This window comes from Pinus tabuliformis, chromosome 9 (genome assembly GCF_031772625.1).
Source record: "Pinus tabuliformis cultivar Carrire ecotype Pingquan chromosome 9, CPIR1, whole genome shotgun sequence".
Taxonomy (NCBI): domain Eukaryota; kingdom Viridiplantae; phylum Streptophyta; class Pinopsida; order Pinales; family Pinaceae; genus Pinus; species Pinus tabuliformis.
Window position 1 is genome coordinate 113,534,366 of NC_142307.1, and position 72,089 is coordinate 113,606,454.

The 72,089-nt window shown below is 37.9% G+C and overlaps 1 protein-coding gene across 1 annotated transcript; it reads right to left on the reverse strand.

The window, feature by feature from the left end:
• Positions 1-25,341: 25,341 nt before the first annotated feature.
• LOC149147340 (leucine-rich repeat receptor-like protein kinase TDR) lies at positions 25,342-28,633 on the reverse strand. The gene is made up of 2 exons (XM_089438335.1): positions 27,605-28,633; positions 25,342-26,733 (listed from the first exon to the last, which is right to left on the reverse strand). The coding sequence occupies exons 1-2, from the start codon at positions 28,182-28,184 to the stop codon at positions 26,306-26,308; spliced, it is 1,008 nt and encodes a 335-aa protein (XP_089294461.1). The 5' UTR covers positions 28,185-28,633; the 3' UTR covers positions 25,342-26,305.
• Between the last annotated feature and the right edge of the window lie 43,456 nt (positions 28,634-72,089).

Genomic DNA, 72,089 nt, shown 5'->3' on the forward strand with positions numbered 1-72,089 from the left:
GAAGTCAACACTTTGACTTATCTAAATAAGAGCATAGATCATCTCTAAGAAGACGATACATGAGGTAGTTGAACTCAGTTGAAGACATGTTGCTTCAACTGATTCTCCAAGGTGAATCCATCATCTTGCTACACCTATCATTGTGCTACTCCTCATCATCATGTTGCACCTCACTGTGGTGCATCATGTTGCACCCATCATCACCATGGTGCATCTCATCATGCTTCACTAATCATGACTATACCCATCACTGTACTACTACACTATGTTGAGCTCTTCATTGCACTATTTTGCAACCAAATGCATGTTGCAATACCTCATCATCTTGTTGTTGCAATACCTCATCATTACCATGTTGTCCCATTGCTGCACCAATGTCCATTAATATTGATCTACACCATGCTGTACTATTTATGTTGCATTGTACATCATGCTATACATTGTTGCTCCTATGTGCACTATGTTGCATTGTACAACATGTACTCATTGTTATCCCATGTACCATTGCTGCACCAAGTATCATTGCTGTTATGACTGTGTTCTAGTTAGGGCATCATTGTGGCCCACGTCAGCCCTAAAACATACCCAATCAAGCCTCCAACTTGGCTCCCACAGGCTACCCAACAAACTGATCCAAATCTGGTCACAACAATCACCCAACACACCACACAAACAACTACGCCATGTCTACTTTGTTGTTGTTGTGATAGTGACAAGTTAGGGCACCTCAGACTGCTGCAACAGCCCTTAAACAGTCACACAAACAACCCTTAATCTATGTGGCCTACCCTAATGTGAACCCTCTGCCTCCACGCCGAATATTATGGTACAACATGACCCCAAAATAGCCCAGACTATCCCTTGCTATGGTGGTATGGCTTGCAGCCTACCACACAACTATGTTGTAGCTTACGACCTCCTCCAAAATGTGCCCAAACAGTCACCCAATTACTAACGTTTCTCTCCTCCTCTACTTGGCCTAACAGTCTGCCCTATCGTCCCTAGAAACAACCTCTCGGATCTATCTCAACCTTAAGATAGCCACCAACTGCACCTCAACCTCCTGTAGCAACAATTTGGTTACCTGAAATGGCCTACAACTAGGGCATCATAGCCCTGCGGCTAGGGAAATATAGATCTACGGATAGGGAAAGATAAACCTACATATAGGGCAGCGTGTATAGGCCTCCTTCACTGTGTTATATCTCCATTCTTGGACTATGGCTAGGTATCCTTTAGGCAATATATAGGAGCAGAGATCTCCTCTGTTAGACTGCGGCCAGACTGAGGCTAGGGCTCCTTGTTTAGCCTCCTTTCCTCTAGTGTTTAGGGCTTCATCCTCCTAGATTTCTCTTCCACTAAAACCCAAAAACAAGTGGAGAGATATCAAGAGTGAAGTGTGTGTCCAATTACTTGCAAAGCACTTGTATTTATACCAAAACTTGGAGCACAAGAGGTGGCAGTTTAGTTGCTAGCCAACCTTGACGAATTGCCCCATAACACAAATAAATTCATATCTTCATGAATACTTATCAAAATAGGATGATATTTAGATCAATCCTACACCTCTCAATGAGAGGAGTCCAAGAATAATATAATCCACCATAAATAAGATGACCCACATGGATTTTGGCCCTAGTTGCCAATTTTAACACTAACATATAGTTGTGAAGGTGTTCTTCAGTAGGTAACCCATCATTAGGATTGAATTTGGGAAGCCATCATTCAAGATGTTTTTGTATAGGATGAAGTGGTGCTAGCATTTGAAAAACTACAAGATTGGACCATCATCTGGCTGCCATTATAACAGTTGGAGAGGTGGATGTGATGAAAGAAGAATTAATAGTTGTGATAGCACTGCTTGAGGCATCACTAGTTGTTTGTGTAGAAGAAATGGAAATAGATGATGTGAACGGTAGATAAAAAGGAAGAAACAGAGATGTTGGTGAATGAGGCAATGAGGTAATATCGCTAGTAGATGTTTGGGAATCTGATGTAGCAGTTTTTGTTTGGCAGGATTGAAGTGGAAATTCAAATGGCAAGATGCTAAGTTTTTCACTTTGGGACCTAGTTAAAACACCAGTTCCTTGAAAAATAGAAGTTATTCTTCCTTCAAAATCTTTGGATGGTTCAAGATTTTTGACTGAAATGGAGACATCTTCCAATTTATTTATCAAAGGTGTAATTTATGGTGATTCTGGAGCATAATCCACAGGGATTACTTCAGGAAGTATTATAGGAGACTTGGGAGGTGATTGTACAACTTCTGATCTAAAAGTAGGAGATTTGGAGGGAGAATGACTCTTGAAATGGACTTTTGTTTTTGGCTTGGACTTACTTTCCATTCATATTCTGCATGCCTTCTTTCTAGCGCCAAAAAGTGTTGAGGCCTCGAAAATCACTGCTTCAACACAGGTGGAAAACCACCTGGTCCAGACCTTAAGACAACTCCTTTTCATTTAGATAGTGGCTCCGATTGGATTGTATGGGACCAATTTCCCAATGAAATATGATTGAATGAATGTGTAATGCTTATAGTGGAGAGAAATAGATGGATTTTTAACAATGAATCAAATGGAAAAATAATTGCATTAATCTATTATATAACCCCAGATTGTTTAACTTTTATCTAAATGCGATCTATAATGATTTTGCTTAGTAAATGACAATATAGATTTCTAAAACACTAATGGAAATGAAACTTATTTCAAGATGATTATTTTGATTAAGTAGTTAATCAAAATAATGTGTAAACTCATATCGCATTTAGAATATCACAGCAAATTGCTTAACATGTATAAAAATTCCAATGGCAGCATGATCAATAGTGAATACATATAACATTGTTCTTTAAATATCAAATAAGCAATTTGAAAAGATAAATTTAATATTTACTTATGAACAAAATAGAGGTACAATGATAGAAATATCGGATACACTTCACTCAGCTCATAAAAGAAATAGCAATAGTTTATTCCTTCGCATAAAGATGATTCCAGGAGTACAATAATGCAACTTCTCAAAATTCTTTATGAAAATTCCTAAACAATGCTCCAGTCTCTCCATTGAGAAAATGATGAAATTACAATGGTGTGAGATTTTGTAAGCCTTTTTTCATCAAATTCTGGACCTTTATTTGATATAACAAGTAATCTTAAATAGCAGAAAAAACTCTAATCTATTGTGCAGACCGTTGAGGGCATTAAACGGATCCCTTCAACAATGCTTAAAGGAAAACAATATTTTGGTAGAAGTTTCTGAAAATGGTTTGTTGTCATCATTAGATTCATTTGTTACATCAAATTCTTTAGATGTCTGTCTGTCTGTTTGAACTGATCTACCACTAATCAACACAACTGTCTTTCTCTGTCATGAACCTGAACACGGAAAAAAAATAAGCGATAATATGGAAATAAATGAGATTGATAAGTGAGTTTTATTTGAAACAAATCACTTTTGCAGGAAATCAGGAAAATGTAGAGCGCAATAAATCTGACACAAACATCATGGAGAGGAATGTTGAGTGAGGAGGTGGAGCTTTACGTCTTATTGGAAATCATAGTTTTGGGGCAGGACTTCATAACAATCGTAATCGGTATAGCCCAAAAGTATTTCATATAAAATCCAAAAAGGGGGCTTTCTCAAATAAAATCGCAATCGCAGTCAGAATGGGCAGGAGACAAAGAAACAATGTTCTTTTTTTATTTGCGATAGTCGTGGATGTGGGGATTTAAATGAATTGCAACATATAATTCTATCAGGTCTGGTCTAATCGCTGTCGAAATGGGTAAGAGTCTTTGGAAATTGAGATAGTTCTGGACGTGGGATTTTAATGAAATGGATTTTATAATCCCGTCGGGTCCGGTTATATCGCATATCGCAAATCTGTAGGGGTGAAGGATTTATTATAAGTTGTGTCCCTATGAAACTTGTGATTGCAGGGTCCCGGGGTGATGTCAGGGATGTCATCATAGTGACGTCACTATGACGTGGCGGATGACGTGGAGTGGTGACATGGTGATGATGTGGATTTGACGTCATTGCTGACATCATATCGCAATTGGTGTTGGGATGAGGCATGACTTTTTTAGAATTTTGCGATTGTGGTATAGGCCCCAGATGCGATATAAATATAAATCGCAATGTATAATCCCGGTGGGTTCGGGCCTTATCGCATATCGCAATCGGCAAAGGAAATGGTTGTTGTGATAGCTCTGGACGCGGGATTTAAATGAAATTGATTTTATAATCCTGCAGTTCTGGGCTTAATCACATATCGCAATTAGCAGTGGGGTATGGAATTAAGCTTCTTTTTAGAACCTGCGTTAGTAACAATGTAAACTTTGAAACGAGAACTATAAACTCAAAATGGGAACTCTGGCCCAAAAACCCCAAAAAAACATGAAAAACAGTGCTAAAAACTAAAAGTGTGTATACTGGAATGATGTTTTTTTTTTTAGGGTCGATTTTTAATATGTTTTAAAAATGGTAGTGAAAACAATTTTTTTGTGGAAAAATTGTGCAAAAAACACGTTGAAAATGAAAAGTGTTGATACTGGAATGATGGCTTTCTTTTAGGGTCAATTTTCAACATTTTTTAAAAATTCTAGTAAAACCGAATTTAAAATTTAAAATTTTGTTTTTTTTTAAAGATATATATATATATTAAAAACAAAAAAAAGCCTCATACCTCCTTATAAGAGTATAAATGTAATTTAATTCAAATTAACAAATTAAAATTAAAATTATTTTGTTTTGTTTTTTTGTTTTTTGTTTTATAACGCTCATAACATATTTCATTAAAAATACTTAAAAATATTAACATTATGTGTATGTTTTTTAAAATCGAATGTTTTAGTTTATATCCATACATCATATCTATATATATATATATATATATATATATATATATATATATATATATATATATATATATATTCACTCTTTAACCAATTTATTTAATAGATGAAAGAACACTATACAAATATAAATATAATTTTGATTTAAACTAAAAAAATAAATTTAAATTATTTTGTTTTAAATTTAAATATAAAATATTTTATTTCAAATTTATTATAATATAATAATAAGTGTTATAAATTGTTATTATAACTAATATAATTATTTTCATAAATATAATATAGTATCATAATATTTTATAAAATCGTAATTAATTTTATAATATTATTCTTATACCTATGTGAATCTCATAATTAATTTTATAATATTATTTTTATACTTATGTGAATCTTGATTTTGGTTAATAGTGATATGTTATTTTTTATGTGCTTGGGTGCGAGAAATTTCTTTAAATCGCATTCTTTCGCAGGCCTTTTTCATTCTTCTGCAGGGGCATACATAAGCTTGGGAATCATCGATTGACCTTGATCTAGATGGCTCCCAGCTTCGCGAAGATAACTGCTGGTTCAGTTCCGTCCGTCTCTAGGGGGGCAAGCTCCTACCCATATCGTTAGTGAAGCTTCAACTCCCACTATCCAGGTGGTCTAGGCCTTACTCGATGAGGCTTTGAAGTTTTCTGAAAGTGTCCTAATATGCTGGTTCAATGGTTTTTGGCCACGACTGACAACTCTCCACAGTTGGATCTCAGAGGTATGGAAGCCTGTCATTTCTGATGAAATTAATATCTACCCCTGTGCTAGGGATTTATTTATAGTAGATTTTGAAAACCCTGAAAGCAGACAATGCATTTTAGATTCTGGCCCTTGGTTTTGGGAAAATTCAAGCCTATTCATGAAGCCATGGAACCCATCATTCGATCCCTCAACAATAGTCATAACCTCAACACCAGTTTGGGTGAGATTTCCAAACCTACCCTTGCATCTCTGGAATTTCTCCTCGCTCAAAGCCATTGGAAATGCAATTGGGAAATTTTACTGCAGGTGCCCAGAAACATAGGAATATGCCAAAACCACCTATGCATGCATATGTGTGGAAATGGACTTCAACGCCAGATTCCCAGCTGAAATAAACCTAATAAGTAAAGACTATGTGTGGAACCAGAAACCTGATTATGAAAGTGTCCTCTTCATATGTCAATCTTGCTTTGAGACAGGCCATCTAGCCAAAAATTGCCCAAAAGCCTCCCAAAAAAATTCTGCTAGAAAGAATCACCATAGATCTACATGGTGGAAAGGAGCACAAAAAGAACATTACATTGTCATCAAGGAAGAATACTCTCAAGAAAACTCTGAATCGCAAGAAATCGGGCAAGAAAGAAACAATTCTCAAGACAAGCTAGGGGAAAGCCCCACCCAACAGCAAAAAAGTGAACTTGAAAACCCCTCAAGCATCAATAGTTATGAGGAATCGAATACCGCATAAAATAAATATTCATTTAACAGCAAAGCAGATCTCTCAGACCAAACTTCTTTTCCGACTATCTTCAAAAGGACGAACACAACAGATCGCGAAGCTAAGACACCAATGTCCCAAGAACCAGAAGAGATGAAGGAGATGCAAGATAAAGGAAGTTGGAAGACCGTAGAGAAAAAAAAGAAAGCTACAACACCAATCTCGCCAAGAAAGACGAGAAGCCAGACAATTAAGAACTAAGAAAATTATAGGTCCGATAGACCAATTTGGTCTCAATGGACGTTAACCACCACCACCACCACCATCATCATCATTTTAAATTAATTATAATTAAAATTTATTTTGTTAAATTATTAAATTCATTATACTTTTTATGCTTTTATATATATCTATATATATATATATATATATAGATATATATATTAATTTATTTATTATTATTTTTTTTTTCTAAATTAGATATTTTAAATTATACTAATACATCATATAATTATTTGTATGTGATTAACACAAAATTAAAAACAAATATATTTTAAAAAAATATAATATTACTCTAATAAAAATTTCAATTATGTATTTAGAATTTTAAAAAACTTAGTCTTTATATTCACTCTTTCTTTAATATATGAATTTCACACCTTCGTATAATTTTTGTTTTTATTTTTTTAATATCATTTTTTATTTTTTTTTTTAAATGGGTTAGCAGTCGTGCCCCCACGGGTGACCGGGCGGCGGCCGAGCGCTTCCCGGAATCGTCCAACCGCCGCCCCACCGCCCATGTGGGCGTGACTATAAGCCTGGCCCATTTTAAAATAAAAATAAAATATGATATTAAAAAAATGAATATTTTATTAAAAAAATGCATTTAATTTTTTCAAACAAATAATATTTCTTTTAATTTCTTTTAAATGTTTTTCTTCATTTTTAATATATATATATATATATATAATGTTAAAAAAAATCCAAATTTTAAATTTTAATTTTTTTAACATAAAATTTAAAATGTTTTGTTTTTGTTTGTTTTTTTTTTTAAATAAAAAATATTTTTCTCTTTTTTTTCCTTTTTTTTTTGAAATTTGAAAATACATATATTTTTTAAAAAATTTATGCCGTTTTTGTTTTTGTTTTTGTTTTTTTGTTTTGTTTTGTTTGTTTATTTTTTTTTATATTTTTGTTTTTTAAGGTTTTTTTTAAATGTTTCTAATATTTATTTTAGTAGTTTTTTAATTTATTTTGTTAATTTTCTATTTTATTATTATTATTATTATTTTTTTAAGTTTTTATTAATGTTTTTTTAAATTTTTCTATTTTTACTTACTTAATTTTAATTTTTTTTTAATATATATTTTTATATATAATTTTTATGTAAAAAAATTGACATAAAAAAATTTAACATGTCAAAAATTTAAAAAATAATTATTTACGTTTCATACATTAGAAAATTTAAAGTCAAAAAATAGGTCTTTTAAAAAAAGTGCATGATGCAGAATCACCACTTTTTTAAATCAGCGTGCAAATCACTAACATTCTAAAACATAATGTACATAAAAAAATTCAAAGTGCCAAAAACTATCCTTTAAAAAAAATATGTGTGTTCTGCATCACCCCTTTTCAAAATCGAGTCACTTTTTCACTATCTCTACGAAACGGGTAACAATATCAGTTCTTGTTTCAAAGTTTACATTGTTTAGTCACGGACATGGGGTTTTATGAATTATAATGGATTTTTGCGTCGGGTCTAGTTTAATCACAATGGAGTTTGGTAGATGGGTCTTGAGAATTTGGAACTTTGTTTATTTGCGATGCGGGGAAGCGGGATGAGTTGGAGTTTGTTTAAGATTTGCACTTTAGGGGAATAAAACTCCGATTTATTTTGTTTAAATAACCCATATTTTTAAATACTTAAGGTTTTTGAAGCCTACATATAGTTTTGATCTCAAGGACTATTAAAATTTGGTTTTTTGGATTAATCAATGTTTAATACTTGGTTTTTGATTAAAAAGCCTAAGCATTAAATTTTGATTATAAGATTTTTCTAAAATTGAAGGGTCCCTATTTTAATATAATAAATTTCATAAGAAATCTATAATACACTAAAATGGGGGTTGTTGAACAGTACAACAATACCTCAAAGGGAAATAAGGTAATTTAGAGAGGCAAGCAGATTCAAGGGGGTCATGTCCGTCATGTTGTTAGAGTCAGCACCAAGAGCCTTTTCTGCATGTCAAGACGCCAACTTTCATTGTGAGGGTTCCAACAAGAGACAATGGCTTCACTGTAATACTAGAAACATTACACATAGCTCAATGATGTACCTATGGCAGAAGGAATGAAGACATTGTTTGTGCCAAGGATGTGTTGGCGAACATAACCAATGTGCATTGAAATGATTTGCATCTCCATCTCATAGAAACTCCGTTGAATTTTGGAAACTGAAAACTATAACCTTTCATAATCTGAGCTCTTAATTCAATCCATCTAATTATGACTACGATGAAGAGTATTCCAAATTTATCAAGTCTCCACCCTCCAAACAATTTTTAACTTCTAAAGAATCCAAATTCCTCCAACCCAGTTCTGAAATAGATATGTCTATCGGCATAATTACAAATTTTATAATTATAAATTTTGAAATAGATACGTCTATAAGCGTAGTTACAAATTTTATAATTATATATTTTAGAAATATTTTATTATGATTAAATTTTATTAAGATCAATACGATCTATGGAATTATAATAGATTATCTGGAATTCTTGAACATTTATAATTAAAGTTTGAAAAGCATTAAGAGAAAATTCTTTTGGTTTTGATCATTAATGTCTACTAAGATTGATATGATTTATGGGATTATAAGAGATTATTTGGAATTGTTTTGGAGTTTATTTTTATGCTTGAAAAATATTAAGAGAAGTGTTTAAAGATCACCATAGTTACGCTGACTTAAAAAATCAAGAAGGATGCTACTGTGACAAATATTTTGAAAATTAGATCAAATGTGAGGATAAGATGGACAATCTAAAATAAAATGTTTTCATCTTCAACCATCTTAGTGTCGCAAAGGGAACAAACTATTTCATTTTATGGTGTTTTGGGAATTGGCTAATGCCCAGTTTCACTATAAAGCTAATGAAAATTTATTCTTATTTTATAAATGTTCATTTGAGAGATACTCTTGGTTTTCAAAATTGGGGTTGATTAGCTTCTTATAATATCTCACTTTCCTTTATCTCTCTAGCTCTTTGTCACTTCACAATTTCCCCTTGAATTTTGAAGTAAAATATCTTTAATATCATATTTATTTTGCAAAATAATCTCCTCCTTTATCACCCAATGGTTAATCCCCCAATGGTTAAGTCATGACTAGGTATCATTATGCAATGCCCACTTGAGTCGAAGGTCAAGGTTTTGGGTAGAGTTAGAAGAAATTTTACGAAGGCTTTTTCCTTCCATGTTATTTAATTTCTTTTTATACCTCATATACATAGTCATAACTATGCTTTCAATGGAGAAAGACTTATTTCAATTAAGAGAATAAAATAAAGAGCATTTCCTTTAATTTTGAGATTGTAGGTTATAAACTACTTTTAGATCTATTTTACTGTACTCTATGACTATTTAAAAATATTGCGACTCCATACTTCATATCCATATAAAATAACAAGAATAACAAAAGTCTCATTTTTTTTTTCTTTTTCATATCCAAAAAGCTTCTTAACTTAATAATAATTTAAATTCAATTTATAAAATATACATTTAAAAATAAAAAATAATATATCAAAATTATCTCAAAGAATAATAATAATTCCCCTAACAATAATATTAACCAAAAAAAATCTTCAAGCCTTTAGATGATGGAAAAAAAAATCTCCAACCCTTTAGATGATGAGAAAATTGATATCTTCTCAATATCATTCTCTTTGGATTTTCCTCTTTCTCAAATTGCTACGTTACGTTGGAGTAGTCTTAAATACAAACCCATATATAGTTTGAACAATCACTATCAAACGATTTTAATTGATTCATAAACAATTATATTAATTTCTCAACCATTATAATTACAAAACTATGCTTTGTAAAATGTTAAATTTTCAAAATTATAAAAAATGTGACATATTCCATAACAAAAAATTGTTTACCTAATATAAAATGTTTCTCATCATATGATAAACATATTTATATCTTTTAATTCCCATTAACTATCTTGCATAGTCTTTCCACAGCATCGGCACAACATCAATAAACATATAAACTATTTTGTACTTCAAATGATAACACGGAAAAACTATTTTTTTTTTTATCAATAAATACTTTCATATTTATCATAAAATTTTGATCAATTTTCAAAAGAAATAATAGATTAAATCATTTTATATCATATAGTTGGTCAAATCAATACACTATTTTTCAGCGTATTAGTGAAACCCAAGACCGTGATTACACTTTGATATTATAAAAGATAACATCTATCAAAATTTGGATGAAAAAGTAAGTCTTAAGAGCAATACAATGGCTCACCTTAAATTATATAGAAATCTTTACCATCTTCAAAACGGTTAAACGTAAAAATTAGTTTTTCCCTTTAAATAGGATTGAGGCATTTTTTTTAATGATATAAATAGGAATAAAAAGATGAAGTGTATTATAAAAGAAATAAAAATATAATTAAAACATATAAAGGTAATAATACATGTAAATTATTTTGTGAAAATTTTATAGGAAATTTAGTTTATTTAGGCCAAATCTTATATAGGAAATTTAGCTCCAAATAATTGATTTATTAATTTCCTTTTTTTGTAAGCTAGTGTAGGATCTTCTCTATTATATTCAACTAAGATTAATATGTACAATCAGTTGGTGACCTCAACCCGCCCCGGAGGGAAACTGGGTCTGTTGGTCACCATAAGTCTGTAAATGTCAACCCATAACATATGAATATAAACCACCGAGTCTATACCATATAGCATACCCTATCAACAAACTACTCTGGATTCCTATCAGCAATAACAATTCAAAAACATTTCCAAAAAAAAAACTGATTCTCATAGGCCTAACAGAAGGATCATTTGAAAACAGAACTGTAAGGTTCAGTCTACCATGGTTTCCGGCTTGGTCTTCTCCTCGCTCTGCACAGTAGTTATCTTTTTCAACAGAATTTGAATTTCCTCTAGCCTGCTATCCTGCATCAGAAGAGTGAGTTGGAGGTTTTTCATCTCCCTTTTTAGTATTGGGATTCCTTGAGCCATTTCAGTCATCTCCTCAGCAACCTGTTCCATGGCCTTTGCTAATAAACGTTTCATCACCCAATAGACATGCAGAGCTTGTTTGTACAGTGATAAACGTCCCCTTGTGTTTCCTGGGTCCGGTAATAGAATGTCCCAATCCTCCATTTCCGGGTCTGAGGCCTCCTGCAATACATTATTTTCCAACTCCTAGATAATTCTTCTGATCTCCGCATTAGTCCCTTCTTTATACGCCCTTTCTGCTTCCTGAGCCATCTGCTCCAATGTTCTTCGACCTCTTTTCTGTCGGGTTGGTGACACTACAACAAAACCAGCGATTTGCGCCAGATTTAGCGCCAGATTTTAGTGCATTTTTTTTGTAATTGTGATGAGCAACCTGGCGCTAAATCTGGCTCTATTGTACAATTTTTAAAGCGTCCTTTTTTGCACCTGATTTTGCATCTTTTTTCACGCTAGATTTTGCATCATTTTTTACACCAAACTATGCATCATTTTTTGCGTCAAATTTTGAACCAAGATTTGCATCTTATTTTATGACAGGTTTTGCTTCTAGTTTTGTGTCATTTTTTGCATCTATTTTTCATTCTCTTTTGCTTCCTATTTTGTGTCATTTTTTGCTTCCATTTTTGCACCATCAAGTTTACATTGTATTTTGAATCCAATTTAACGTCTTTTTATGCATCCATTTTGTGTCAGTTTTTACATCTAGTCTTACGCTAGGTTTTGTATCTCGTCTTACACTAGTTTTTGCTTCTATTTTTGCACCAGCTTTGGTGCCTATCTTTGCACCATGTGTTGAATTTGATTTAGCACCAAATTTTGCATCCATTTTTGTGCCCATTTTTGCATCTTTTTTTGGACCATTTTTTACATCCACATTTACGTTTGATTTGTCTCCATTTTTCTCATCTCATTTTGCACCATATTTTGCGTCATTTGTTTCATCCAATTTTGCATCATTTTTAACACCATTTCTTGCATCTAATGTTACATCATTTTGAGCATCCAAATTTGCATTTATATTTGCATCTTATGTTGAGTCATGTGTTGTGTCCACCTTTGCATCTTATTTTGTGTCTAATGGTACATTCAATTTAGAGCCATTTTTTACGTCTACTTTTGTATTTGTTTTTGCACCAAGTTTTGCATCCAATTTTAAGCTATTTTATGCCCCTTTTTGCACCATTTTTTTGTGTCTACTTGTGTCCAATGTTGCACCATTATTTACACCGACTTTTTCATCCAATTTTGCATTTTTTTGGTGTCTAGTTTTACATCGTTTTCACCATCCAAATTTGCATCTTTTTTTGCCTCATTTTGTGTCCACATTTGCATATAATTTTGTGTCTGAATTCGAGCCTAAATTTGCATGTGATTAGGAATCATTTTTTACATCCAATATGGCATCCTTGGTTTCATCTTTTTTCAGCCCCATTTTGCATCTTGTTTTATGTCTTTTCTTACATCTTTTTTTTTTCCTTTTTTACACCCAAGTTTGCATCCCAAATTTACACCATTATTTGCATCATCATTAGGCATATTAATTTGTAACGTTTTTTGCTTCTTTTTAACGCTCAACTTTGCATCTTATTTTACATCTAGTTGTTGTTTTTTTTTGCATCTAATTTGGTGCCCATTTATGTGTCCTTGTTTTTGCCCAATTTGATATCCTTTTGTATGTCATGTTTTGTTCCCTTCTTTGTATCAACTATTGCACAATTTTTCACTTCTAATTTAAAACACTTTGTATGTCAATTGTTTGCATTTTGTATTAATTCCTAGTTTAACATCCAATTTTACTTTCAATTTTGCATCCATGGTTACATCTGCATTTGACTTCTTATATAGAGTATATTTTTCTTTACATATATGACCCCCTTTATAGATTCATAGTGAAATATATGATAGTTTCTAAATATCATTAAAGCAGATATCACAATTCAAAATTATTTGTAAAGAAATTTAAGAGAAATTGACAACATCCATCCAAAAAAATAACAATGTGTCATTAACAATTTTCAAAACATGTATAAAATAGCAACATAATACTAATAAAATCAGTATTATTTTTAATCAAAACAAGTAAAATTCAAATATGATTAACAAATCAAAATATTTCATGAATATCGTTATTCTACGATAAATTAACAACATACATAAATCAAACTCATCGTATGATTACAAAATCAAAATGTCTCATTGATATAGGGTAAATTCACAACACCCATCTAAACATAACAATGTCATTCTACACAATAATTTCTTCATAAAAAACAATGCATGTGCATGCCTAGCTACCACCACCAAGATCATCCTCATGATCATCTTGACCATCCTCATTACTCTGATCCACATCATCACCAACACCGCAACTATCATCATCATCTCCTCCTTCACCACCATCATCCTCATCCTCATCCTCATCATCTCCTGATATATGTTGAACATAATTTGGATCATCGTCTTGGCAATCATTACCTATAGCATTCTGACAAAAAAAATCAATATTACATGTTAGTATTAATTACATAACACAACGCATGTTTTTGTTATACAATGTTAACCATAAAATGAAAAAACCTTGTTACATAATCATCATCTCCTGAAATATGTGTGCACTAATGAAAAAACATTGAGTTTCATTTTTCATAATCACAAACAATGAAAAAAGAATCACACGTAACTAGCATCATTTTGGAAATTTTATATTTATTAAAAATCTTTAACATGTTTTCCTCCCATATCTCATAAAAAGGTGTGAAACTTTTTATATACTCTCCAATAAGCACTACAACAAAACCAGCGATCTGGAGGTTTTACACTAAGTTTTTCAACATCGAGCTTACTAGGGCTTGCACCACCGGGGTTATTAGTAAGAATCTCATGAGGTTTGCATAGCCATGATTATTAGAATCAAAATAGTAGGATTTGCACTAAAAAACAGTTCATAGAGCTTTCCTGCTGGGGAGAAAATCACAAGTTCAACTTCTGCAGTGCAGAGCACTGAGAGCTCGTAAGCTTTCTTCAGCAATCCACCTACGTTTGGAAAATGTAGCCTGCCTGCTGGCGATGTTCTCAATCCTCTTCCTCTGCATCTTTCCCCTCACTATTCTTGTATGTCCTCTTTCGTTTTTCCCTCCATACAAACCCTCTCAAATTGAGAAAGCAAAACAACTCACTCGATGAGAATCTGAATCCAATTATCGCTTCTAACAATAACCCAATACAATACCAGAAGTGATTACACAAAACCTCATTGACTCTTCATTTGTTTGGAAAAGAGCCAAGCATATACTTCTGACGAGGGTTTCCGTCTCAAGTCTGGCTCGCAGGACGTCGCTTAGTCAATTGCGAGAAAAGTTTTCCACCTGCCTGTCACATACGGTTTGTCACACTATATATTAAAATAAGGTTGATCATACTAACAATAAGGTTGTATAGTTTAAAAGGAGGGCTCTCCTGACTGCATTTGGTTGGTTTATAGAAAAGATTGCTGGAATGTGTAATGTGAATGCTCTGCTAACTGTTTTTTAAGCATTTGGAAGTATTAAAACCCCCTAGGATAATTAATGTAAGACCTGTTAATTAATGTGTAAAGATGGATATTGTCCTTGGGCTACCTTAGCTGTTCATGTTTAGTGATCTGTGGTATTATGACTCCTCAAGTCACTATTAAACCATGAGAACCATGCCCAGGCAGACTAGTGTGACATTGTGGATGAGAACCAAAACTAGACTCCTATAACCTCCTTTTTCATCCTTTAAATTGCAGAATTAACTGACTGTTCTAGTAATCGTTCTTGAGCACCTGAAGATGTGCACCCTAAATAATAAGAATAATACCCTGTAACATATGAATAGTCCATCCTGTGCATGTAGGATATGCACATGAGGTCCAATAAAATCACTAACCAAAATACCAGGTGTTATTAAAGCCTCTACAGGTTGATATATATGAATGTTACAGTGTGCAGGAGTATGATTCAATTCCATACGAAAATACAAAACATCTGATAGGATTTCCTTATACCTCATAGGCAAACAACCATTGTCCCTTCTATAGATGAGCAGAATAAGTGCTTGGTTCTCTACACTAAATAAAGACAAAGTATAGTACTTATTGCTGACAAAATAGGATTTAAATCGCGGTTCAATTGCTTGACATTCAGCTGGTCACAGAATTGTAGAGTGCATAATCATAAGTGATGTTGCGAGCCTCATTGCTCAAAGTCTAAGGGTCTTGCGAGCCATAATCACAGCCATGTATGGCATATCTTGTGATTATGGCATTTTATAAGGTCAATTCTTGTGAAGACATTTCAGTTTATAATAAATTTTGAACCTCAACAGAGTTTTGGCAAGACCTGGCTGAGCTAGGACATCAACAACACAGCTGATATGAATGACATAATCTAGCCTCAAGAGGGAGCCTCTTTTGTTTCATCACTCTAACAATCTATGAAGTGGTGGAAAGCATAACCACTTCCCCTTGAATATGACACCTAAACTGAGTACAAATCCTAAATGATGCAGCCCTTGGTGCATGTCTCTCAAAGTATCAATATTTCAAATGTTGAAAGCTCTTGTGCCCATTTGATATGCATTCGATTGCAGTTCCCCTGAAGAAAGAATCTTATAAAGGTGAGGCCATGGCCAATATGTTAGCCATATCCATTGGAGTTGCCATTGCTTGACAACTTTAGTGTGATCAGTCCCACCATGATTCACATGGGCTTCTACTCAACACTGGCTGTTGCTATTGTAAGAGTCTTCAAGCTCGTTGAACCCATAGTATTGATAAGTGTATTCTTTGGGTCTCTGGTTTTCAAATTCTGCCTATGTTTTCCTCTCAGTATCATTATTTCAAATGATGAAAGCTCTAATTCCCATTGTTGTGTATTTGATTGTGGTTTCCCTAAAGAAAGAAGCTTATAAAGGTGAGCCTGAGGCCAATATGTTGGCCATATCCATTGGAGTTACTATTTCAGCTTATGGCGAGGCCAAGATGAATGCATGGGAGGTGATTCTCCAGTTAAGTGCAGTTGCATGTGAGACTACCCAATTGGTTCTCATACAAATTCCACGAACATCAAAAGGGATTAAGTTGAATCCCATCACATCTTTGTTGCTCCTTGTTGCCTTGTTTTTCTCAGCACCCCCTGGGCCTTAGTAGAATACCCATTTCTGATAATCAGGGTCTCTTCCTTTGATTTGGATTACATGACATTTCTGCTTGTGCCTTGGCTCTTAATCTTGCAGTGTTTCTTCTGATAGGAAAGACTTCAACCTTGACTATGAATGTTGTTGGTCTTGTCAAGGACTAGCTGCTCATAACATAATCTTTCTCTGTAATAAATGAAAAGGTTACAGTCATAAACTTGAGTGGGTGTGGACTGGCTTTTCTGGCTGTCTGTTACTGTAATCATTTGAAACTTCAAGCTCTCAAGTCCAATGACAACCAACCAAAGTACCTCAACAGTGCAGCTGATGCCAATGATGAAGGAGAAGGTTTGATAATGACGAGTGGGAGATTCTCAATCAGAGATTCAGAACCAGTAGAGAAAAATCAAACTCAAGCTTCAGGATTAGGTATTTAGATCATTAATATTGTCTTGTGCTAGAGATTACTGTTCTTGGATTGGCTCCTCTATGCCCAGATCTATTTGCAGGGAACAGGCCAGTCATTCACAGTGAAGAAGATAATGACAAGATTAGTGTATAATGATGGACAGGATGGTGCCATGGTGCCAACCTAAATCTCAAGTAAGGAGGCATCTGTTCATCAATTTGTCAAGAAGCATGGCCTACAATTCAATTGCTCTAAGCCTATCACTTCTTCCACCTGTCAAATAAATTGTTTCCTGTTTGTTTAGTTGACTATGGTTCTAATAAATATACTATTGTTTGATGTAAAAAGACAAAACAAAACAAAATATATGGAAAGTTGTGACCCCATTTTCTAACTACAAATTGAAATCGGATTACCATAGTGACCACCTCTGCTTATTGGAATCAAAAAGGGGGTGGGTTATGCACAATCCTCCGTATCATTTGCTATTACCAGAGATAATTAAAGCCACCCTAAACTCAAGTCTTAACTATGCTGATAGGGTGTTTGGGGAGGGGGATCCCTTACCAACCCACTATAATCTGCACAAAAGCATCCTAAGAACATATGCAAAATCAACCCTTCAATGAAATGATCCAAGAATATAGGTACTCAAACATTGATTTTATCAAAGAAAAATACAAGACAGAAAGAAAAGATCATAACAAGGATTAGAAGAGTCTAAGAACAGTGCTCACTGTCTACAGAGCCAAGACGAATGCAGAAGAGTTCTTCCTTCAGTTCCCCATCTGAGAAATCAGTTGCATGCCAGACCCAAGTTTTATCACTACCTGCGTGCTCCTGAAGTGACATTGGGGAATGAACTGCAAGGCAAAAAAAAAAAAACAATATAATCCAGATAATAAGGATCAACACAAATTCTCGGCACAGAAAGCCTCTTAAAACTTGGACGTAAGATAAGCTATTACAATCTCAGGGGGGAAATTACACAAAAAAAAACAAACAAACAAATTTACATACTTAAATGGTTTGCACATATTTTCAATGTCTTGGATTGCCTCATGACCAGCCGAACCTTTGTAGTATCCTTGTGCTTAAGAAACTTTACTGTTCCTACACCACGCTCCTTCCATTGATTCCCATCCTTGTCAAACCTGTACAGCTTTGCCTTCCTGCAGGGTCAAGCATATAAAAAAGAATGGGAATATTAATAAACAATGAAACTGCATTAGGATCATTTTAAGAGCCCATGGCATCTAAGAACAGGATCCTCTACTGCCTGTGTAAGAACAGAATCCTCCTGAGTTCCAGCCATCCCAATACCAGATAGTGCACATATAATATCTTTTTTGTAAAGACCCACTTTATTTTTAATTAATGTGTAAAGATGGCTATTGTCCTTGGGCTACCTTAGATGTTCGTGTTTAGTGATCTGTGGTATTATGACTCCTCAAGTCACTATTAAACCATGAGAACCATGCCCAGGCAGACTAGTGTGACATTGTGGATGAGAACCAAAACTAGACTCCTATAACCTCCTTTTTCATCCTTTAAATTGCAGAATTAACTGACTGTTCTAGTAATCGTTCTTGAGCACCTGAAGATGTGCACCCTAAATAATAAGAATAATACCCTGTAACATATGAATAGTCCATCCTGTGCATGTAGGATATGCACATGAGGTCCAATAAAATCACTAACCAGAATACCAGGTGTTATTAAAGCCTCTACAGGTTGATATATATGAATGTTACAGTGTGCAGGAGTATGATTCAATTCCATACGAAAATACAAAACATCTGATAGGATTTCCTTATACCTCATAGGCAAACAACCATTGTCCCTTCTATAGATGAGCAGAATAAGTGCTTGGTTCTCTACACTAAATAAAGACAAAGTATAGTACTTATTGCTGACAAAATAGGATTTAAATCGCGGTTCAATTGCTTGACATTCAGCTGGTCACAGAATTGTAGAGTGCATAATCATAAGTGATGTTGCGAGCCTCATTGCTCAAAGTCTAAGGGTCTTGCGAGCCATAATCACAGCCATGTATGGCATATCTTGTGATTATGGCATTTTATGAGGTCAATTCTTGTGAAGACATTTCAGTTTATAATAAATTTTGAACCTCAACAGAGTTTTGGCAAGACCTGGCTGAGCTAGGACATCAACAACACAGCTGATATGAATGACATAATCTAGCCTCAAGAGGGAGCCTCTTTTGTTTCATCACTCTAACAATCTATGAAGTGGTGGAAAGCATAACAACTTCCCCTTGAATATGACACCTAAACTGAGTACAAATCCTAAATGATGCAGCCCTTGGTGCATGTCTCTCAAAGTATCGATATTTCAAATGTTGAAAGCTCTTGTGCCCATTTGATATGCATTCGATTGCAGTTCCCCTGAAGAAAGAATCTTATAAAGGTGAGGCCATGGCCAATATGTTAGCCATATCCATTGGAGTTGCCATTGCTTGACAACTTTAGTGTGATCAGTCCCACCATGATTCACATGGGCTTCTACTCAACACTGGCTGTTGCTATTGTAAGAGTCTTCAAGCTCGTTGAACCCATAGTATTGATAAGTGTATTCTTTGGGTCTCTGGTTTTCAAATTCTGCCTATGTTTTCCTCTCAGTATCATTATTTCAAATGCTGAAAGCTCTAATTCCCATTGCTGTGTATTTGATTGTGGTTTCCCTAAAGAAAGAAGCTTATAAAGGTGAGCCCGAGGCCAATATGTTGGCCATATCCATTGGAGTTACTATTTCAGCTTATGGGGAGGCCAAGATGAATGCATGGGAGGTGATTCTCCAGTTAAGTGCAGTTGCATGTGAGACTACCCAATTGGTTCTCATACAAATTCCACGAACATCAAAAGGGATTAAGTTGAATCCCATCACATCTTTGTTGCTCCTTGTTGCCTTGTTTTTCTCAGCACCCCCTGGGCCTTAGTAGAATACCCATTTCTGATAATCAGGGTCTCTTCCTTTGATTTGGATTACATGACATTTCTGCTTGTGCCTTGGCTCTTAATCTTGCAGTGTTTCTTCTGATAGGAAAGACTTCAGCCTTGACTATGAATGTTGCTGGTCTTGTCAAGGACTGGCTGCTCATAACATAATCTTTGTCTGTAATAAATGAAAAGGTTACAGTCATAAACTTGAGTGGGTGTGGACTGGCTTTTCTGGCTGTCTGTTACTATAATCATTTGAAACTTCAAGCTCTCAAGTCCAATGACAACCAACCAAAGTACCTCAGCAGTGCAGCTGATGCCAATGATGAAGGAGAAGGTTTGATAATGACGAGTGGGAGATTCTCAATCAGAGATTCAGAACCAGTAGAGAAAAATCAAACTCAAGCTTCAGGATTAGGTATTTAGATCATTAATATTGTCTTGTGCTAGAGATTACTGTTCTTGGATTGGCTCCTCTATGCCCAGATCTATTTGCAGGGAACAGGCCAGTCATTCACAGTGAAGAAGATAATGACAAGATTAGTGTATAATGATGGACAGGATGGTGCCATGGTGCCAACCTAAATCTCAAGTAAGGAGGCATCTGTTCATCAATTTGTCAAGAAGCATGGCCTACAATTCAATTGCTCTAAGCCTATCACTTCTTCCACCTGTCAAATAAATTGTTTCCTGTTTGTTTAGTTGACTATGGTTCTAATAAATATACTATTGTTTGATGTAAAAAGACAAAACAAAACAAAAAATATGGAAAGTTGTGACCCCATTTTCTAACTACAAATTGAAATCGGATTACCATAGTGACCACCTCTGCTTATTGGAATCAAAAAGGGGGTGGGTTATGCACAATCCTCCGTATCATTTGCTATTACCAGAGATAATTAAAGCCACCCTAAACTCAAGTCTTAACTATGCTGATAGGGTGTTTGGGGAGGGGGATCCCTTACCAACCCACTATAATCTGCACAAAAGCATCCTAAGAACATATGCAAAATCAACCCTTCAATGAAATGATCCAAGAATATAGGTACTCAAACATTGATTTTATCAAAGAAAAATACAAGACAGAAAGAAAAGATCATAACAAGGATTAGAAGAGTCTAAGAACAGTGCTCACTGTCTACAGAGCCAAGACGAATGCAGAAGAGTTCTTCCTTCAGTTCCCCATCTGAGAAATCAGTTGCATGCCAGACCCAAGTTTTATCACTACCTGCGTGCTCCTGAAGTGACATTGGGGAATGAACTGCAAGGCAAAAAAAAAAAAAACAATATAATCCAGATAATAAGGATCAACACAAATTCTCGGCACAGAAAGCCTCTTAAAACTTGGACGTAAGATAAGCTATTACAATCTCAGGGGGGAAATTACAAAAAAAAAAACAAACAAACAAATTTACATACTTAAATGGTTTGCACATATTTTCAATGTCTTGGATTGCCTCATGACCAGCCGAAACTTTGTAGTATCCTTGTGCTTAAGAAACTTTACTGTTCCTACACCACGCTCCTTCCATTGATTCCCATCCTTGTCAAACCTGTACAGCTTCGCCTTCCTGCAGGGTCAAGCATATAAAAAAGAATGGGAATATTAATAAACAATGAAACTGCATTAGGATCATTTTAAGAGCCCATGGCATCTAAGAACAGGATCCTCTACTGCCCGTGTAAGAACAGGATCCTCCTGAGTTCCAGCCATCCCAATACCAGATAGTGCACATATAATATCTTTTTTGTAAAGACCCACTTTATTTTTAATTAATGTGTAAAGATGGCTATTGTCCTTGGGCTACCTTAGCTGTTCGTGTTTAGTGATCTGTGGTATTATGACTCCTCAAGTCACTATTAAACCATGAGAACCATGCCCAGGCAGACTAGTGTGACATTGTGGATGAGAACCAAAACTAGACTCCTATAACCTCCTTTTTCATCCTTTAAATTGCAGAATTAACTGACTGTTCTAGTAATCGTTCTTGAGCACCTGAAGATGTGCACCCTAAATAATAAGAATAATACCCTGTAACATATGAATAGTCCATCCTGTGCATGTAGGATATGCACATGAGGTCCAATAAAATCACTAACCAGAATACCAGGTGTTATTAAAGCCTCTACAGGTTGATATATATGAATGTTACAGTGTGCAGGAGTATGATTCAATTCCATACGAAAATACAAAACATCTGATAGGATTTCCTTATACCTCATAGGCAAACAACCATTGTCCCTTCTATAGATGAGTAGAATAAGTGCTTGGTTCTCTACACTAAATAAAGACAAAGTATAGTACTTATTGCTGAAAAAATAGGATTTAAATCGCGGTTCAATTGCTTGACATTCAGCTGGTCACAGAATTGTAGAGTGCATAATCATAAGTGATGTTGCTAGCCTCATTGCTCAAAGTCTAAGGGTCTTGCGAGCCATAATCACAGCCATGTATGGCATATCTTGTGATTATGGCATTTTATGAGGTCAATTCTTGTGAAGACATTTCAGTTTATAATAAATTTTGAACCTCAACAGAGTTTTGGCAAGACCTGGCTGAGCTAGGACATCAACAACACAGCTGATATGAATGACATAATCTAGCCTCAAGAGGGAGCCTCTTTTGTTTCATCACTCTAACAATCTATGAAGTGGTGGAAAGCATAACAACTTCCCCTTGAATATGACACCTAAACTGAGTACAAATCCTAAATGATGCAGCCCTTGGTGCATGTCTCTCAAAGTATCGATATTTCAAATGTTGAAAGCTCTTGTGCCCATTTGATATGCATTCGATTGCAGTTCCCCTGAAGAAAGAATCTTATAAAGGTGAGGCCATGGCCAATATGTTAGCCATATCCATTGGAGTTGCCATTGCTTGACAACTTTAGTGTGATCAGTCCCACCATGATTCACATGGGCTTCTACTCAACACTGGCTGTTGCTATTGTAAGAGTCTTCAAGCTCGTTGAACCCATAGTATTGATAAGTGTATTCTTTGGGTCTCTGGTTTTCAAATTCTGCCTATGTTTTCCTCTCAGTATCATTATTTCAAATGCTGAAAGCTCTAATTCCCATTGCTGTGTATTTGATTGTGGTTTCCCTGAAGAAAGAAGCTTATAAAGGTGAGCCCGAGGCCAATATGTTGGCCATATCCATTGGAGTTACTATTTCAGCTTATGGGGAGGCCAAGATGAATGCATGGGAGGTGATTCTCCAGTTAAGTGCAGTTGCATGTGAGACTACCCAATTGGTTCTCATACAAATTACACGAACATCAAAAGGGATTAAGTTGAATCCCATCACATCTTTGTTGCTCCTTGTTGCCTTGTTTTTCTCAGCACCCCCTGGGCCTTAGTAGAATACCCATTTCTGATAATCAGGGTCTCTTCCTTTGATTTGGATTACATGACATTTCTGCTTGTGCCTTGGCTCTTAATCTTGCAGTGTTTCTTCTGATAGGAAAGACTTCAGCCTTGACTATGAATGTTGCTGGTCTTGTCAAGGACTGGCTGCTCATAACATAATCTTTGTCTGTAATAAATGAAAAGGTTACAGTCATAAACTTGAGTGGGTGTGGACTGGCTTTTCTGGCTGTCTGTTACTATAATCATTTGAAACTTCAAGCTCTCAAGTCCAATGACAACCAACCAAAGTACCTCAGCAGTGCAGCTGATGCCAATGATGAAGGAGAAGGTTTGATAATGACGAGTGGGAGATTCTCAATCAGAGATTCAGAACCAGTAGAGAAAAATCAAACTCAAGCTTCAGGATTAGGTATTTAGATCATTAATATTGTCTTGTGCTAGAGATTACTGTTCTTGGATTGGCTCCTCTATGCCCAGATCTATTTGCAGGGAACAGGCCAGTCATTCACAGTGAAGAAGATAATGACAAGATTAGTGTATAATGATGGACAGGATGGTGCCATGGTGCCAACCTAAATCTCAAGTAAGGAGACATCTGTTCATCAATTTGTCAAGAAGCATGGCCTACAATTCAATTGCTCTAAGCCTATCACTTCTTCCACCTGTCAAATAAATTGTTTCCTGTTTGTTTAGTTGACTATGGTTCTAATAAATATACTATTGTTTGACGTAAAAAGACAAAACAAAACAAAAAATATGGAAAGTTGTGACCCCATTTTCTAACTACAAATTGAAATCGGATTACCATAGTGACCACCTCTGCTTATTGGAATCAAAAAGGGGTGGGTTATGCACAATCCTCCGTATCATTTGCTATTACCAGAGATAATTAAAGCCACCCTAAACTCAAGTCTTAAATATGCTGATAGGGTGTTTGGGGAGGGGGATCCCTTACCAACCCACTATAATCTGCACAAAAGCATCCTAAGAACATATGCAAAATCAACCCTTCAATGAAATGATCCAAGAATATAGGTACTCAAACATTGATTTTATCAAAGAAAAATACAAGACAGAAAGAAAAGATCATAACAAGGATTAGAAGAGTCTAAGAACAGTGCTCACTGTCTACAGAGCCAAGACGAATGCAGAAGAGTTCTTCCTTCAGTTCCCCATCTGAGAAATCAGTTGCATGCCAGACCCAAGTTTTATCACTACCTGCGTGCTCCTGAAGTGACATTGGGGAATGAACTGCAAGGCAAAAAAAAAAAAAACAATATAATCCAGATAATAAGGATCAACACAAATTCTCGGCACAGAAAGCCTCTTAAAACTTGGACGTAAGATAAGCTATTACAATCTCAGGGGGGAAATTACAAAAAAAAAAACAAACAAACAAAATTTACATACTTAAATGGTTTGCACATATTTTCAATGTCTTGGATTGCCTCATGACCAGCCGAACCTTTGTAGTATCCTTGTGCTTAAGAAACTTTACTGTTCCTACACCACGCTCCTTCCATTGATTCCCATCCTTGTCAAACCTGTACAGCTTCGCCTTCCTGCAGGGTCAAGCATATAAAAAAGAATGGGAATATTAATAAACAATGAAACTGCATTAGGATCATTTTAAGAGCCCATGGCATCTAAGAACAGGATCCTCTACTGCCTGTGTAAGAACAGGATCCTCCTGAGTTCCAGCCATCCCAATACCAGATAGTGCACATATAATATCTTTTTTGTAAAGACCCACTTTATTTTTAATTAATGTGTAAAGATGGCTATTGTCCTTGGGCTACCTTAGCTGTTCGTGTTTAGTGATCTGTGGTATTATGACTCCTCAAGTCACTATTAAACCATGAGAACCATGCCCAGGCAGACTAGTGTGACATTGTGGATGAGAACCAAAACTAGACTCCTATAACCTCCTTTTTCATCCTTTAAATTGCAGAATTAACTGACTGTTCTAGTAATCGTTCTTGAACACCTGAAGATGTGCACCCTAAATAATAAGAATAATACCCTGTAACATATGAATAGTCCATCCTGTGCATGTAGGATATGCACATGAGGTCCAATAAAATCACTAACCAGAATACCAGGTGTTATTAAAGCCTCTACAGGTTGATATATATGAATGTTACAGTGTGCAGGAGTATGATTCAATTCCATACGAAAATACAAAACATCTGATAGGATTTCCTTATACCTCATAGGCAAACAACCATTGTCCCTTCTATAGATGAGTAGAATAAGTGCTTGGTTCTCTACACTAAATAAAGACAAAGTATAGTACTTATTGCTGAAAAAATAGGATTTAAATCGCGGTTCAATTGCTTGACATTCAGCTGGTCACAGAATTGTAGAGTGCATAATCATAAGTAATAAGAAATAAAAAATTACAAGTTTCCATATATGCAAATTGCAAATAGGTTTTATAAAATAAGAAATAAAAAATTACTGATGGTTTCAATATATGCAAATTGCAAATAAGTTTTGTAAAATAAGAAATTAAGTAGGAATACTGTTCTTTGCATAGCATAGTCTTATAAAATAAATAGGAAATATAATCAATAACAAAAATTATTGATGTCTCAAGATCTGCAAATGGCAAATAACAAATTGCAGGTACTGCAAAATGTTTCAAGATCTCCAAATTGGAAATAGCAAATTACTGATACTGCAAAAGGTCTTGTAAAATAAGCAGGAATACTGCTAATTGCATGGTAGCTGGTATTGCAAAAAGTCTGATAAAATAAACATATGTCGATCATCACCAAAAAGCTCATAACACGAACATACCCAACAACGATTACTTCAATGGAAACATATTTAATGTTGGCTTCCTTCCTTAGAACAGCGTGGTGGACTGTCTGGCTGAGATGAAGAATGGGACCTGTGTTGTTGCAAGGATTGGGAGTCAAGGGCTGCTTTGCTTTTGGGGTGGGCTTCTGATAACATTGAAACAACATCTCTCATCGATGGTCGGTTGATTGGAGACCTACTAGTGCAGAGGAGAGCCACTCTGAGGACCAGCATCATCTCTTCCTTGACTGAGAAACTTGGAACTCTAACACTTTGATCTAAGATCTTTTCCATCCCTTCCTTGGTCTGAACTCTTTCCTTGACCCAGTCCACAATGTTGACACCTTCTCCAAATTCTGGATCCATTGGCTGTCTTCCAGTCAAGAGCTCTAAGAGGACCACCCCAAAGCTGTATATGTCACTTTTCTCAAAGACTTGAAGTGTGTAGGCATATTCTGCACAAATCCAAAAGATGCATAGACTCATGGACTTAATAGATTGCTACCATCCTCAATTAATGAAACAGTACAAGTCTGTGCTAGGTTTAACATATAACTTTCAGATATATATTACAAGAGAAAATCTGTGTAAGAATTTGATTGGCTATGTAGAAAACAATGAATGCTACCTTATAGCAAATTTAGGATTTTGAACTAAGCTGGGCTAAAACATAACTCCATACCCATCAATCACTGAGAATCTGATACACAAACTAACTTACAAATACATAAAAATAATAAGACCTTTTCCATAAGGTTGTCTGATCTGAGAATACTCATATTTCTGAATTCCTTCTTCAAATCCAAACAGTAGCTAAAATCGATTCCCTTTTACTTTTGTGTTCAGCTAATCTTAATGCTTTAGGGATGTAAAACCAATACAAGATTCTCCTTTTGTATTCTTAGATTTTCCAGGGTAAACAATCATGAAACTGAAAGAAAAATGCACTTAGACCATCCTAACTCACTTTGTAAGTAAATTATTCACATCAGAGACAATCATGTTAACATAAAATGGATTGATGGAGTATCATTCAAGAACAAAGTATAACCTACGATGTTAGACACTTTGCAAGTATATTGTTCACACCAGAGACAACCATGTTGACATAGAATGGATTGATGGAGTAACCTAAGATGTTAGACACTTTGTAAGTAAATTGCTCACATCAGAGACAATCATGTAACATAAAATGGATGGACAGAGTATCATTCAAGAACAAGCTATATCCTAAGATGTTAGAATGTATATGGTTTCTGAAAAGAAAATTAATGTTACCATAAAAAGAATGACCACTTATAGTTCTGAAGTTTGAAACTACTTTACCTGGAGCAATGTAGCCATAGGAGCCAATAACAGAAGACATGGCCTCCGAACCAGTTCGAATCAGCTTTGCAACTCCAAAATCTGCAACCCTTGCAGTCATGTCAGAATCAAGCAATATATTGCTAGGCTTAACATCTCTGTGTACAATGGCAGGACGGCAATCTTGATGAAGATAGCATAAGCCCAGAGCCACTCCAACTGCAATATTGTATCTTGTCATCCACTCAGTGAGCATGTTCTCTTCCTTTCTCCCGTGCAAGAGGTCAGCCAAACTTCCATTAGGCATGTATTCATAAAGAAGAAGAGTCTCCTCATTGCCGGAGCAACAACCCAACAATTTAGCTATGTTTCTGTGCCTAACATTTCCCAGGACTTCTACCTCTGCTAATACCCCTTTCTTTCGTTTCCCTCCCTCTTTCTCTTTCTCCACCCACCGTAGCTTCTTCACAGCTATGACATGACCCCCCGGCCTTTCAACCCTGTAAACTGTACCGGCTGCTCCAATGCCAATCATGTTATCAGGCTTCAAGCTCTCCAAAATATCTTCTGTTGTGAAGCTGAGACGCTGGAATGAGGTCATCTTCCAAGGGTTTTCAGGATGTTCTTCTGTGATATTTAGTCATAAGATCGCTAGCCATGATTGCTAAAAACTCTCTCCTAAAACCCGGCTCCATTTCCACCACGGTTAAATCCAGGCCCAAAAACAAGGTTCAGTTCTTATTATTGTTATCATAAAAGCTGCCCTAAATTGCTCCCTGCACCATGATGCCGCTTCACCCGAACTAAAATATATATATAATCAAGCTGAATATAAATAAAAGACAAGCTCCCAAGCTCGATTTTCCCTATTCTGCCATTATGTTAATTAGCACATTCAATCAAAATCATCAAATTGGCAGCAACCTGCAAATCCACTTATTCTTCTCTCAATAACCTCCTTTCTGCAGATTTCAAAGCTCGATTATAACTGAAACCCAAAGCTCGATTATGGCTGAGACCCAATTCACCTAGTACAGAGCAGATAAGAGAAATTTGATCGAAGCCTCGAAAAAAAGGAGGGAATGCCAATGGCTGAGTGGGTTTCGAATCAATTTGTCTGCGTTCGAATCGGAGGTAATTTTTTTGACAACAAAATGGAAAGGCCCACCGATAGTCGCTGAATGGGTGATCGAAACATGCAATCTCGATGATGCCCAGTGGCAATCTCGATGATACCCAGTGGCAAATCTGCTCAACCCCCTGTACATACTTTCGATTTTTCCCTTCTTCGCCCCCTTATATTTTCTTTTCTACGGTTTTCTTGTTGCTATTACAGGGATATACGTTCATGTTTCCCATGCTCGGCGCACAGATGTCAAGTGGAAAGTGGAACGTTTTTAAATATTTTTAATGTTTTAAAACATTTTTTATTAAATCAGACGGTTGTTTTTTGTTCAATCGTCTAACAAAAGATCTAACGGTTAAGATTATGACAGAAAGGCATTTGGGGGAGTTCATTTCAGAGGGAAACGCCTTACGGCGTAATTAGAAATATTGGTTTTAAATTATTATAATAAGTATTGTTGTGGTTGATCCATGATAAGTTGTAGGGTAGTTGGTTTGTATGGGGTTTAGTTGTTACGAGGTCTTAAGTTCAAATGTCATGGGGAGGGGTTGAGAATGGAAGTCATTTTGGGGGCATCAAAACTATTCTAAGGGGCATCTTCCACTGAGCTTTACACAATCCTCGATGTTGAGGATGAAAATAATATGAATATGCCAAGCTCACTCTACAGCCTAGTATGGTTACAGCCATGTTTGTCCATCATTCCAAGGGGCATCTTCCACTGAGCTTTACACAATCCTCAATGTTGAGGATGAAAATAATATGAATATGCCAAGCTCACTCTACAGCCTAGTATGGTTACAGCGATGTTTGTCCATCATCAAAGTTGAAATTTTGCTGGTGTCGGCCAAAATAAATTTAAAAAAAAAAAAATACAAAACATTTAAATAATGTTTGCTCATAAAAAATAATTGCCAATGAAGAAATTGGATCCCTCTCCGCTCATATTATATCTATATTTAAGATGGGTCTATGCTAGTGGATAACACAAAAATCACAAAGTGAAGAAGAGTTTAATTTCAAGTCAAAGCAAAACTTTGGGACTAGCGCAATTCATCTAACTTCTATTGAAATGCGGTATTTATACGTGTAATGTGATCTATATATATATATATATATATATATAGTGTAATTGCTATTATGTTGTTAAATGGTTGTTTAATTAATGTTGGTTATTCGATGGCAAGATGGTTTTGTAACTCTTAATGATGTAATTGTTCATCTTCTTGGTTGTAGTGTGCCATGTTGTTGACATACAAATATTGTAATGGAGCCAAAAAAAATGACAGTAAAGCATAGTTGGAAGTTATAAGTTTATCCTCCTGGAAAAGCAAAATTGTGGAGTTAAAGAACCACTTCTAGGAAATCAATTTCCATCACATCCATAGGGAGCTAAATACAACTGTAGATTCTCTCTAAAAAAGAATTATTTGTCTGGAGACAGGTTACATATATTATGATGAATTAGTTGGCAACCCAGTTCAAAGTTCTCATTCGATGCCCATATACTAATATGGATTAGCTTTAAGTCAAATTTTCAATTAGTTATCAACTAGCTTACTATAAATTTCAAGTGAGTCTACATTCAGCTTTCAATTAGCCTCAAATACAATGTCTTTCTTTTTCTCTTGACAGGGGCCTCTTCATGGTTGTATAATACACTTTCGGGAATTTTTGGTTACAGGCTAATGTCGTTTCTAGTCACTGTCTTCGTTTTTCTCATAGTACGGCCCTCTTCGTGGTTGTATAATACACTTTCTACAATTTTTGGTTGCATGCTATTGTCATTTCTAGTCAGTCTTATAATTTGCAGAAGAAAAAAAATTGTAAAACCCTGGTTTTACAACAACTTATTTTTCTCTTCTTCTGGGTCGTGATGCCTTGTCTTCTGGCAACCCATTGTAATGACAGAAGTTACAATCTTTTTGTCAATGTTTGTGCTTTTTTTCTTCCTCGTGAATAAAAAAAGGGTCCTTTTTTTCTATAGTAATAAGAAGAAGAAGAATAAGAAGAAAGATATTGTAATGGTTATGTCATGGTTGGCATTCCTAAATATAAGCAGATATAGGATAAGCATGCATGCATATTAGAACTTGGTGCGCATGGATGGAATTCAATGTGCCAAATGATGTAGATGTTTCACAAGCATGGGGTGTGACATTTCAACCCTAGTTATCAATAGTGATGAGAGGCCACCAAGGACAATACCCCTTGGACCCTATGATAAGTGTTGCACATTTTGGTGTTAGGAGTGGAAGGGTAAGCTTGGTTCGAGGAGGTTGGTTATGGGATGTTTTTTGGTGCACATGAGGTTGTGCATCAACTACCATGGCTACACTTGAATTAGTGGGTCTTTACAAAAATAAAGTGGGAGAGTTAAGTTTTGTGAACAAAAGTAGCCTATGGGTGATATTTGCATTGATCACTTGTGTTAGGAACCTTTTTAGGCAAGTTAACTAATACTTGGAAGGTGTGAACCATGTAATTGAAATAATTCAATAGTGTCCTCCTTCCTTCAAATGAAGCAACAAAGCCAAGAACGTGAGTATCAAATAAATATTAGCCCCCTATTGAGCCCTTGTTGCACATTTACAAATTGCTCAGACATTGATGTCATGGTGTTTCACACTAAGTATATCTAAGATTACATGTGATAGTATATGCCTCATTTTAGTACTAACAACTTCATTAGTTTTGTTCTTATATATTACATACTTTTTTTATTTGTGGTTGTTGTGTATGTGATGTTTATAATAATTACAAAACTAACTATGTGAAAGCATCCCTAACATAAATTTTCATTTGGCACTAATAATATTTTCCTTACAACCCCCTTCCTTCATTGGCGGTGGGAAGGAAGCTGATCCTTCCTTCCCCCCACACCCCCCTTCCTTCCTTTGGAAAGAGCGGTAAGAGCAAGAGTTGGAAAGATGCCGGAAAGAATGCCTACCTTTGGTAGTTGTGTTGTCGTATCGAGAGAAAGAAAGTCAGTTACCTGTCGTCCTCCCTTCGGTAGATGAATGCCTACCTTTGGTAGTTACCTTCGGTAGGAGAGAAAGAAAGTCGGTTACCTACGCTTCGCTTCGGTTGCCGTATCGAGAGAAAGAAAGTCGGTTACCTACGCTTTGCTTCGGTTCGGTAGGAGAGAAAGTCGGTATGAGTACTTTGGGTGTTGTTGGTTGTTCTTTTTTTTTGAACAACTGTTACTTGTTTGAAGAAAGAAGTCTATCTTACTCTGAAAGAGGTAAGGGGCGGCACCGCAGGAGAACGGAACGCTCTCCGGAGGAGCCATCAAAGGTACGAGTTCAAGAAAAAAGATAAGCGGTAAGCGATCATAGGGCGAGGATAGGGGAAGGCACGCTTGAGGGCCGTCCGGGCGAGGGTGGGGTACGGGTAGGGAGAGGGGGGAAAGGACAGGGGAATAAGAGAAAGGAGAAAAGAAAAAAGAATAAGAGAGAGGAAATAAGGGAAAGGAGAAAGAAGTCGACATTAAATTCAACAACTAAAAAGAGGCTCTTTGAGCCATGGCTAGCTCTCAGAGAATTTCATTCTCTTCGAGCTCTATACATATTATACTCGTCTAGACATATGATACTCGCATCTCTACGTTTCACTTCTTTACTCTCTTCTCTACCGAGATAAAGATCTAGATCTAGTATAACTTAGCCATTCCAATAGCCAATAGTCTTTAGTCCTATTTAGTACCCTTCTAATAGTCCCCTTGGCATAGTAGGTAGATATTGATTCCTTGTCCATGCATGACGTTCCATAGCAAGAGATTAGACCCACTTCACCATTGACCTTAGCATATGGAAGGAAGGAGGTGTAGATGCCAGTCATAAGGCTAGGAGGTGCCCTTCTAGATAAGCCCATAGCCGATTATAGAGGAATCCCCTGTTTCATCGCAAATTGATGCTTAATATTGAATTTGCTAGAATGTTCCTTGCTCTCGACACGACACTGGTGAATAAGAAGCGGGGGGGGCTTGACAAAGCACCCAACCCCTACTTTAGCCCTTTGATCGGTGAGGCATCCAACCCTTCACCTTCTCTCTTTGACCCTGCAGCGCTTAACTACGGTACTCTCTCACTTCGCCTAGCTAGGTTGTTCCTAAACTTGACCTTGCCTAGCCGGGTTGTGAGCCTAACAATTGGTTGGTCGGGGGAATGGTTCAGTGGATAGCTAGTTCGCCCTTACCTCGTTCTACTCTTTATTGGCGAATACAAACCCTGCCGACGAGCTGGGACAAGAGCTCCTAAACATGCATATATAAGGACAGGTTGAGACTAGGGAATGTTTGGGCATAAGACTCCATGTGATAGTACTCCTATGGTAGTATATCCATGATAAATATTTCCAACATCTCATGATTGTTTTATTTGGTACTTCGAGGTAGTCGTACAACATTTGGAGGCAGTTGTTGAACATGTAAGGCAATTGAAATACTATTTATGACCACACATAAGTGGATTGAATCCACCTCATTTCTATAACACTTGCTAGATGATATATTTACTTGATAATTAAGGTGGCTTAGAGACACTTAAGTGGAGAAAAGTTGATTTCAAGTCAAAGCAAAGTTTGGGACTAACAAAGTTCATCTAGCTTCTATTAAATGCAATATTTATACAGTAATATGATAAGAATTTTTTATTGATATTTTCGATAAAGTGTAATTACAAATGTAATCACTATAGTGTTGTCAAATGTTGTTTGATTAAATGTTGGTTTCAGATGGCAATATGGTTTTGTAACTCTTAATAATGTAATTGTCCATCTTATTGGTTGGAGTGTGTCATGTTGTTGGCATATAGATATGGTAATGTCATGTTATGGTTGTCATTCTTAAATGCAAGTGCATAGAGGATAAGTATGCATGTAGATTGGAACTTGCCACACATGGATGGAATTCGGTGTGCTAAATTATGTAGATGCTTCATAAGCATAGCGTGTGACACCTCAACTCCAATTATCAATGGTGATGGGAGGCCACTGAGGGCACGACACCTTGGACACTATGACAAGTGTTTTACATTATGGTGTTAAGAGTGCAAGGGTAAGCATGCTTGGAGGAAGTTAGTGATTGAACATTTTTTTGTGCATATGAGGTTGCACATCGACTACTATGGCTACACTTGAATTAGCAGACATTTACAAAAAATAAAGTGAGTTTTTATCAATAAAAGTAGTCCATGGGCGATATTTGCATTGATTACTTGTGTTAGGAACATCTTTAGGCAAGTTAACCAATACTTGGAGGGCATGAACCATGTGATTGAAACAATTCACTAGTTCCCCCCTTCCTTCAAATGAAGCAACAAAGCTAAGAAGGAGGGACTTTCTTTTTGGGGCAAAACTAAACTTTTTTCAAAAGATAGTTTCTATAATTGAATCCATCTTCAATATCCATTTCTTCAACCCCACTCTGCCGGATTTGAATATTGAATCCCCCCTACTTATTTTGGGATGAGATGATCTTTCAAAAGCCAACATAAATATATTGGGGACTTACAACAATATACAAACTAAGCAAGGAAGGGTATACACACATGTGTTAGAATTTGAATTGAAGTTGACTTGAGCAAAGGTATAACAATGCATATTTAATTAAATATTGGTGATTTTAACAACCACGTCCATTAGATTAAAATAATGATACTTTATGTGTATCTATATGCAAAGACAAAATACTTGAAAGGCACCTTCCCAACAACAAAGGTCATTATAAGAAAAATGGAAAAATAACAAGTTGATGGGTGGTATGATTGAATGAAGAATCAAAGGGCAAGAAAGAAGAGACATCCAAGTTTAGTCCTAATAAAAGATTTTATGGCCCCTTCCAAGGAGTGCGTTATTAAGAGGGACACAAACATGATCATGGAGTCTGTGCTAAAGTCTTATGGGAGAAATAGGAAGCATGTGAATGAGATATTATGGATTTCAAAAGAGAAATCATGTTATTCAATCCAATAGAAGCAAGGGGATTGGTGCTACTTGAGACTCCATAAGCTCTAAATCAATTGGTGAAAGCAAGAAGTCTAAAAGATAAATGCAAAGAAAGGAATATCCATCTATGTACAAATCTACAATAAATAAATTCAAAATTATACAGTGTTTCCATATAGACAATGTTAGGTCCCTATAACACTAGTGATTCCCCCATTACTAGTGTCATTGTGGCCCTTACTGTTATTGTTGTGCCCTTATTGTCCCCATATTGTTATTATTGTGCCCCATAGAAGCCCACTATTGTTATTTTTGTGCCCTTATATTATTATTGTTATGTTGACTTTGATTATATTGTGACCCCTTAGACTCCTATATATAGAAATGAGGCTTTGTCATTTGTATCATCCAATAATTGTTCTTTTGTGTAATGTAAAGGAGGTTGCCCCCTCGAAGAGGCTGATTTCTAAGTTGTTGATCTATCTTTTCTATCTTTTTGTGAGTTGGTTTCATAACAGACAACCTAGGTTCGAACCCTAAAAAGTGTAGGGTCTTTGTGAGTGTTTGTGAGGGAATGTGTTTGACATCACATAATTGGATTCCCTTCATCATCAAAGAGACATGTGTCCCAAAAGTCAATTTGGTTTAAGTGGATGTTAATATGATACATTGTATATTTTCTGAGGGTAGTAGCACAATTGGAAAAAAGCATGTTGGCAAGCCCTTGTGTATCCAAGTGATCGAAAGTTCAATCCCCCAGACATATCTCACCAATTGAACTTAAAAAAAATATGATACATTGTATATTGCAAAGCCATTAAGTTAAGTAATGACCTTGGCTAACCCAAATATTTAATTAGAATTTAAGCTCAAACACAACATTAGAAATGAAACCTTCACTCTAGATCTAAGGATATAGGGGTCAACATTGGATATTGGATACAAGACAAGGTGATCAAATGTATCTCTTGGACTAGCATTTTTTACAAAGGAATACAAATTTTAATGCTTATATTAACATGTATGTATAATATAATAATGAAATAGTCACTCTTTAGTTCATGGATAAAAGTGTTGGTGTGGAAGGAAATCTCGAGGGATGTGTCACTATAGTCATAAAAATTGCATTTATTGTGGCACATGGAGAACTTATTAATTGGGTGTAGCTTTAAAAATGGATACGAGTGTTATCCTCCCCACCTAACTGCAATTCCTACAAATGACATATTTAGTGATTAATGAGTATATTGTTGTAATAATTTTGAACCCTGTGTTAAGAAATCCCTATGCAATCCAATTTAACTTAGGTACCATCCTCAAAATGAGGAGAAGTCCTTTGTGGGTTTCCTTAGAATGTGTATTTCAAGGAAGAATGTGTACTTTGTCGATATGTTGAAAGGTTTTACAGTCTTTGTGTTTTAGTGTACCATGTCATGTTTGGCATTGAGCATTAGGTGTGTTGGAAGCCAACTCTTGGTAAACTCAAATACACTTGTCCTAAGGAGGGAGTTGGGGTTTTAAGGTTCTCTGGTTGTAAAAGCTTTCAAAGTCAATGTTTTTCATCCTCTTCTTGCATATTGCAGCCTCAAGGCCATTCGATGAGTTGGTGGTCATGCTTAAGGTTTTCATCCTATTCTTGCATTGTGCTTAAGGTTGATTGGTACCTTGTTCCATGAATTATGATCAACTTTGGGTCCTCTTTCAGTAGACACCTCCTAGCCACAGTATTAAAGGCAACATATTGGTTTCCTTTACTAATTTTAGCTTGTAATAAATTTAGATGTAATGGTTGTCACACGCGTTCATATACAACTACCTCATAACAAAGCTAACACAAGCACTTCTACCCATGCCTACATCACATCACAGAGGAGGAATCAATCAATATTATTCAATATCCCGCATTCGAGTATCCCTCCTTTGAGGATTCAATCCAACATTTATGGAGATCAGGTCATCCATTTACAATAACTAGCTTTGCCATATAGCATGTTCATATTCCTATTGTCATGGCCGAAAGTACCACCGACATATATCTTATGCAATACGAATAAATAATTAGAACGCCTCAATGGATGCAATTCATCCTATAATGCATAATGCATATATTAGATAACCCGAACCATAGGCTCTACCGTTTCAAAACAAAATCATTTATCATACATAATCAATAATCCGTCTGCCACAGTTGCATGACACGTTAACATGTGTATCTTAGGGATTATGCACAATTAATCAGAAGCGCAGCATTGGATGCATAGCACAAATAACTTGTACCATAGTTTATAGAGTCGAGCCTTAACCACAGTTAACAAATTTGCATAGCAGCTCAAGCACGACTATTCACTATCTTAACAAAAGACAGGTTAACACCAATTCTACATAAGATCCACATACTGTGACTATAATTAGAATTTCATTTATGTGCATCCATAAAATCATCTCATTAACGCCACATGCAGTGCATTTAAAACTCAAGCAAATTCTCTCATATGCTAAGGAATTTATAACATAGAGGGTAAGAAACCAACATACAGAACAATCCACGTAAGTCAGTCAAACTAGATCAAAAGAGAGAACGACACTTGGAAAACAGAGCACCGCTACCCAACCTAGAAATGACTCTTCAGTTCACCACCGAGTCGAGGTTCTTGCCATGGATCAACCGCCTCCAATTGATCTATGCAATGGGTATTTAATACCTTCTTTCATGATATGGTTTCCATTAGCGGTGTCTCGCTTTTATGGATCTTTTTATCCATTTGCGTAGGCTTATCTCATAAAAGCTCACTTTTCTCTCCCATGAGGATTTTCCTCATAGAAGATTGCCTTTCTCTCCCGCACAACTTTTATGTTTTTCTCAATGGATATTTATCTCCAATCCATCCAACTTATCTAGAATTAAATCGAGAAGCTTTACCATGAAAGAATTATCCTTTCCCATTCACCAATGTGATTTGGCAAGAATCTCATCTCTTGGTGTCTCGCTTTTCCAAGTGATTAATTTATTAATAATGTATTTACTTTTTATATTACACATCATACCTAGCTTTTCTCAGCTTAGGTTTGCAAAGTTTGACACACAAGGGAGGGGTGTTACATTTTGGATCCCTCTCTTTCCTTAAGATCCCTCCAACTGCAGCTAGAGTTCTTAGATGACTGTAAGGAGGAAGCCCCTATTGGAAAGGGACAGACAGTTTGAAGATGTCTATCTTGTTGGTAATTCCTATATCGAAAAGTTGTATTTTCATAGTCCAGGGGTTGGGAATACACAATTCCCATCCACTTGAGCTCAATTTTATCTCGAAAAACTTCATTGGGATCTACCTAAACACATATTCAAACATAGGTGAAAATGCCTTTCAAAAGTCTTTCCCTGTCTACTTTGACGAATCTTCCAATAAAATTGCCCACTTTTTCTAAGAGATCTAGATGGGTAAAGTGAATGGGAAAACTGGGAATCTTACCCATACTAGAGTAGTCATCGGCAACATAGTGAGAGGATTGAAGTTGGGAAACCATGTCTTCACTAGAAGACCAACTCATCCCCAAAACCATGGACCTTGGTCAAGGATTTTTTTCTTATCCTCAAGACATTTGAAGATCACCACAGAAAAACATGGGTCTACATCCACCCAAACCGGCGTTCATCCAATCCTATCATAATCGAATAGAAAAACACTACTTTTTCAATAGAAAATGGGGAATAAAAGTATCACCCAAGGACAATGACCATCGCATCAAGCGCTCAATCATAAGGGAGGAGCAATAATTTGACAATCACACGTCCTTGATTTCTGTTGATTTAACTCTGAACACTCACGTAATATTCTCTTGCTTGGCGAATTAAACACCACTGCATGGAATGGACGAGGATTGAGCCGAACCCTGGATGAAGCCCACTTCATTCTCATCTAAACACAAAACTATATATACGTCAAAGCTATTACAATAGATTCCGACTGTCAACACCTCGAGGTTCTGTTTATATGTGGCTACCTTTTATGGTTACTATTGAATGTGTGATTGGCAATAGTAATGGCAACTTAGGGCTGCCAAATTTCCTTCGATTCCCTCACTACATCCTAACGCAAATAGTTGTTCAATGCCTTGGTTGTCTTTCAAAACTGGTAGGCAACGTCTTCTTTGATATTTCTCGATGGTTTTAATTCCACTACAATCACAACTTTCATTTACATAAACTTCGTGTTTTCGCACGAGCGACGATTGTTCCAAGGTGAAATGTCACTTGGATGGTTTCAATGTTGTTGACCCATCATAACTAACTAACGGATATGCCATTACAATTTTATACCACCCCATTATCAATATCAATTATGCATGGGAACCAATTAAAGCAACTTTTCACATTAATTTTATATGAGCATGAGAACATGTGTTAACAAGCAGCCCATAAAGCCTCATTTTGAATGCCATAGTCACTTAGAAGGAATTCCTCTTGTAGTAGCATCCTCCCTACTAAACTTTGCTAGTGCTAACATTAGAACCACCATTACAACAAGATATCTTTCTAGTGTTGACAACACCATTATAGTAAGATACCTCAAGAGAGACAGAAAATTTAAAAAGTATGATAGTAATACGTATCCAGAAGATGGTATTGAAACTAGTAATTGTTCATGAATCCATAAGATTGTAAGGTCATTCTCATTATCATAATCATTGTCATCATCATCACTATCATCCTTGTCATTGTTATTGCCATCATTACATTATCATCATAATCACCATTCATGCCATCATCATCATCATTATGGACATTGTTTGCAATTGTTCATAATTGTAGATGTTGTAAGAAATATCATCAACCCAAAAAATGCGATGAGTGCTAGAAAAGGGTTGTTTAGGACACATTGATATACGTAAGAGAAATAACAACTCTATTTTTGACAGATGATCGATGATCATCATCATCACCACCATTATCATCGTCATTGTCATTTTTATCATCCCCATCATCATCATTAATGTAATTTCTATCGACATTGTTGTAATCATGCATCATCATCATTCATGCCATTATTGTTTTTGATGATGACCTAGATGAAAATGATGATCATGACACCAAAGATAATGCTTATGATTATGACAATGACAACATCTAAAATTGGGAAGATTCGCCAACGTCATTAGCATCGTCATCATCATAATCATTGCCATCATCATCATTGCCATTGTAACCACTATCGTCTTTATCATCATAATCACAATTCATGTCATCGCCATCATCTTCATTTTCATCATTGTCAATATTATTGACATTGTCATCAATTGTTCATAATTGTCAATGCCATAAGGAATATCATCAATGCAGAAAATATGATGAGTGTTGGAAAAGGGATGCAAAAGCGAACATAGAAATGGGGGCAACAATAGAAGTAAAATTGGATGAAAAGTGGATACAACATAAGTAGATGCGCAACAACATGAAAAACCTGACACAAAAGTGGATGCAAAAGTAGATGCAGTTGTCAATGCAAACTTGGATGCAAACATGAAGGCAAAAGTGGAAGCAAACATGGGTCCAATGGTAGGTGTAAAACTTGGCACAAATTGTGGTGAAATTGTAAAGTTTTGTAGATGTTCTATGCTAAGAGCAATTTCACTTTTCTCATAGCAATCATACAAGTAGATAAGCAAAATGCAGATAGAACATATAAGCAGATCTTACAGAAGACAAATCAGAAACAAGAAAAATGTATGTGTTCGTTTCGGCGGTCAACAGGATGCTTCAACCAACAAAGTCTCCTTTGGTCAGCCAGCCTAGCATGCATCACAACAACCCTCCAACCAGTAGATGAGTCAACCCAAGTCAGTTCTACAAAAGTCAACGCTGTCCTGAAAAGTCAATGCAGGGGCAGCAAGCTAAAAGTCAACGCAGCAGCAAAACGGTCAACCCTTTGACCTCGATTTTTGTGCCAGGTAGTACGGCCTTCAAAAATCGAACCTCCCACAAGTTTTCAGCTTGTTTGGACCAAGCGTTGACCAAAGTCAACGCTGGTCAAACTTCTGCGAAACCCTAGCAACAGAAACCCTAGCAGCAAAAAAATCCTCTTCGTCCTTCCCATGTGTGGCTGAAATTCGTCCTCCAGGTAGCTCGTACTTTTTAGGATGAGAGAGGAAGATGTGAGTTATGTTCAAATTCTCTCCAACTTTTCCTGTATATATATCCATCAATGAGGGTGTGTGACACATCTGTTGGGCATGTGAGCCTACATTACAAAACTAGCTGACCTTGCACATATAATTTATTAAGAATAATAAATTCAAAATATAAGTTCTGCTCATCGGATTAAGACTATTTTTATATGGATTTTACACCTCTCAGAAAGAGGAATCCAACAAAAATATTAGCCTCTTAATCTGAGCATCAAAACATGGAGTTTGGACCTAGTTGTCCAAATTTAACACTCCCTCTCAACTAGGGAGAACTCCATCTATTAGTGCAATTAACATCGTGAGTCATCCCGCCGAAACTTGCTTTGCTGGCTTCTTTATTTCAGAACATAAGTGGGTCAGTCACAAAGACATCATTCCCCGACTGACATAATCAGTCCAGAGGTCCCAGACCTCACAAATCTTGATCCCAGATCAAGTGGTTGGACCATGCCATCCTAGATAGAGAGTACGGCAATCTCTGATGCGTCCATCAGTCTTTGCTAATAGTCTCTAGCTTTTCCACACCTCATTGGCCAAATGAGAGGTACTTCCCATGAGCCCTGAACTCAATGGGTAGGATGCATACGGGGCACAGATTAAATGAGTGGCGAACCAGCTCAATAATCACAAGGGTGGGGTAGAAGCATTATGAGTGCTTATAGCTCCGAGAAGCTATCCCCAAAGCCCCCCAGAGCTCCCAGAGCTCATCGTCCAACAGGACCCACATCATAGGGTCTTTCCATGACACCAAGACTCTCACGGAAGGTTAGGAACTTGACCTTCCCCAGGGGCTTAGTGAGAATATCCGCGACCTGCTCATCAGTTCCTATATGATCGAGCCTTACGGCGCCTCGCTGTACCATATCCCGGATAAAGTGGTACCTGATATCAATATGCTTGGATCGGTCGTGGAACACAGGATTCTCAGTCATACGAATCCCACTCTGATTATCACAGAGTATTACAGTGGTATCTAGCACATGTTGGAACAGCTCACTAAAGAGCTTCCTCAACCAAACTGCTTCACAACAGGCCATACTAGCAGCAATGTATTCGGCCTCCGCGGTGCTCAAAGCCACCGACTTCTGCTTCCTGCTCATCCATGAGATCGAAGCAGAACCAAGATTGAAACAGCATCCAGATGTGCTCTTACGATCCACCACACTGCCAGCCCAATCGGCATTAGTATATCCCCGGAGTATCACACTCCCAGCAGTGTATCTCAGCCCATGGTTTATCGTGCCCCGAAGATATCTCAAAAGATTCTTGGCACCAATTCAGTGAAAATGATGAGGCTCAACCATCTGTTGACTCAAAGTATTCACTGCAAAACATATGTCCGGACGGGTGTTCACTAAGAACATCAAAGCTCCTATGAGTTGACGATACTCAGTAGGATTTGCCAAGATAGGCCCTGCAGCGCTGCCACTCAACTTCTTAAAGTTGAGTTCCATTGGTGTCGACACGGACTTACAGTCCACCATCCCAAATCTTTCCAGAAGCTTCACAATATACTTTCCTTGAGAAAGGAAAATCTCTCCAGGTCTCTGCCAGACCTCCAGGCCTAGGAAATAGTGCATCAGTCCTAGGTCTTTCATCTCAAACTCAGCAGCAAGCTCCCTCTTACATTGATGAATGAGAGGGTCATCACCTGTCAGGAAGAGGTCGTCCACATACAACACTAGAATGAGAGGCTTTCCTTCCACAACCTTAAAGTAAAGGTTTGGATCAGCATTGCTTCGAGTGAAGCCCAGCTTCATCAAGTAACTATCCATCCTCTCATACCAAGCTCTGGGTGCTTGCTTTAACTCATAGAGGGCTTTCTTCAACCTGCAGACATAAGTGTCTCGATCTTGAACTTCAAATCCCAGAGGTTGTTCTACATACACCTCTTCCTTTATTGCACCATGCAGAAAAGCGGTCTTGACATCCATCTGATGAAGACTCCATCCTTGCGTAGCAGCAAGGGCTATGATGGATCGGATGGTGGTATATCGAGCCACAGGTGCAAATATGTCGTCATAGTCAATTCCTTCCTTTTGAGAGAAGCCACGGGCAACAAATCTTGCCTTAAACTTTTCAGCACTCCCATCAGATCCATGTTTAATCTTGTAGAGCCATTTAGCGGTGACAACAGATTTGTCCTTCGGTCTCGGGACCACATCCCAGACATCATTCTTCATAATAGCCTCATATTCTTCATGCATAGCATCCTTCCAGACTTGATGCTTGATGGCTTCCTCAAAAGATCCAGGTTCAGATTGTATAATAGTACTCATGGCAGCTAGATACCCTTGGTATCTACACGGCTTCTTGCTTTCTCGGAATGTTCCCCTTGGGGCAGCATGACCCTCAGCATCTTCGAGGGTGTCCCTGAGCCATGATGACCTCTTTCCTAGAGAAGGGGAAGGATCAATAGGGTCCATTGGCCCTTCAACATCAGGCATAGTCTCATCCTGGGGTTCTTCCAGATTTCCAGGTCTTTCTTCATGGTTTTCTTTAGATCTAGGAAGATCTACTACTTTCTTCAGGGAAGCATCTTCGTCAAAAGTGACATCATGGCTTATCTCTACTTCCCTTTGACCAGGTACATAGACTCTATATGCCTTAGAAGTCTCACTGTAGCCCACAAACATTCCTTTCTTCCCAGTAGCATCCAGCTTACTTCTCTTTTCTTTCGGCACATGAAAATAGACACGACATCCAAAAATTCTAAAATGTGAGACATCAGGTTTCTTACCAGAGAAAACCTCTTCGGGAGTTTTGGAGTCCAAAGCAGAATGAGGGCATCGGTTTTGAATGTACACAGCAGTATTTGCAGCTTCTCCCCACAGAAACTTTGGAAGACCTTGGTCACATAGCATGGCACGGGCAGCTTCCACAATAGTCCTATTCTTGCGTTCAGCAACACCATTCTGCTCAGGAGTATATGCAGTGGTAGTCTCCCTCTTAATGCCAGCTTCTCTGCAAAAGTCTTTGAACTCATTTGACTCATATTCAGTGCCATTGTCAGTCCTCAAAATCTTGATCTTCTTTCCGGTCATATTTTCCACCAAGGCTTTGAAGGTATGGAACCACATGAAAGCCTCATCCTTCTTCTTCAAGAAGTATATCCAGGTTTTGCGAGAGAAGTCATCAGTAAATGTCATATAGTAAGAACATCCCCCCAGGGATGTTACAGGCAACATACCGGAAAGATCAGAATGGACCAGTTGCAATATCTCAGATGTCTTTGTGACACTTGAGGGGAAAGGTCCCCTTGTATGTTTTCCTTCAGCACAACCCTTACATACACCTTTATGATTATTTCCAAAATCAGGCATCCCTGTCACCACCTTCCTTGCTTCGGGAAGAGCCTTGTAATGAAGGTGTCCAAATCTTCGGTGCCATAGTTCGGTTTGACGGATAGTATCACAAGTCATAGCTCCCAACGGACTCCCTCCAACCTGGTAGAGTGTACCAACCCTAAAACCAATTGAGATAGCTTCCTTGAAGCTCTTCTTCCACATGAGTACCTTTCCATCAGAGAAAGTTACATTGAATCCTTTGTCTTCCATGGTAGATACAGACACAAGGTTCTTCTTCAATTTGGGTACATAGAGTACATCTTGTAGATGGAGGACTTGTCCTTGAGACAAGTGGAGGGTCACAGTCCCAGTCCCTTTTAACAGGATAAGTGGCATTATCCCCAAGGATAATTTCTAGATCAGTATCCCTTTCAACCATGTCAGAAAGTGCTTCCTTGAATCCGGTGATGTGTCTTGAGGCACCACTATCGATTAGCCAGACATCCACAGTGTCGGGCGGAGATGCAGCTGAGAGAGCAGATATTAGAATATACTCATTTCTTTTATCAACAACATTAGACTCCTCATACCTGGTATTTCTGGTCCTTTTAGAAGGTGGATTGTTTCCTTCAAAGTGAGCCTTCCTCTTTCCTTTGGATTTGTCATTTCTTCGATTCCCATTCCTTCGGTTGTTGTTGTTGTCGTCACTATCGGGAGAATTCTTCTGGAAGGGGCATTCTCTAGCATAGTGTCCAGTCCTATGGCAGGTGAAACATTTACCCTTCTTCTTTTGAGTCTTAGTCCTTCCTTTGTCCTTGGAACCACCAGAGTTCTTCTTTCGGGAATGAGCAACATAGGCAGCATTTCTTTCATTATCAAATTCCTTCATCCTTGTTTCTTCTTGCATACATCTAGACAGAAGCTCATCAAAGTTAGGGATGGTATTATTGTTGAGAATGGTAGTTGTGAATACTTGCCATTCATATGGAAGTCCACCAAGTGCGGTGAGAACCATCTCACGATCAGCTATTGTCTCTCCAATAGCTAGAAAATTGTTCCTGGTTTCGGTCAACTTCATAAAGAAAGTTTGAATAGACTCGTCTCGGCCCTTCTTCATATTCTTCAACTTGTTCTTGAGGAATAGCACTTGGTTCACATTGTTTACTCGGAACATAAGTATCAGTTTGTCATACATCTCCTTGGATGTGCCTAGTTCAGATATGTAGGCAACCAGACTCTTATTTATGGATTCCCTGATCAGCAGCTTTGCTCTGATTTCTCCCTTCTTATACTTGTGTTTAACAGCAGCAGAGGCATTTGATGGAGGTTCTTGAATCTTCCCTGTCACATGATCTAGGAGATCATGATCTTCTAATTTGAGATCTAATAACATCTTCCAGGCATGGAAGTCATCACTTCCAGTCAGCTTGTCATTCTCCCTGAATTCAAGCTTAGAGGAGTCCATTTCCTTCGATGATGATTGCTATAGATAGAGTTTGTCTTCACCTCACCTCTGATACCATGTAAAGTTTTGTAGATGTTCTATGCTAAGAGCAATTTCACTTTTCTCACAGCAATCATACAAGTAGATAAGCAAAATGCAGATAGAACATATAAGCAGATCTTACAGAAGACAAATCAGAAACAAGAAAAATGTATGTGTTCGTTTCGACGGTCAACAGGATGCTTCAACCAGCAAAGTCTCCTTTGGTCAGCCAGCCCAGCATGTGTCACAACAACCCTCCAACCAGTAGATGAGTCAACCCAAGTCAGTTCTACAAAAGTCAACGCTGTCCTGAAAAGTCAACGCAGGGGCAGCAAGCTAAAAGTCAACGCAGCAGCAAAACGGTCAACCCTTTGACCTCGATTTTTGTGCCAGGTAGTACGGCCTTCAAAAATCGAACCTCCCACAAGTTTTCAGCTTGTTTGGACCAAGGTTGACCAAAGTCAACGCTGGTCAAACTTCTGCGAAACCCTAGCAGCAGAAACCCTAGCAGCAAAAAAATCCTCTTCGTCCTTCCCACGTGTGGCTGAAATTCGTCCTCCAGGTAGCTCGTACTTTTTAGGATGAGAGAGGAAGATGTGAGTTATGTTCAAATTCTCTCCAACTTTTCCTGTATATATATCCATCAATGAGGGTGTGTGACACATCTGTTGGGCATGTGAGCCTACATTACAAAACTGGCTGACCTTGCACATATAATTTATTAAGAATAATAAATTCAAAATATAAGTTCTGCTCATCGGATTAAGACTATTTTTATATGGATTTTACACCTCTCAGAAAGAGGAATCCAACAAAAATATTAGCCTCTTAATCTGAGCATCAGAACATGGAGTTTGGACCTAGTTGTCCAAATTTAACAGAAACAAATGTGGATGCAACAACAGAAACAAAAGTATATGCAAAAATGGATGAAACAAAAGTGGATGCAATAGGGGATGCAAACGTGGAAGAAAATGTGGTTGCAATGGTAGGCGCAAGATATGGTGCAACAAAAGTGGATGTAACAATAGACAAAAAATATGCAAAATAAGATGCAAAAATGGATGTAAAAGTGGAAGCAAACATTGATGCAACAGGCAAAACAAAATTGGATGCAAAAAATGGATATAATGTAAGTAGATGCAAAAGTAGATAAAAAACGAGATGCAAAACCCAATGCATAAACCTGACATAAAAGTGGATGCAAAAATAGATGCAATATTTGATGCAAAAGAGGATGTGAACATGGATGCAAAACTGGAAGCAAACGTGGATACAACAGTGAGTGCAAAACATGGTGCAAATTGTGGCATAACAAAAGTGGATGTAATGATAGATGCAAAAAAAGAATCAAAGTATGATGCAAATGAAGATGTAAAAAGGGATGCAAAAAGTGAAATTTAAAATGGGTGCAACAGTGGATGCAAAATTGTGTGCAAAAGTGGATGCAATAGAAGTCGATGCAAAAGTAGATGCAAAACGAGACACAAAACCCGATGCAAATCCCGGTCCAAAATTGGATACAAAAAGGGATGCAAAAATAGATGTAGTAGTTGATGAAAACCTAGACGCAAATGAGGATGCAAACGTGGATGCAAAATTATAATCAAAAGTGGGTGCAAAAGGAGGTGCCAAACTAGGCGCTAATTGTGGCACAAAAATATTAGATGCAATAGTGGGTACAATAATAGATGGAAAAGAGGATGTAAATATGGATGCCAAACAAGAGGGCAAAGTGGATGCAACAAAAGTAGATGCAAAATTTTATGCAAAACTAGACACAAAACACGATGTAAAACTTGGCGCAAAAGGGATGCACAAATGGATGAAAAAATGGATGCAAAAAATGATTTAAAAAAGGATGCAAAAAAGGATGCAAAAGTCGATGCAAAAGTTGATGCAAGTGTAGGTGCAAAAAGTGGATGCAAATGAGGATGCAAAAGTATTTCAAACAAAATTAGGTGCCAAACTTGATGCAAAACCTGGAACAAAACCTGGTGTAAAGGATGACACAAAACTTGGCATAAAATTTGGTGCAAAACGTGGTGCAAAACCTATTGCAATACCTGGTGCTAAACTTGGTGTAAGATTTGGTGCAAAACTTGATGCAAATTTTGTGTCAAGTTTTGCACCATATTTGATAAATGGATGCAAATAGCACCAAAAATGGGCTCTAGATGCAAAAAAAGAAGTAAAAAGGGACGCTAATCGCTGGTTTTGTTGTAGTGTGATGGCGCCTCCGCTTCATGACTGTCTGTTTGCCTAACTCTCCCACCACCCCTGCGTCTTCTGCCTTTGCCTCTTCTGGAGGGTCTTCCTCTGATGGTACCCCGACTGCCCTGTCCAACCTCGAACGTCACCTTCTCCGTGAACTCCTTCCTACCAACCTCCATTTCCTCCTCACCTCGAATATCTTCCTCTTCCGACTGCTCCTTCTCCGGCTTGTTAACCCTCACCGCTCTTCCTTTGGATAGCAGATGCTTTTTGGCCTCCTGGGGACTTTCTCTCTCCTCGGCCCTCTGCTTATCATTCTCTCTTACGTTCTGAACTCCCTGCTTATCCTTATCGTGGCCCATCCATCTTCCTTCCTCTTCAGTGTTTTCTCCTGCCTTCCTTCTTCTCTCCGCCATTGCCTTCTGCCCTCTTCTAAGCTGGTTACCAAGGTTTCTTTGCCTAATACTCTCTGCCTTCACCACCTTACTTAACCTCGGATTGTCTGTTACTTTGCCTTCACCAGCTCTTATTGATTTATCGACACCTATCCTGCGCTCCACCGACCAAACGCTGTCGTCCTTTTCCCCTGCCTTTTCCATTATTCTTTCACCTCCTCGCCTCGGGTCTCGAACACACCTGCATGCCGGCTCTACATACCGGAGTATGATTAACTTAGGAGGTGGCTTGTGCTTCCACGTACTGGCCTCCATCATTTCTTCACACAGAGTCCTTTTCCCCACCCCGATCGGGGTCCGACTGTAGCTTTGATCATGAGTGTATTGTGTCATTATTATCCTGCTTGATGATTAGATTTAGGTTCTCCCATCGTGTTCCTGCCAGATGAGTTGGCCATATACTGTCCACTTTCCCGTCTGATTCATTACAGCCCCAGTTAGCTAGGAAATCTGCAGCTTTATTGCCTTCTCTCCTAACATGGTGGATAATCTTATAGTCTATACGCTTCATAATTTCTGCCAGGTCCTGGATTAGACCCGCCGTCCTCCAGCTCTTTGCCACCTGTTCCCATTCCTTTCCATTATTCAATTTTCTGATAGTCTCAATAACTAAATTTGAATCGCCTTCTATTTCTAGCTTTGTATATCCGTTTCTTATTGCAACTCTGATTCCTTGGTAAGCAGCCATAAATTCTGCTTCATTATTGCTCATTATACCTCCTTTATCTGCATAAATCCACCTGGTATGACCTTGGCTATCTCTGAAAATCCCTTCGTATCCTGCTGGTCCCGGGTTTCCTTTGGAAGCCCCGTCAAAGTTTAGTTTGATGAAGCCATCCTGGGGACGAATGAACACTGCTGGGCTTTGGATCTGTATGCTCTGAGTTTTTTGCTTCTGAGGATGAACCATTCCTTGTTCCAGATTTAACCTTATTAAGATTCGGTTTTCTTCCGCAGTAGTTTTCCAATCCTCTTGGTCCCAAGCTTCCGATAGAATTGTTTCCCTTATAAGACTTTGAGTTCTTTTCCATATCGACTCCGGGGAGTTGGTTTTATTTTGAAATATCCTTCTATTTCTCTCTTTCCAGATAAGCCATATGTTGAATCCTACTACCAGACTCCATGCTCTCCTCACCACTGGGCTTAGAAATTGGCCTTTCCCCCATTGGAAAATGGTTTGTTTTATGTCCTGAGGATCACGGTTTGTCTTTCCAAATAGGTTTCTGGTCTCTTCCCACTGTTGCTGAGCTACCGGGCAAGAGTTTAAAATATGTTCCTGGGTCTCTATGTCTTGTTTACATAAGCTGCATCTGGGTGGTCCAAGGAACCCTCGTCTCTGAATTTGATCCCAAGTCAGGATGCATCCTCTTCCTACTAGCCAGGTGAACATGGTGACCTTTGGCCACCACCTGTTCTTCCATAATTGTTTCCATTCTTGAAGTTGTTCTCCCTGCTCCTGTTTGGACTTTAGGAGGTATGCTTCCTTAACCGTAAAGGTACCTTTCGTAGATCCGCCCCATCTAAGAATGTCTGGCCCTGTTCTGTTTTTAATCCTTCTTGAGTCCATCTCTTTTACTAGCATTGCCTTTAGATCATCATTGATGTTATTATCCCATTCTTCTGGTTCCTTCCATTCTCTCCAAGTCTCATTATCTCTTCCTTCCTTCCAGTAATCGCTGACATAATTTAAGTCTTTAGCTTTGGCTTCCCTGTATGTGTTTAGCATGTCCTGAATCTCCACCATTCTTCCCCTTTGCTGCCAGGCTTCCTCCCAAAATTTAGCTGTCTTTCCATTTCTTATCTCCCAAAAAGCATGCTTATTTATGATATCTCTGTTCTGACTTGCCAGATCCCATATCGTAGAGCCTTTTGGCACCTCTTCCCTTCTCAAAATTTCTTCAGCAGTTGTAGGCATGTTGTATTTTTGAGTCCATATTTTTTTCCATAAATCTTTGCCCCCTTTCATCCAGCGCCACCATAGTTTCGCTCCTAGGACTTGGTTCAGGGTAAGCGGATCTCTAAGATCTAATCCCCCTGCCTCTTTTTCTTTTGTTAGACTATTCCATGATAGTAAGGCCCATTTCTTCTGTTGTTTTGGCCCTCCCCATAAGAATTTTCTGAAGATTTCAATCATTTTGGTACACACGCCTTTAGGAACAACCATTACCGATAGAGGGTAAATGGGGATTGATTGGAGAATCGATTTGAGGAGCACTAGTCTTGCTGCTATATTCAGAGACCTGAATGACCAGTTAGCTAATCTATTCTTGAGTTTCTCTAAGGTGGGCTGCCAGTTAGCTATCCTCAGAGGATTTGCTGCTAGTAAAGTGCCCAAGTATTTTGTAGGTAATTCTCCCATTCTAAACCCCAAAGTTCTAGTCAAGTGGGCTTTAACCATTTCAGGTGCATTGAAGATGAAAGTGCTCGATTTGTCCTTGTTAATTTCTGTGCCTGAAGCTTCCATAAATAACTCAAGGATTCCTTTCACCCTTTTGACTTCTCTCAGAGAGACGGTACAAAATAGCATAATATCATCCACGAACTGTTGGTGGGTAACAGGTAGGTTGTTTCCCCATGGTCTCAGGCCTTTTATTTTCCTCTCTCTCAGCTCTTTTTTTAAGTATCTTCCCAATTATACTTTTAAATATGTTACATTACTTGAAAATAGTAGGGGAAAAATCATGGGTTACTGAAATCTCGAGCCCATAAAACACCAATGGTAAACCCGTAATGAACATATTAAATTTCCTTTATAATTAAATCAAGTTTATTAGAACTAATCTAACAATTCCACCTTTATTATTGACTAGAGGGATTATCTTGGTCCCAAAGTCTTTGTTGAGATGCATATAAAATAGTTACCAACCACCATAATACATTGGTAACTCGATGTTGTATTCATCAATTTTCTAAGACACTTTTTCTCATACATGGTTCATCAATCATCTCACATCCCAAGATCTTACATTTCCTCTTTCAGGCTAGCATACAAGTACACCTACCACCCTCGTACCTATTCAAGTGGTCCATTCCAAAATTTGATCCTACATAACTACATGCGCCACCACACTATAATATGTATCTAAATAACAAGTCCTACAACAAACTAACAAGTCAAGCTAGCATACGAGTACATCTACCACCCACATACCTATTCAAGTGTTTCATTCCACAACTTTATCCTTATCCTCTTTATGCATGAGAGGGATGGCATCATGTGCTACAAGACTACAACATATATGCCTAAATAACAAGTCTTACAACAAGCTTGGGGAATACATCCTACCTATGGTTAGGCTTTACAACTTGGAACAAACACTCTAGGGTGTTCATGTACTACTATGGCTTCCATAACATGCTAACTCCTTCACTAGGCATTTCCACCTTTAAATACATCTATTTTCTCTCATCCATGCAACTACATGACCTTTCTTTCTATATCTTCGTGATTTGAGTTCCTTTAGACTATGCCTCCACTCAACAATCATCCACTACACTCATATCACCTTGGTTTGACCTTCCAACCTCATTTTCACTTGCCAAATCCATGCGATATTGTTGTATGGTGTTGTGATTGATGTAAACCCATGGAGTTGACTTGACTTTGACTAAAAATAATAGTCATTGATGTAAATTTGTTAATGAACACTTCTCAGTAATTTTCAGATTACATCAAGTTGGAAACTCCATTATTGGATGGTTGAAAACCCAAGTCCTAGGGTTTGAGTTCCCTGGACTGAGGATGTACCCCGACTTTGTCAAGGGTTTTTAAAGGATCAAAACTTTAGGTTTGACTTGGAGATCCATGTCACTGGATTCTCCTTGTCGAAATCTTTTCGGCGGTATGTGTACGCCAGATAAGTCCTTGGGGTTTGAGAGATATTTTCATTTGAAGTTAGGGACCCCAGTTGGTGGGCTAAACTCCCATAGGAGTGTCACTTGGAATGTTTTCACTAGTTGTGGGAATCCAAATCAGACATAAGGTTTCCTTGTCATGATTTATGAAGATATCACCTTAGGAAGGGCATCACAACCGTTATGCACCTATAAGACTCCCAAATTGTATTAAAAAGTCTAATTTGTACACCCAAAGGGAAACTTTTAACTTATAGCTTAAAACAAAAATAATAATTAAACATTGATATTAATTTAACTGTAGATATTAAATAAGGCAAGTGTTTTAGAGAACCTTCTCTTTGAAGAATCCACTCTTAACTCTATAAAAGTCAAACAATTCATCTTACCTCTCACATCATTTGTCAACAAATATAACACATATCCCTCTCTAAAATTTTTAGCCCTTTTAAAAGACTTCTGAGGCATACAAAATTTTGATCTTCCTGAGATATAAGGACAATGAAGGTTTTTTTTGAGGTAAGGATCTTTCTCCTTGCCTTGTTTTGGTTATCTTTTGATCCATTTTTCTTTAAGTAAATATATTTCCCTTATATTGTTGCAAGTTTTGTTCTTGAAACATTGTGGCTAGGGCATCAATTAACAAGTTAGCCTACAATCACCAGTCATGCAGCCCTCTCTCTTTGCACAAACCCTTTGTGGCTTTTGCTTTTGGGTACCTTATTTGATTGATATTTATTGGAGTGAAGGCATACCTTTATGCCTTATTGCACTCAACCTTCTCTTAATCCAATGTCTTTTTAACTTCCATTACTGAATTCATCCCTTTGCTAGGGCTCTCATTTTAGGACTAGTTAGTGCTTGCATTATACTTTACCCCATCCTTTACCTTGACCCTCATAGAAAAGTCGCTCTACAGGAAAACAAATAGAAACTCCATTAGAGAACAAACATTTCCATGATGAACACCTGGTTAAGAGCAGTTCGTGAAGGACTATAAGTTTAATTTTTTAGACATAATTTATCAAACCTTAACACTAGGCATTCAAAACTGTGTTCTTCTCTTACAGACTTTTAACAAAATATGCAATTTTTATCTTTAGTACATGGAGGGCTTCATTTCTTGGTTCTCTTTGTCTTTCATATGGCCAGTGTCTTTAATTAATGTGACCTAAATATGTTGATTATGATGTAGAAAAATCTCCCATGTTGAAAGGAAGTAAGTCAGTGATAACCTTTGTCAATCTCAGGAGTTCATTAAACAACAAAGAAATATAGAGAAACTGAATAGGAAATTGAAAATAAATGTTGTAAAACCTTGACAATGTGTCAAGGAAACCTCCACAAGGCAAGGGATTAGAAATCTTTATTAATCAAAGATGATTCTCCATGATGTAGCCTCTTGGGAATTCACTAATTTAATATGGTATTTTCTTCCTTTACATAACTCCTATTCGTTACAAAACTCGTTACAAAACTAACTAGCAATGAAAATAAGATTTTACCCATAATTACATCATTTGTTGTCACATTTCAACAAACTCCACCTTGACAACAATTTTCCTAATCCCTTGCCCATGCCCATTCATCATCTCTTTTGCAAGCCAAGAGAAGCCAAACACCATCACAACTTCTCTATTGTAACTGGTTTTGTGAATATGTCTACACAATTCTCCTTTGTATGAACCTTCTTGAGAGCTACTTTTCTGCCATCGATCACATGTCTCAGAAAATGATACCTTACATCAATGTGCTTGGCCTTGTTGTGATAAGCTAGATTTGTAGCCAAATGAATAGCACTCTAACTATCAAAGAATACATTCAATTTCTCCCGTGTCCTTCCAATCTTATCAAGTAGACCTTTTAACCAGATTGCTTCTTTACTGACATCTGAAGCAACTATATACTCTGCTTTGGTAGTGGATAAAGAAACTGTTTCTTGAAGCTTTGAAATCCAGCTAATTGCTCCACCTACAAGAGTAAAGACATAACTTGTAGTAGATCTCCTTTTGTCCCAATCACCTGCGTAATCAGCATCCACATATTTGCAGATTGATCCTTCACTACCATTAAAGATGATGCAATGGTACCTTGTGCCTCTTAAATACCGAAGCACCCATTTCACTGCTCGCCAATGTTCTTCACCTAGATTTTCCATGAACCTACTGACAACTCCAACTGAATGTGAAATTTCAGGTCTTGTAGATACCATCACATACATTAAGTTTCCTACAACATTTTCATATGGTACATGAGGCATATACTGCTATTCTTCATCAGTTCTAGTACTCAAAACTGAAGAAAGCTTAAAATGGGAAGCTAATGGAACATTAACAGGTTTCACTTTGTTCATACATAATTTTTAAAGTACTTTCTCCACATACTTTTGTTGCGATAAAAAATAATTATCATTTTTCCTATCTCTGTGTATCTCCATGCCCAAGATATGTTTTTCTACTCCAATATCCTTCATATCACATGTCCTAGAGAGCTGAGCCTTTAACCTGTTGATCTCTTCCACACTTTTGCTTTCAATAAGCATAGTGTCAACATACAAAACCAAGATAATGAATATGTCATTGAAACTTTTGAAGTATACACAATGATCATACTCACTTCTAATAAAATTGTGGCTCACCATGAAGGAGTCAAACTTCTTGTACCATTTCTTGGGCAACTTCCTCAGGCCATACAATGATTTCCTAAGCTTGCAAACTAGTCTTCTGTTGCGACCTTATACAAAACCTTCTGGTTGTTCCATATAAATATCTTCATTCAAATCACCATGTAGAAAGGTTGTTGTAACATCTAACTATTCTAACTCAAGATGAAGTAATGCAATTAGTGTTAACACTGTGCAAATAGAAACAAGTTTTACTACTAGTGAAAAAATCTCATGAAAGTCAATCCCTTCAACCAGCCTCTCCTTATACCTCTCGATACTACCATCAACATTTCGCTTCAACTTGAAGATCCATTTACATCCAACAACACTTCTCCCTTCAGAAAGTTCTACAAGATCCCAAGTTTTGTTCTTGGCCAAGGAATCCATTTCTTCTTCCATAGCCTTTTTCCATTTTTTGCTATCTGCATCATCAACTACTTCCTAATAACAAGAAGGTTCCCCATCTTCAGTAATCATTTCAAAAGATGAAGCAAAATATTCATACCTTTTGGGCATTTTTCTTTCCCTTGTAGACCTTCTTAGAGTGACTGGTTGTTGAACTAGGTCTGAAAATTTAACAGTTTCCTTTGCATCTTCTTCAACTTTTCCTCCAAAAGTCTCTCCTTCCTTTTGAATTTCTGAAAAAGGTCTAGCCTCCAACTAAATTTGTTGATTTGGCAATACCTATTCATGTTCAATTTTTTCAACATCTAATTTTGAAGGAGAAGATTCATCAAATGTTACATCTCTACTATTGACTATCTTCCGTGAATTAGGATCCCACAACCTATATCCTTACACCACATAGTCATACCCAACAAAGACATAACATTTTGATTTTGGATGTAATTTTGAGTGCATATTTTTAGGAACAAGAGCATAGGAATCACAACCAAAAATTCTTAAATGTGAATAATCACAAGATTGACTTGACCAAACTTTTTCAGGAATTTTACAATTAATTGCAATTGAAGGTGACCTGTTAAGTAAATAACAAGCAATAGATACTGCTTCTGCCCACAACTCCTTTTGCAAGATAGCATTGTTGATCATGCTTCTGGCTCTTTCCATAAGATTCATACATTTAGAAACGCCATTTTGCTGTGGAGTATAAACAACAGTTTTATGTCTAACAATTCCTTCATACTTACAATATTTTTCAAATTCTAGAGAAGTAAATTCACCACATTATTAGTTCTCAAAAATTTAATTGATTTTCCTATTTTCTCAAACATTAAATACACCAACGTTCCTTTTCAACATATAGACCCAAAATTTTCGGAAGAAATCATCAATAAATGTTAATAAATATAAAGCACCTCCATAAGATACAATAAGAGATGGTCCCCAAAGATCAGAATGAATATAGTGATGAGCCTCATCATTGGGTAACTATATGGACCTTAATACACCTCCAAGATTACTAAAATCAACTCTTCTCATAATTCCTTACATGTTTTAATTATATTTTTCTTAATGAGATAAGTAAAAGTAAGATGTTATGTCTAGTGGTCTAATGTGCATTGATTGCAGTTTTTTTGGGAGCAAATCATGGCAATTTTGGCTAATTAAGGTGTGGGAACTCAAATGAGACAAGAAGGATATATTATAGGATATGTATCTTCCTCATTAAATCCTCACTCATTCGAATATCCCTCAATCAAATCACACTAGCTCGGAGTTGCAAGTAGCTGAGTCATGGAGATCATTCGAAGTCGAGCCAGTGATAGTTAAGAACCAGTTCATCTTGAGTTTGGGAGCCAAACATCACTAGATTTAAGGAAGTTGTTGGAGACTTTAGTTGTATAAATAAGGAGGCCTACAACCTCATTAGGATTCAGATTTTTTTATGTAAGAGCACTAAGTATTTTCGAGTTGAAGGATTGTGGAAAAACATTGTTATGTAATTATTTTCTGATATGATAATGAGAATGAGAATTTCCTTGATCCAGCACTAATTTGACTCAGAGGGCTGAAGCTCTTGGGTTAGGGCCAAACCCTAGTAGCAGAGGTTCCTCTTATTGTACTTGTATGCTTAGGTTATTTCATAGATTAATTGTTGAATTGATTTTGGCATTGTTTCATTGCAAGTAGTGGTGAATTTGATTAGTTTGATTCCATTTGTGCATAGCTTTAGCAGTGGCTTTAGAGAGATGGAGGAATACCAAAAAGGATGATAGCAGGTGGATCTGGTCTCACTCCTCCCTTCAGGGTCCATGGTTTAATGAAAAACTCCTATTCAGCCCCAAAAAGATAGAATTCTAATTTCTTATGGAATTTAGGGTTTTCTGCTAATTAGGCCAGCATATGTTTGGTTTTCAAGAATATGTTTCAGTTGTTATCTCTGATATCTACAACTTTTTTTTAGATCTGATGGTGTTTCACAAAATTCTGCAAGTATTTCCATGCATGAACTAGGCAATTAAATAATGGAATTATGTTTCCTTATGTTGATTGGAAATCTTTCTTGTTTGACATGATTCATGGGTAAAGTCTAGTGATGTCTGTATTGTAGGAGTTTCAATAGTTCAGGAAGATCTCATGTCAGTAGCCATAGCCTAAGCTCATCCATCCATGATCACCAAAAGCCACAAATTCCATCAACCAATTTATCATTCCATAAGAAAAACTTTCCATGTTTGTTGAGCAAATCCAACCATATTACAAACTTTGGTTTGAGTTCTTAGGAAGTCCTAGTCACTCCCTTGTCTTATTTATTCCATCATTCACCTTCCCTAAGCCCTATACCACCTTCCAAACCACTCCTTATTCTTTTGACCGGATCCTGTAGGAATACAGGTGATCCTGTAGGAGCATTAGGACGACCTGTAGTGGCCTATTTTGAGGCCGATTTGTGGAAAATGCATCCAGAAAGATAAGAGAATACCCCTACTTGCCTCCTAAGCTGTAGAAATTCTCACTATAGATTAAACTGATTATGCAATGTACTAAAGAAAAATACTTAATCTACTTCTACAATCAAACTTGCGGAAGCTTTATCAATCTTGAGCAAGATCAAATAAAACACATATAACAGAGAAGAAGATTCAATCACACATGAAACACAGAAGAATACTCTAGGGAAAGCCACAGCTACAAAAGCCCTCTATCTGTATTATCATACAAGTGGAAATATCTCAGGATTACACAAAGCTTTAGCTCTCAAGCTATCCAGCTCTCAGTACAATCCCCCTCTATTGCTCATAGAAATAATAGACAACACATATGCCTTCCTTCAGTCCTCCAAGCCTCCTATTTCCTTGCGCAGTTTCTCTTGGGTCCTCCAGCTACCACCTGTGTAATTCTCACCTCACACAGTACTTTGACCTTTGTAGTAACTGCGCAATCTTCAAGGAATGAATTCCTTCTGCATGCAAGAGATATTCACATGGGCATATTCTAGAAACTGATAGTACATTGTCCCTGCCTTTAATCTCAACTGGGTATTTGTATGAACTGACATGCATGAGTTATTTATGAGAGAATATTCAGTTATCTGGAGAACACTAGTTGCATGCATGCATTAATTGACTGAACTCACAATTAGTTCCACAAACTGTTTGGAACTAATTTAACTGGAATTAACTCAGTTAATTGAGCTAACTAATTACAACTCAAATACAACTCATCCTTATCTCCTTAATTAAGGGATAACTTCCTCAATCAAAAGGATAATTGTTGCATGTCTTCACAAAGACTTCATGTTTTATTTTCACCAACTAATTAACTCAAGATGAATTAATTAATTATTTTTCAAACAACTGGTGAAACTAAATTCGAATTTTAATTCTCAATTTTAATTCAAGGAGAAATTAAATTTGCAATATATCATGAAATGCTATCTATAGCAATGCTATTTTTAGCATTTCTTGTTGCTATTTTCAACACTCCCTATGAACAAGAAAGGGATTATCTGCCACCCCAATCCTGTCTCTATGGAACTTGAATTTACACTTTGACAATGCCTTAGTCAAAATGTCAGCATCTTGCTCCTCGGTCTAAATATATTGCAACAACATGATCCTCCTCACCACACAGTCTCTAAGATGATGATACCGAATGTCTATGTGCTTGGACCTGTCATGAAATACTAGATTCTTAGAGATTTTTATACAACTCTGATTGTCACAATAGATCATAGCTGGATCCATCCTCTGATCAAACAAACCAACTAGAATTTTACGCATCCAAATGGCCTCACATGCTACGTGACTTGTAGCCATGTATTCAGCTTCTGCTGAGCTAAGTGCAACTGACCTCTGTTTCTTGCTATACCAAGAAACTGCAGTTGAACCAAGGTTGAAAATTCCTCCTGATGTGCTCTTCCGATCTGATGGAATCCCTGCCCAATCTGCATCTATGAAGCCCTGTAGCTTCACTCCCTCTGACTATCTGTACCATAATCGATACTGATATGTGCCTCTGAGGTATCTCAAAAATGCTTCGCTGCCTTCCAAAACAACTTGGTAGGCTGAACCATAGCTTGACTTAGTTGGTTCACTACAAAGCACAAATTTGGTCATGTGTTCACAAAATACATCAATGAACCCACAAGTTGCCGATACACAGTAGCCTCTACTACCTCACCTGAAGTAGCATCCTCCTTCCTCCATTTACCTGCTATAGGAGTCTGCATGGGTTTGCACTTCTCCATGTGGAATCTCATGAGTATCTCATTGGCATACTTACTTTGAGACACAAACACTTCCCCATCCTTCTGCCACACTTCCATGCCTAGAAAGTAGTGCATGAGACCCATGTCTTTCATCTCGAACTCTCTTGCAAGGTCCTCCTTGCAAGACATGATCAACTAACCATCACTTGTCAATATCAGATCATCAACATAAAGAAAAATGATCAACTGTTTACCTTCCATCATGATGTGGTACAAGTTTGCATTTGCTTCACCCTTTGTGAGGCCTAACCTGGTGAAGTAGTTGTTGATCCTGGTGTACCAAGCATGAGGTGCTTGCTTCAGCCCATACAAAGCTCTCTTGAGTTAGCACACATGCGACTCGCGATCAAAGGTCTCAAATCCTTCTGGTTGCTCTATGTACACCTCTTCTTCAATCTTGCCATTGAGGAATGCAGTCTTCACATCCATCTGATGGATCTTCCAACCCATCTATGCTGATAGTGCCAACATCGATTTGATAGATGAGTACCTTGCTACAAGAGAAAAAGTCTCATCATAGTCAATCCCCTCGACCTGTGAGAAACCATGGGCAACAAACCTTTCCTTATGTTTCTCCACACTACCATCAGCAACATGCTTTACCTTGTAAAGCCAACGAGAACTCACAACTGACTTGTTCTCCAGTCTTGGAACCTAATCCCAAAAACTGTTCTAAACTATGGAGTCATACTCCTCCACCATAGCATCAACCCAAACCGACTACTGTACTGCTTCCTCAAAGGAATATGGTTTGGTCTCTACACATTCCCCAACAAGGGCCATGTAACCAATGTACCACTCAGGTGACCTCCTCTGTCTGTGCTTAAAAGATGGCTCTCCCACATTCTCTCTTGCATCCATCAACAATCTGTCAGCCTCCCTTGTGCATTTCCACCCATCTCTGGAAGACTTTGCATGAGTGGATGTCTCCACTCATGGAACCTCTGCATGCAGCTGCTCCGCATCAGTCTAAGGCTCCTCCTCCTTTGGAACCAAAAGTTCCTCCTCTTCTTGCATCTTGAGCTCCCTCTCAAGGGAAACTCGCATGGCCTTCATCTCATCGAACTTAGGATCTCTGCGAACCACTGTCCTCTGAATGGTAGGAAAATACACCCGATAGTTGTGGGGAGTATTAGTGTACCCCACAGGTATCCCCAACTCTGCTGTCGGCTCTAGCTTCTTCTGGGCATCCTTGGTCACATGGCAATAAACCGATGAGCCAAAGATCCTAAAGTGACCCACATCTGGTCTCTTCCTGGAGAAAGCTTCCTCTAGTGTCTTCATCCCAAGTATGCGATGCGGGCTTCTATTCTACAAGTAAAATGTTGCATTGCATGCCTCAGCCCACAAATGAAGTGGTAGGCCTTGGTCATGCAGCATCGCCCGAGCTGCTCCCACAATTGTTCTGTTCTTCCTTTTAGAAACCCCATTCTGCTATGGGTTATGGGGTGTTGTCAACTCCTGTTTAAATCCTTCTGCAGCACATAAGTCCTTAAACTCTTGAGAGATATACTCTCCACCATTATCTCTTCACAAGGCCGTAATCTTCTTTCCTGATTCTTTCTCAACCAAGGCTTTTAACTCACAAAACCTTGAGAAGGTTTGATCCTTCTTTTGCATGAAATAGATCCAGCATCTACGAGAAAAATCATCAATGAAAATCACATAGTACCTTTGTTTAGCGGTGGAGGATGTCGAGAATGGTCCACACACATCTATATGAACTCACTCCAAGATTGCTTCAGCTCGACTGTCTCAATCATGAAAGGAATATTTTGTAGACTTACCCAAGGTACAACCTTTGCATGTGTCCACTTCCTCAAGTTTACCTTTGGGAAGTCCGGTAGAAAACTGCTGCATAATCTTCAAGGCCCCATGACGCAAGTGGCCCAACCTTCTTGGCTTTGCACCAATATCTTGGCTTTGCACCAATTCTGTTTTGGAACTTAATGCAACACAGTCATCTACCTCTAGCTTGTATAGATTCTTCACTCGAATCCCAATCCTCTTGGTCTGACCCATGGCTATGTGTGTCAGGAATGCCTTTCCTTTACTGAAGACTACATCATAACCTTTGTCTTCCAACATTGCGATCGATACCAAGTTTTTCTTTAGTCCAGGCACATACTTTACATCAATCAGGGTGAGAGGATCTCCATGCTCCCTTTGAAACACAACCATACCTTCACCTAAAACATGGTACTTTCCATCAACGCCCATCTTGATGCACATCTGGAGGTATTTCTCCTCCAAGGTATTGAATAAACTCTTATTGTCAGTCATGTGGAATGAGGATCCATTGTCCAAGTACCAAACACAACCCACCATCGATGAAACCATGCATGCGATGAGGGTAAAATCCAATTCGAACTATGAGGCCAGTGCCTCACCATCTGATCCTTTCGAGGATCCCTTCTTGGATTTCTTCAATGGATAATTAGTTGCATAATGGCCCACCTCATGACAATTAAAGCATCTCACTTTAGATTTGTCAATCTTCTTCCCTCCATGGGAAGAAATCGATTTGGAATGGGAAGCCTTCCCTTTTCCTTTCCGCACCTTAGTTGCTAAGGCTATATTTTCTTCATCATCATGCTTTGATGAAGAACCATCTCTGGTGCTTCTCCTGGTCTCCTCCTGCATCAGATCCGACCATAGTCCTTCCTAATATGAAAATTTCTCTCTTCCATTCATTGAGTCTTGGTAGCTATGCCAACTCTTAGGAATATCAAGGAGAGCAAGACTCACCATATCATCATCAGCTATCGTGATTCCTACACTTCCAAGCTCATCTCTGCAGGTGGTGAGCTTGTTCAGATATGTAGAGATCATGTTTCCCTTTTCACACTTGATTTTTCAAAGCTTGTCCTTCAACGCTAGCTTCCTCTGGTCGCTACTGTTCTGATAAAGATCCTTCAATGTCTTCCACATTGAAAATAGAGTCTCCTTCCCATGGATACTCGAGACAATATGGTCTCGAACTCCCTCTAGAAGAATCCTTCTCGCTCTCGCCACACATTTCTTCCATTCCGCCAATTCTTGGGCATTAGCTGCTGCTGGCTTGGGGACTTCTTGATCAATGAAGTCCTTCAAACCATTGTCCTCTAATACCGCTTCCATGCAATCCTTCCATGCTATGTAATTCGAGCTGCCATCCAGGGCATACTCAAGTCTCAAGCCACTAAACACCATTGGTGAACTTTGAGATGTGATAAGAAATTTATTTTGTACCTACAATCAAGAACTTCAAACTTCAAACTTCTCCCTTTGTATACTATTCTCCGCTTTGATCAACTTTGCTCTGATACCATGTAGAAATTCTCACTGTAGATTAAACTAATTATGCAATGTACTAAAGAAAAATACTTAATCTACCTCTACAATAAAACTTGCAAAAGCTTAATTGATTTTGAGCAAGATCAAACAAAACACATATAACAGAGAAGAAGATTCAATCACACATGAAACACAGAAGAATACTCTGGGGAAAGCCTTAGCTAAAAAACCTCGCTATCTGTATTATCATACAAGTGGAAATATCTCAGGATTACACAAAGTTTTAGCTCTCAAGCTATCTAGTTCTCAGTACAATCCCCTTCTACTACTCATAGACATAATAGACAACACATATGCCTTCCTTCAATCCTCGAAGCCTCCTATTTCCTTGCGCAGTTTCTCCTGGGTCCTCCAGCTACCACCTATGTGATTCTCACCTCACACGCTACTCTGACCTCTGTAGTAACTGCACAATCCTCAAGGAATGAATTCCTTCTGCATGCAAGAGATATTCACATGGGAATATTCTAGAAACTGATAGTACACTATCCCTGCCTTTAATCTCAATTGGGTCTTTGTCTGAACTGACATGCATGAGTTATTTATGAGAGAATATTCAGTTATCTGGAGAACACTAGTTGCATGCATGTATGCATTAACTGATTGAACTCACAATTAGTTCCACAAACTATTTGGAACTAATTTAACTGGACTTAACTCAGTTAACTAAGCTAACTAAGTGCAACTCAAATACAACTCATCCTTATCTCCTTAATTAAGGGATAACTTCCTCAATCAAAGGGATAACTATTGCATGTCTTCACAAAGACTTCATGTTTGATTTTCACCAAATAATTAACTCAAGATGAATTAATTAATTATTTTTCAAATAGCTGGTGAGACTAAATTCGAATTTTAGTTCTCAATTTTAATTCAAGGACAAATTAAAATTGGAATATATCCAGAAATGCTATCTATAGCAATGCTATTTTTAGCATTTCTTGTTGCTATTTTCAACACAATCCATCTGACCTTTCACAACCATCTCTAACCCACCTACCATACCACCAAGAAGAATTAGCATTCATATTTTCACAAAAAGGACAAAAAGAAAAAAAGATATTGTATTCATTCATGTGCACAATAGTAAAGTGTTTGATTATCTCAGATTTCATGCTTAGGATAGTTAGGATTACACACATGTTAGCTTAGAACTATTATGAAGCAAGATATGTTAACAAATAGTTAGATTAGTGGCATGTTTAAAACATTTATTTCAGTCTTTCATTACTGCAGTAGACAATATTTCAATTCTCTCAATTATGGTAAAATTCTCCTTTCTCCATTGGTAATGAAACTTCTTCTAAATCACTAGAAGGTTGGTTTGAGAAACCCTAGTGGTCTGTCGCCAGCTCAACAGTGACAAAGAGTGGATCCATTGCATCTACTTGTGTATACAACACTCTCACCTCCAAGTTTGTACGAACCCCGGGTTGATAAAGTAACGTTGGTAGCCCAGGGGTTGCAACATTCTTGCTGCAATACTGGTGCTCATCACTTTTTGGCATCGTTATTGGGGAGATGTATGAGTAGATGTGATTTATGCTTTCTTTCTTCCATTTCTTATCTTTTCCATTCTGCTATTAGCTTAATTTTATTTATTTTTTGCAAAAGTAATTGTATGTTGGTTTGCTTTCCTTTCCATTTTGCAAGTGAGATTTCATTCAGCAGTTAGTTTCCATTCAATTTGTTATTTCAATTCTGCAGTATTAAAGCTTGAAAAACAAAACAAAACAAAAAAACTTCTTTCATGCCTCGTAGGAATAGGGATAAGTTAGGAAAATTTCTACCAAGTACCCCCACCACCTCAAAAATCCAACCTTCCCTCTTCTTTAGTGGTTGTGAATTGGAGGACCCCTTAGGTGAGCAACCATAGATTTTTGAAGAACCTACAGGGGGAGAAGAAGAAGGAGAACTCATTCCAACTGACCTAATGGCTGAAAATAGAAATGACACAGGAGATAGAGAAATAGTTGAGGGTGCTTTTCTCATCAGAGAAACCAATTTGGATGCCAAGATGAAAAACACAGGCCCCTATGATCTTTCTTACTTCCATGGCCTGACCTCAGAAGATCCAGATACTTTCTTGTTTGAGTCCTTAGAGGATTATGAGGAAAGATTCCAGCTTAGCTACAAAAGGGCCAGGTGCACACTTGATCTTGAGTCATTGAAGTTAGTCCTACTCAGGGAGGTCAGGGAAGATCTTCTGGATACCCTAAACCTACTAGCAAGAGAGGACATCTACCAGCTAGCCTATGAAGATATCAAGACTGTCTTTAAGAACCATTCTAGGGCAGCTAGGAAAAAGGGTAGGGGTAGTCAACCAGTGGCCAACTCATCCTCTTCCAACACATCTATAAAAGGTGAAATCGGAAATATGCGGGAAGATTTCAAGAGTGAAATGCTACAAACCCTTTCACTACAGATGAACATTATGCACATCAAGAGAAAGCGGGAGGAAGCAGAGAGAGAATTAGCTATATTCTACCCCAGATGCACAAGGAGGTACCCTAGGATGAATGTCCATTAACCTTATAGAAATATGCTCGGTCTATGAAGAAAACCACTCCACAGACAAGTGCCCTTCTCTACCTGGACTAAAAGCTATGTATTAGGGAACTGAAGGGGTGTGTTGGTACCATCCCATGTGTTGACGGGAAAAGTGTCTACTCAGAACGCCCCTATCCCACTAAGGTGTGACAGTGCCTTAGCAACAAACAAGGAAAACTACTTTCGTATTCTTCCTTATGAACTGTAAACGAAGAGGAATAGGATGAACCAACCTGTGTCTTGCGCTAGTCCTTTGATCCAATATCTCTCCTCTTTGACAGCTTCCAGCTACCTGCTCCCTTACTTTCCCAACTTCACCAAGTTCCTGCAAGATCACAGAAGAGGAAACTACACAAAGACATAGATTTACATTCACAAATAGCTTAGGATCAGATTTAAGCTAAACATGCAAATATAAAAAAACATCATTGATACACAAGCATGTAGGAGAAACTCAAATAGTTTTATTGATATAACAAGAAAGTCCAGGAGGAGTTACAACCGATGATTCCTAATCCAGCATCAACCCCCCAGCAAAGGAATCCCCTCTTCACCTCCAACAAAGCATAAATCACCCAATGCATTGATCTCTATCTCAAAACCAACAACAATTCTCTGCAAAGTACAAAATTCCAGCCTCTGGATCTCTGGGATGAGGGATCCATATATAGATGTATGCAAAGAGGATGAGTCAGCTTATGATTTGACTTGTGGCCTCTCTCTGTCAGTTCTTGCTTCCACTTGGAGACTGAGAGCCTCTTACTCATCCTTGGTCGAACTCCGTGAGGCAAGTGTCATTGGGGAAGATTCTGGGAGTTTCCATTGTCTGTCCACCTCGCGGAATGACACTGCCATTTGTCATTTCCTGCTCAGCGCACCCTGGTAGTGCATTTAGGTGCGTTGCAATGCACCTAGCTAGTGTACTGGGGTGCTATGCAACGCAGCTAGCTAGTGGAGCAGCTGAAATGATCCTGATTTGACTGTTTCTGAGCAGTTTCTGGTGGAGAACTTCTGGGAGAAGCTGTAGTTTGTTGACCTTGTTCCTTTAGGGGATGAAACAACACTTTTAGGGACTTAGGATCCCTTGGTTTATGGACATTTCATGCTTAGAGCTGTAAGGCACAAAAATGTCTATAACAGTTGCCCCCTAAAGTATGAGGCCGTTTATCGGGTGAAATGCTTTATTAGGAGGATCCGAAGTTCTTTTAATGCTGGGAGGAGACCTGTAATAAGATACAATACAATACATTATTTTCATACTGTTTTCATGATCTAGCTGAGGTGGGCATTCCCATGCTCAGCTTTATAAATTCATTTTTATGTACACAGGATAGACAATCGTCTGATGGTAGACTGATGATTCTGATGAAGTCATCATCCTTTTGGTAGGATGATTATCTGTGTTGCAATGTTGTACATGTCAATGTCTTTATTTTTCCTGAATATATATCGTAGCCTGGATGGATGAAACTAGATCTGGGGTCTTCAATCTCGTCCGATCTTCACTCGAAGTACAAGTCGATCCATGTGAGAAATGTTTTGAAGTCGAACATGGAAAGACATCGCTTGATTACCAGTCGATGATGTAAACTGTTAACAAGCGCGAGAGCAATCACCGATAATGATGATGACCCTCAAGGTACTACAGTACAATTCACGTGGTGTGAATAAAGGCCTTGGCGTCGAACACCACGCAAAATCTTTCGGTCGAAGGACATTGATGTATACCAGTCGCTAGAAGTGAGAAACTTGCCATTGAGGCATGCAAGCTTCAAAGTACTGAATGGGGTGTTCCTAGATCAACTTCTTGGATAATGAGCTGATGTCGACAAGAAGCGATCCATCAAAGGAGGGCCTTGATGAATCCCACATCAATGACATGGAACGGAGCAAATGATTTTGATGGAGGTGAAAACGATCTGATGATATATGGTTCAGGATGGCGGTCATGAAGGAATGAAGTATAATGTATGGTAGTGGATGGAACACGGGTGACTTCTCTGGATGACTTCTCTTGAACATGTCGGCGACACTTATGTGATGGATTGGTAGCATTCACCCCAATGTGGATGGTATGGCGTGACCATGGTGATGTGACCGGTGAATGAAACAACCCAACCCAACTCAGGCATGGAGTGGAAGTGTCATGTTCAAGAGCGACTTGCTACCAATAAAGATCCTTTGAGTTTCTTCCCAATTTTTCCCCAGTCATTGCTGACCAGTACCTCTTTATTTTTGTCAAGCTTGAGGAGGATAACATATGCTTGTTCTATAATTTGCCCTTCGGGAAAACCCATCGCTATGTTTTAACGAGCCTAGCGATAGTGAAACTCGTTCTCGTCTAAAGACAAGTTTGTCGCTATTAATCTTTTTAACGAGTTTAACGACAAAGATAACTCGGTCCTTTTCATTTTTAGAGAGTCTGAAAAGGTACGTAAAGGTAACTCCGAAATTCCTTTTTCGTCATCTAATCCCTTAAGTCCGAAAAAGTATAAAACAATACAGAAGGGATGAATTTTCGATAGTTTTAACGAGCCGAACAAAACAAGCGCTCGATCTTTTTGTGCAATAATCCCTCAGGTCCAAAAAGATTAAAATCTAGAGGAGGGATAGCACTTCTGGTCGCTTTGACGAGCTGGAAGGCCAAAACTCGGCAATCTTTTCATATTTTATGAGTCAGTTGAAAAGAGCTTAAAGAAGACTCGTCTTTTGAGGAACGAGCGATAAAATGGGTAGCAGTTGTTTCCAGGTAAGGTTGGAATTTTCCTATCACAGCAGTGTCACAGGGATGGCTAGTGAAATCACTCTTCGCAACTGTTCCTCAAAATGGGTAAACAATCAAATGGAGGTGAATGATCGGCCAATGGAAAAGTGGAGGTGACGGTGCAAACACGATCAAGGCTTTAATGGATGAAATCTTCATTCACGGTGGTTATTTACCGAGGAATAGTTCATTTTTTAATGAGCTTAAATGTGGGTGGAAACACTTGCTCATGTCTTATGTTTATTTTTTAACGAGCTTGAACTATGTGATAAAACTACTCGATTAATCCAGTCATATGATAAGAATGTCTCATATAAAACGACAACTTTTAGATTTTTGCCCCACATCCTTTCTTTATGCAAGTTAGGAAACGACTAATCCAAAAAACAGATAAATAATTGCTCTTTGCTTGCACTCCAAAAGGTTTGCATGCCCCCAGGTATAAAATATGGTTTCAAGGTTACCCCTCAATTTGCAGACAAAACATTTTTTCTATCGAGAGAGGCCTACCTCTTACAGGTTACCCAAAGATTGCTCGATTCGCAGTGCAAACAAAACACTTCTTCGGCGATGTCTACCGAGATAAACAAAGGTGAGTGACTCAGTTCTGTCAACTCACATAACTTTGACAAAAGAATCTTGTTCTAGAATAACCCCTTTTCCACCGACGGACGGGGTACAAACTAGTCATATTCTCCCGCGGAAACCTACCCTATACCCGAAGTTTTCCTGCCGAAGCAGACCAGGACGCATGCCCCCTGGGTTTCAGTCATATCCCTCCGAATTACTCGCACTCATCGGGAGGACGGACCGGAGATTGAGACATTTCTTGCGTGAAGAGACCATTTAGGGATGGTATATGACTATTTGCTATGCGTGATCCAGGAAATGAAAGCTAGTCCACGAGCTTGACCACTCTTCCTTTGTGCGGAAAACACATTACTCTAAAGAGTGAGGAGATGATGGCTCCCATGCAATAAATATAGTCTCGTCCAAGGAGTAGGTTATAATCCAAGGGTCCTTGAACAACCATTACGTTCATTTGAACTGTCTTCCTTCTCAATGTTATGGGCACATTGGGAAGGATCCCTAAAGGTCGACTGGTTCCTTTATCAAAGCCTTTCAGATTTTTCATCTCAGGCAAAAGCGATGGCGAACCAAGCGCTTTCCAAGCAATTGAGGAAGGGATACTCACAGAAGCCCCCTCATCTATGATGGTACCAGCCATGACCATTCTATATATTTGAACGATAATTCGGAATGGTATGCTTGCTGGTAAACGGGATCTGCCTAGTTGATTCCAGTCGAAGGAGACAACTAGGTTGCTTGGAGGTGGGACCGAGTAGACGGTCGGGTATGGCTCTGACGAACTTCCCTCCTGCGGTAAGGGAATGGGTAGATTGCCCCCATGTTCGTCGGAGTCTGTGTTGATGAAGAGAATTTGGACGGTGTCATCCTTGTTCTCTTCAGTGACTGTATCATCCGAAGATAAAACCTCTGAAGGCAAGACCGGGTCAACTGCCGCCTCAACCTTTTGACTTTCGTCTGGTATGGATTCAGATGGTTTATCTTCGATGATAGGCGCTTCAGCCGACCACTTGAGCGGGCCAGCTGGATTCTCAACTAGCGACGGACTCGGCAAGAGTTTTTTATATCCAGGAGGAAGTCGTAACGGTGAAACCGGACGATCATCCAAAACTATCTTCGCTTCGTCTAAGAAGGGACAACGGTGGATGGCATGATTGCCTTTGCACAGTTTACAAGGAAATCTAGTTTTCCTTTTTTGTCCTGGGGCTTCACTTTCGCTAGTTGACGGTGTGATTTCAACATGATCATTAGAGGTTGATGACATCGGATTGTGCAAACGAGGAGACCAGTCCCTTAGTATCCAACGGATGCAAGGACAATCTCTGTGAAAGTGGTCTCCTCTGCAAATGACACATGGCGATTTAGGCCTGGTCGGTGCAGTGTGTGGATGTTCGTTAGACGACACTCGTTTTCCCCCATTCGCCTTTGACTCCTTCTTCTTCTTCTCTTTCTTTTTCTTCTCCTTCTTCTCCTTAGGAACTTGACTTTTGGCTTTGCCAGCCCCATCAAGCGAAGAGGAAGGGGGAGAGGAAGAATTAGAGGAAGTAGAAGGTTGGTGGGAAACTCTGGACTCGTCTGGTTGCTGATTCGATTGTTTAGGAATAGTGGTGTTCTGAACGACACTGGTTGAGAAGAGCCAGACCGGCAAGCCAATTGTCAGTCCTGGAAGCGACAATGTGGCCATATGGGGTGCACCAACATCTCCCCAAGAGGAGAAGGGACTAGGATTTCCACCAAGGGGAATTCCTTGGTTGGTAGACTCCATTTTCTCAACCTAAGATCAACGTAGGAAAAGGGTATGAATATTCCGTTTAAAATAATTTTAAGACGCTTGGACACAACTTGTTTTTTCAATTTTAAAGAATCGAGAAAAAACAAAAGATGACTCTAGTCTCCTTCGATTTTTAATGAGCCTGAAGTGACAAGTGCTCAGATGGACCTTTTCCGTTAAGGAGTCTGAAAAGGAACGAAAGGGACTGCTCTGGAGATCTAGGTAGAGGGAGTACCAAACCAATTGAAAAACTGCAGAATACTTTTTACGGTACGGCAGTCAATCTTCCCGAATGCTGTGTTCGGTGCATTGCGATCAGTAGGGCGGCCGACACGGATTCCTATGGATAAAAGGTTTTAAGCCTATAGGGGTCTCCCAATATATACTCAATGGTACGTGGGAGCACAAGTCCGTACTGGCACTTATCGTCTCAAAGTGGAGGAATCACCCAACCATCAGTGAGGACAACAGTTACCAAGCTTTATGACGCCGAAATACGTCTCTAGCCTAGACCTCTAAATGTTGTGCGTTAAGTTCCAATGCATTGTTAGATTCATTCAATTTATTTTAAGTTGATCTTTCTTAGAAGTTTTCCTTTTGGGATCACCACGAGATGTAGATGTAATTCCTAAAATGCAATCTAAAGATGATAAGCAAGCTTTTATCTCTTTTCAGCAATGAAAATCCTAGCTACAAGGGGAAAAGAAAGACACAATCTTTTCTCAAAGAGCAAAGAGCACATTGTAGATGCACTTTTCCTAAATCAAGCCAAACAGACTATCAATATGCAAATGCACATATGCATGTATTTGTTTTCACTTTCTTAATATTGATGCCTAAAAAGAAAGTTGATGTACAAATCTGAATTTGCTTTCAAGTGAAAAACACAAACAAGCTCCTTTTCGAAATCAAAAGGTAGAGAAGATTACGACACTTTATGATTTTGAAATAAACACTCATTTCGACACTAGAAAGAGACAAATTCAAACCAAAGGCAAAAGTAAAATCATAATCAACTGTCAACAGCAAACAAACTTTCTCCTAAGATCAAAATCGACACTTACGACAGATCTAAATCCAAGGACGACAGTATGACTATTCTACTCTTTCAATGGAAAACTGTAAATGATGTAACAAACACACAAAGAACATCTACAGTGTTTTTGTACAAAGGAGGCGGAATTAAGGCAAAGAAAAGGGGTTTTTAAATAGACACACACTGATCACAGGCTGCAAAATCAGAGACAAAACTGAAAAAATCAAGAAAAGAACCTCAGCTGCAAAGGGCTAGGCTGATCAGCGCACCTGTTACACAGAGAAACTGAATTGTAGCGCAGGTAGCCCTCTCGGGAACTGTGTTGAAATGCAGAGTCTCTTCACAGTGCCTGTGCTGGGGCAGAAACGAGACTTCTATCCGGGATCTGGGTCACGGTTTGCAGTTTAATCTATGGATTTTGGCCGAGTAAAAGCAATCAGTAATGCACAATCAGAGGGTGGATTTAAAAGAGGTCTAAGAGCTATCACAAAGGGTAATCAGATCATTTGTGAATCAGATGTTCAAATCATAAACAAATCCAGTGAAAGGATTGAAGTAGCAGGTGTCTACTT

Coding starts and splice junctions, on each gene's coding strand:
- LOC149147340 (XM_089438335.1), bottom strand. CDS start 28,184: ATGACCTCATTCCAGCGTCTCAGCTTCACAACAGAAGATATTTTGGAG. Junction 26,734..27,604: donor CTATGGCTACATTGCTCCAG/GTAAAGTAGTTT, acceptor GGATTTGTGCAG/AATATGCCTACACACTTCAA.